The sequence below is a fragment of the Triticum urartu genome, chromosome 4, assembly GCF_003073215.2.
Source record: "Triticum urartu cultivar G1812 chromosome 4, Tu2.1, whole genome shotgun sequence".
Lineage (NCBI taxonomy): Eukaryota > Viridiplantae > Streptophyta > Magnoliopsida > Poales > Poaceae > Triticum > Triticum urartu.
Window position 1 is genome coordinate 172321836 of NC_053025.1, and position 72089 is coordinate 172393924.

Sequence of the window (72089 nt, forward strand, 5' to 3'; positions counted from 1 at the left end):
TTCAGCAAGAAATTCACCTAGTGGCACAGTAGTATCAAGCATAGAAGTAGTTTCATAATAAGTGTCATGCATAGCAGAAGTGGCATCATCAATAACATGCGACATATCAGAATGAATAGTAGGTGTAGGTGTCGCACGTTTACTCAAAACAGAAGGTGAATCAAGTGCAGAGCTAGATGGCATTTCCTCACCTCCCCTCGTAGTTGAGGGACAAATCTTGGTTCTTGGATCTTTCAAGTTCTTTATAATGATAAGCAGATATAAATCCCAAGTGACTCAAAGAATAAAGCTATGCTCCCCGGCAACGGCGCCAGAAAATAGTCTTGATAACCCACAAGTATAGGGGATCGCAACAACTTTTGAGGGTAGAGTATTCAACCCAAATTTATTGATTCAACACATGGGGAGCCAAAGAATATTCTGAAGTATTAGCAGCTGAGTTGTCAATTCAACCACACCTAGAAACTTAATATCTGCAGCAAGGTATTTAGTAGCAAAGTAATATGATAGTAGTGGTAACGAAGGCAAAAGGTAACGGTAGCAGAAGTAATATTTTTGGGTTTTGTAGTGATTGTAACAGTAGCAACGAAAAAGTAAATAAGCGAAAAACAATATATGAAAAGCTTGTAGGTATTGGATCGGTGATGGAGAATTATGCCAGATGCGATCGATCATGTAACAGTCATAACATAGGGTGACACAGAACTAGCTCCAGTTCATCAATATAATATAGGCATGTATTCCGAATATAGTCATACGTTCTTATGGAAAAGAACTTGCATGACATCTTTTGTCCTACCCTCCCGTGGCAGCGGGGTCCTATGGAAATTGAGGGATATTAAGGCCTCCTTTTAATAGAGTACCGGACCAAAGTATTAACACTTAGTGAATACATGAACTCCTAAAACTACGGTCATCACCGGTAAGTATCCCGATTATTGTCACTTCGGGGTTAACGGATCATAACACATAATAGGTGACTATAGACTTGCAAGATAGGATCATGAACTCACATATATTCATGAAAACATAATAGGTTCAGATCTGAAATCATGGCACTCGGGCCCTAGTGACAAGCATTAAGCATAGCAAAGCCATAGCAACATCAATCTCAAAACAAAGTGGATACTAGGGATCAAACCCTAACAAAACTAACTCGATTACATGATAAATCTTATCCAACCCATCACCGTCTAGCGAGCCTACGATGGAATTACTCATGCATGATGGTGAGCATCATGAAATTGATGATGGAGGAAGGTTGATCATGACAATGGTGACGGATTCCCCTCTCCGGAGCCCCGAACAGACTCCAAATCAGCCCTCCCGAGAGAGTTTAGGGCTTGGTGGCGGATCCGTATCATAAAACGCGATGAATCCTTCTCTCTTATTTTTTTTCTCCCTGAAATTGAATATATGGAGTCAAGGTTGAGGTCGATGGAGCGACAGGGGGCCCCCGAGGCAGGGGGCGTGCCCAGGGGGGTAGGGCGCGCCCACCATCCTCATGGACAGGGCGTGGGCCCCCTGACATGGATCTTTCTTCCAGTATTTTTTATATATTCCAAAATAATTCTCCATTGATTTTCAGGTCATTCTGAGAACTTTTATTTCTACACAGAAATAACACCATGGCAATTCTGCTGAAAACAGCGTCAGTCCGGGTTAGTTCCATTCAAATCATGCAAGTTAGACTCCAAAACAAGGGCAAAATGTTGGAAATATGCCCTAGAGGCAATAATAAAATGATTATTATATTTCCTTGTTCATGATAATTGTCTATTATTCATGCTATAATTGTATTATCCGGAAATCGTAATACATGTGTGAATACATAGACCACAACACGTCCCTAGTGAGCCTCTAGTTGACTAGCTCGTTGATCAAAGGATAGTCATGGTTTCCTGACTATGGACATTAGATGTCATTGATAACGGGATCACATCATTAGGAGAATGATGTGATGGACAAGACCCAATCCTAAGCTTAGCTCAAAGATCGTGTAGTTCGTTTGCTGTAGCTTTTCTGAATGTCAAGTATCATTTCCTTAGACCATGAGATTGTGCAACTCCCGGATACCGTAGGAGTGCCTTGGGTGTGCCAAACGTCACAACGTAACTGGGTGACTATAAAGGTACATTACAGGTATCTCCAAAAGTGTCTGTTGGGTTGGCACGAATCGAGACTGGGATTTGTCACTCCATATGACGGAGAGGTATCTCTGGGCCCACTCGGTAATGCATCATCATAATGAGCTCAATGTGACCAAGGGGTTGGTCACGGGATCATGCATTACTGTACGAGTAAAGTGACTTGCCGGTAACAAGATTGAACAAGGTATTGGGATACCGACGATAGAGTCTCGGGCAAGTAACGTACCGATTGACAAAGGGAATTGAATACGGGATTGATTAAGTCCTCGACATCGTGGTTCATCCGATGAGATCATCGAGGAGCATGTGGGAGCCAACATGGGTATCCAGATCCCGCTGTTGGTTATTGACCAGCGAGGCGTCTCGGTCATGTCTGCGTGTCTCCCGAACCCGTAGGGTCTACACACTTAAGGTTCGGTGACGCTAGGGTTGTACAGATATTAGTATGCAGTAACCCAAAAGTTGTTCGGAGTCCCGGATGAGATCCCGGACGTCACGAGGACTTTCGGAATGGTCCGGAGGTAAAGATTTATATATATAGGAAGTCCAGTTTCGGCCAGCGGGAAGGTTTCGGTGGTTACCGGTATTGTACCGGGACCACCGGAAGGGTCCCGGGGGTCCACCAGATGGGGCCACCTATCCCGGAGAGCCCCATGGGCTGAAGTGGCATGGGAACCAGCCCCTGATGAGCTGGTGCGCCCCACCCAAGGGCCCAAGGCGCCTAGGGTTGGAAACCCTAGGGGGCCGTTGCCCCCCTGGTTGGAAACCCTAAGGGGGCCGTTGCCCCCAGGGGCCGCCGCCCCCCTTTTAGATGGGATCTCCAAGGGGGCATGCGCCCCCCTAGCCCCTATATATAGTGGAAGGGAGGGAGGGCAGCCGCACCTTGCTCTTGGCGCCTCCCTCTCGCTCCGTAACACCTCTCCTCCCCGCTTATGCTTGGCGAAGCCCTGCCGGGATCCTGCTGCATTCACCACCACGCCGTCGTGCTGCTGGATCTTCATCAACCTCTCCTTCCCCCTTGCTGGATCAAGAAGGAGGATACGTCTTCCCAACCGTACGTGTGTTGAACGCGGAGGTGCTGTCCGTTCGGCACTTGGTCATCGGTGATTTGGATCACGGCGAGTACGACTCCATCATCCCCGTTCACTTGAACGCTTCCGCTCGCGATCTACAAGGGTATGTAGATGCACTCCTCTCTCCCTCATTGCTAGATGACTCCATAGATTGATCTTGGTGATGCGTAGAAAATTTTAAAATTCTGCTACGTTCCCCAACAGTGGCATCATGAGCTTGGTCTATGCGTAGTTACTATGCACGAGTAGAACACAAAGTAGTTGTGGGCGTCGATATTGTCGATTTTCTTCCCTTTACTAGTCTTATCTTGATTCGGCAGCATCGTGGGATGAAGCGGCCCGGACCAACCTTACACGTACGCTTACGTGAGACCGGTTCCACCGACTGACATGCACTAGTTGCATAAGGTGGCTGGCGGGTGTCTGTCTCTCCCACTTTAGTCGGATCGGATTCGATGAACAGGGTCCTGATGAAGGGTAAATAGAAATTGGCAATTCACGTTGTGGTTTTGGCGTAGGTAAGAAACGTTCTTGCTAGAAACCTATAGCAGCCACGTAAAAACTTGCAACAACAATTAGAGGACGTCTAACTTGTTTTTGCAGCAAGTGTTTTGTGATGTGATATGGCCAAAGGTTGTGATGAATGATGAATGATATAGGTGATGTATGAGATTGATCATGTTCTTGTAATAGGAATCACGACTTGCATGTCAATGAGTATGACAACCGGCAGGAGCCATAGGAGTTGTCTTTATTTATTTATGACCTATGTGTCAACATAAACGTCATGTAATTACTTTACTTTATTGCTAAAGCATTAGCCATAGTAGTAGAAGTAATAGATGACGAGACAACTTCAAGAAGACACGATGATGGAGATCATGATGATGGAGATCATGGTGTCATGCCGGTGACAACGATGATCATGGAGCCCCAAAGATGGAGATCAAAGGAGCAAATGATATTGGCCATATCATGTCACTATTTGATTGCATGTGATGTTTATCATGTTTTACATCTTATTTGCTTAGAACGACGGTAGCTTAAATAAGATGATCCCTCGTAATAATTTCAAGAAAGTGTTCCCCCTAACTATGCACCATTGCGAAGGTTCGTTGTTTCAAAGCACCACGTGATGATCGGGTGTGATAGATTCTAACGTTCGAATACAATGGGTGTAAGACAGATTTACACACGCAATACACTTAGGTTGACTTGACGAGCCTAGCATGTACAGACATGGCCTCGGAACACAGAAGACCGAAAGGTCGAGCATGAGTCGTATAGAAGATACGATCAACATGAAGATGTTCACCGATGTTGACTAGTCCATCTCACGTGATGACCGGACACGGCCTAGTTAACTCAGATCATGTTATACTTAGATGACTGGACGGATGTCTATCTGAGTGGGAGTTCATTTAATAATTTGATTAGATGAACTTAATTATCATGAACTTAGTCTAAAATCTTTACAATATGTCTTGTAGATCAAATGGCCCACGTTGTCCTCAACTTCAACGCGTTCCTAGAGAAAACCAAGCTGAAAGACGATGGCAGCAACTATACGGACTGGGTCTGGAACCTGAGGATCATCCTCATAACTGCCAAGAAATATTATGTCCTAGAAGCACCGCTAGGTGACGCACCCGTCCCACAGAACCAAGACGTTATGAACGCTTGGCAGACACATGCTGATGATTACTCCCTCGTTCAATGCGGCATGCTTTACAGCTTAGAACCGGGGCTCCAAAAGCGTTTTGAGAGACACGGAGCATATGAAATGTTTGAAGAGCTGAAAATGGTTTTTCAAGCTCATGCCCGGGTCGAGAGATATGAAGTCTCCGACAAGTTCTTTAGCTATAAGATGGAGGAAAATAGTCCTGTCAGCGAGCACATACTCAAAATGTCTGGGTTGCATAACCGCTTGACTCAGCTGGGAGTTAATCTCCCGGATGACGCGGTCATTGACAGAATCCTTCAGTCGCTTCCACCGAGCTACACGAGCTTTGTGATGAACTTCAATATGCAAGGGATGGAAAAGACCATTCCTGAAGTATTTGCAATGCTGAAATCAGCAGAGGTAGAAGTCAAAAAGGAACATCAAGTGTTGATCGTGAATAAAACCACTAAGTTCAAGAAAGGCAAGGGTAAGAAGAACTTCAAGAAGGACGGCAAGGGAGTTGCCGCGCCCGGTAAGAAAGCTGCCGGGAAGAAGCCAAAGAATGGACCCAAGCCTGAGACTGAGTGTTTTTATTGCAAGGGAAGTGGTCACTGGAAGCGGAACTTCCCCAAATACTTAGCGGACAAGAAGGCCGGCATCACAAAAGGTATATGTGATATACATGTAATTGATGTGTACCTTACTAGTACTTGTAGTAGCTCATGGGTTTTTGATACCGGTGCAATTGCTCACATTTGTAACTCAAAGCAGGAGCTGCGGAATAAGCGGAGATTGGCGAAGGACGAGGTGACGATGCGCATCGGGAATGGTTCCAAGGTTGATGTGATCTCCGTCTGCACGCTACCTCTACATTTACCTACGGGAGTAGTTTTAAACCTCAATAATTGTTATTTAGTGCCAGCTTTGAGCATGAACATTGTATCAGGATCTCGTTTAATTCGAGATGGCTACTCATTTAAATCCGAGAATAATGGTTGTTCTATTTATATGAGAGATATGTTTTATGGTCATGCTCCGATGGTGAATGGTTTATTCTTAATGAATCTCGAGCGTAATGCTACACATATTCATAGTGTGAATACCAAAAGATGTAAGGTTAATAATGATAGTCCCACATACTTGTGGCACTGCCGCCTTGGTCACATAGGTGTCAAACGCATGAAGAAGCTCCATGCAGATGGACTTTTAGAGTCTCTTGATTACGAATCATTTGACATGTGCGAACCATGCCTCATGGGTAAAATGACCAAGACTCCGTTCTCAGGAACAATGGAGCGAGCAACCAACTTATTGGAAATCATACATACTGATGTGTGCGGTCCAATGAGTGTTGAGGCTCGCGGTGGCTATCATTATGTTCTCACCCTCACTGATGACTTGAGTAGATATGGGTATGTCTACTTAATGAAACACAAGTCTGAGACCTTTGAAAAGTTCAAGGAATTTCAGAGTGAGGTTGAGAATCAACGTGATAGGAAAATCAAGTTCTTGCGATTAGATCGTGGGGGAGAATACTTGACTCACGAATTTGGCACACACTTAAGAAAATGTGGAATAGTTTCACAACTCGCGCCTCCTGGAACACCTCAGCGTAATGGTGTGTCCGAACATCATAATCACACTCTATTAGATATGGTGCGATCTACGATGTCTCTTACCGATTTACCGCTATCTTTTTGGGGCTATGCTTTAGAGACTGCCGCATTCACTTTAAATAGGGCTCCGTCGAAATCCGTTGAGACGACACCGTATGAATTATGGTTTGGGAAGAAACCTAAGCTGTCGTTTCTAAAAGTTTGGGGATGCGATGTTTATGTCAAGAAACTTCAACCTGAAAAGCTCGAACCCAAGTCAGAAAAATGCGTCTTCATAGGATACCCTAAGGAAACCATTGGGTATACCTTCTACCTCAGATCCGAAGGCAAGATCTTCGTTGCCAAGAATGGATCCTTTCTAGAGAAGGAGTTTCTCTCGAAAGAAGTAAGTGGGAGGAAAGTAGAGCTTGATGAAGTTCTGCCTCTTGAAGCAGAGAGTAGCGCAGCTCAGGAAAATGTTCCTGTGGTGCCTGCACCGATTAGAGAGGAAGTTAATGATGATCAAGATACTTCGGATCAAGCTCCTACTGAACTTCGTAGGTCCACAAGGACACGTTCCGCACCAGAGTGGTACGGCAACCCTGTCTTGGAAATCATGTTGTTAGACAACGGTGAACCTTCGAACTATGAAGAAGCGATGGCGGGCCCAGATTCCGACAAATGGCTAGAAGCCATGAAATCAGAGATACAATCCATGTATGAAAACAAAGTATGGACTTTGACTGACTTGCCCGAAGATCGGCGAGCCATAGAAAATAAATGGATCTTTAAGAAGAAGACAGACGCGGATGGTAATGTGACCATCTATAAGGCTCGACTTGTCGCTAAGGGTTATCGACAAGTTCAAGGGGTTGACTACGATGAGACTTTCTCATCCGTAGCGAAGCTGAAGTCCGTCCGAATCATGTTAGCAATTGCCGCATTCTATGATTATGAGATATGGCAAATGGACGTCAAAACGGCATTCCTTAACGGCTTTCTTAAGGAAGAATTGTATATGATGCAGCCGGAAGGTTTTGTCGATCCTAAGAATGCTAGCAAGGTGTGCAAGCTCCAACGCTCAATCTATGGGCTGGTGCAAGCATCTCGGAGTTGGAACATTCGCTTTGATGAGATGATGAAAGCGTTTGGGTTTATGCAGACTTATGGAGAAGCCTGCGTTTACAAGAAAGTGAGTGGGAGCTCTGTAGCATTTCTCATATTATATGTGGATGACATACTGTTGATGGGAAATGATATAGAATTCTTGGAAAGCATAAAGGCCTATTTGAATAAGTGTTTTTCAATGAAGGACCTTGGAGAAGCTGCTTATATATTAGGCATCAAGATCTATAGAGATAGATCGAGATGCCTCATCGGTCTTTCACAAAGCACGTACCTTGACAAGATATTAAAGAAGTTCAATATGGATCAGTCCAAGAAGGGGTTCTTGCCTGTATTGCAAGGTGTGTGATTGAGCACGGCTCAATGCCCGACCATGGCAGAAGATATAGAAGAGATGAGTGTGATCCCCTATGCCTCGGCCATAGGGTCTATTATGTATGACATGCTGTGTACCAGACCTGATGTAAACCTTGCCTTAAGTTTGGTAGGTAGGTACCAAAGTAATCCCGGCAAGGAACACTGGACAGCGGTAAAAAACATCCTGAAGTACCTGAAAAGGACCAAGGATATGTTTCTCGTTTATGGAGGTGGCGAAGAGCTCGTCGTAAAGGGTTACGTCGACGCTAGCTTCGACACAGATCTGGATGACTCTAAGTCACAAACCGGATACGTGTATATTTTGAATGGTGGGGCAGTAAGCTGGTGCAGTTGCAAGCAAAGCGTCGTGGCGGGATCTACATGTGAAGAGAATACATGGCAGCCTCGGAGGCAGCACAAGAAGCAATCTGGGTGAAGGAGTTCATCACCGACCTAGGAGTCATACCCAATGCGTCGGGGCCGATGACTCTCTTCTATGACAACACTGGAGCTATTACCCTTGCCAAGGAGCCCAGGTTTCATAGGAAGACCAGGCATATCAAGCGTCGCTTCAACTCCATTCGTGAAAGTGTTCAAAATGGAGACATAGAAATTTGTAAAGTACATACGGACCTGAATGTAGCAGATCCATTGACTAAACCTCTTCCTAGAGCAAAACATGATCAACACCAGAATTCCATGGGTGTTCGATTCATCACAATGTAACTAGATGATTGACTCTAGTGCAAGTGGGAGACTGTTGGAAATATGCCCTAGAGGCAATAATAAAATTATTGTTATATTTCCTTGTTCATGATAATTGTCTATTATTCATGCTATAATTGTATTATCCGGAAATCGTAATACATGTGTGAATACATAGACCACAACACGTCCCTAGTGAGCCTCTAGTTGACTAGCTCGTTGATCAAAGGATAGTCATGGTTTCCTGACTATGAACATTAGATGTCATTGATAATGGGATCACATCATTAGGAGAATGATGTGATGGACAAGACCCAATCCTAAGCTTAGCTCAAAGATCGTGTAGTTCGTTTGCTGTAGCTTTTCTGAATGTCAAGTATCATTTCCTTAGACCATGAGATTGTGCAACTCCCGGATACCGTAGGAGTGCCTTGGGTGTGCCAAACGTCACAACGTAATTGGGTGACTATAAAGGTACATTACAGGTATCTCCAAAAGTGTCTGTTGGGTTGGCACGAATCGAGACTCGGATTTGTCACTCCATATGATGGAGAGGTATCTCTGGGCCCACTCGGTAATGCATCATCATAATGAGCTCAATGTGACCAAGGGTTTGGTCACGGGATCATGCATTACGGTACGAGTAAAGTGACTTGCCGGTAACGAGATTGAACAAGGTATTGGGATACCGACGATCGAGTCTCGGGCAAGTAACGTACCGATTGACAAAGGGAATTGAATACGGGATTGATTAAGTCCTCGACATCGTGGTTCATCCGATGAGATCATCGAGGAGCATGTGGGAGCCAACATGGGTATCCAGATCCCGCTGTTGGTTATTGACCAGAGAGGCGTCTCGGTCATGTCTACGTGTCTCCCGAACCCGTAGGGTCTACACACTTAAGGTTCGGTGACGCTAGGGTTGTAGAGATATTAGTATGCAGTAACATTAAAGTTGTTCGGAGTCCCAGATGAGATCCCGGACGTCGCGAGGAGTTCCGGAATGGTCCAGAGGTAAAGATTTATATATAGGAAGTCCAGTTTCGGCCAGCGGGAAGGTTTCGGGGGTTACCGGTATTGTACCGGGACTACCGGAAGGGTCCCGGGGGTCCACCGGATGGGGCCACCTATCCCGGAGAGCCCCATGGGCTGAAGTGGCGTGGGAACCAGCCCCTGATGGGCTGGTGCGCCCCACCCAAGGGCCCAAGGCGCCTAGGGTTGGAAACCCTAGGGGGCCGTTGCCCCCCATGGGGGCATGCGCCCCCCTGGTTGGAAACCCTAAGGGGGCCGTTGCCCCCAGGGGCCGCCGCCCCCCCTTTTAGATGGGATCTCCAAGGGGGCATGCGCCCCCCTAGCCCCTATATATAGTGGAAGGGAGGGAGGGCAGCCGCACCTTGCTCTAGCCGCCTCCCTCTCCCTCCGTAACACCTCTCCTCCCCGCTTGTGCTTGGCGAAGCCCTGCCGGGATCCTGCTGCATCCACCACCATGTAGTCGTGCTGCTGGATCTTCATCAACCTCTCCTTCCCCCTTACTGGATCAAGAAGGAGGAGACGTCTTCCCAACCGTACGTGTGTTGAACGCGGAGGTGTTGTACGTTCGGCACTTGGTCATCGGTGATTTGGATCACGGCGAGTACGACTCCATCATCCCCGTTCACTTGAACGCTTCCGCTTGCGATCTACAAGGGTATGTAGATGCACTCCTCTCTCCCTCGTTGCTAGATGACTCCACAGATTGATCTTGGTGATGCGTAGAAAATTTTAAAATTCTGCTACGTTCCCCAACACAAAAGTGTTTGGAAAAGTAGATAAGACGGACACATATCAAGCAACAAGCAATGAGCGAACGCATCGACAACCTCGCCACCGACTTGAGACTCTCCGAGCAATGTACAAGGGACTACTTCGACCACAAGCTCGATGATCACAAGCAAGAGAATGACGCAAGAATGGACGAGATTCGCGCTTTTTTGCTCAACCGCTCTTCTTCCACTTCGTCCTCATCAAGACGGACCCGCTCAAGTCGACACTCTGACTTCACCCTCTCCGTCTCAAGTACACCGACATCGAACACGCTTCGCCGTGCCGCGTGCAACGATCGTCAAGCAAGCCTCAATCCTCTATGTGACACCAACTCTCAAGAGCACCGACAACGTCAAAGCCAAGAGGCTTTTGCGCTAGCATGAGAACGGCAACGACAACACCAACGTGAAGAGGAAGAGCGCGCGCGTCTACACCAAGATGCACAAGATGCCGAGGCACAACGCCAAGAACAACAACTCCATGAAGCTCAAGAACTTGAGGCGCAACATGACCTTCAAGATTCAAATCATGCCGTCACCACACGTAATCGCCATCGGCGTGAACAAGAGGAAGCACTTCGCGAAGAAGCTCACGAACGAAGATTTCAAGCTCTCATGCATCGTCAAGTTCCTCCTCGAGCTCGACAAGCTCCTCCACAAGCTCGCCAAGAACATCAAGTTCATCAAGAGCATGAAGACAATGGAAATCCTCCATGACAAGAGCAACATGACGTTGACAACCCTCCTCACCAAGAGCAACACGAGCTTGACAATCATCAACAACACGGGCATCATCGTCCCCGACCCCAACACAATGAAGAGCAACGCTACGAAAAAATCAAGTTCACCATGCCCAAGTTCAATGGATGCAATGATCCCGAAGATTATCTTTCATGGGCATTGAAGGTGGACAAAATCTTCCATTTGCACAACTATGAAGAAGAGAAGAAGATCGTGATGGCATCCCTTGAGTTCCAAGACCATGTCCTCATTTGGTGGGAATAAGTTATCAAGCGCCGAGAGGCAAAAGGTGAACCACCGATCACTACTTGGGCGCAAATGAAGGATGTCATGAGAGCATGCTTTGTGCCTACCTACTACAACTGCGACCTCTTCAAGAAACTCTAACTACTCAAGCAAGGAACCAAGAGCGTTGAAGAGTACTACAAGGAGATGGATATTGCCATGGTAAGAGTCAATGTCATGGAAGATGATGAGCAAACTATGGCACGTTTCTTGAATGGACTAAATCACCCTATCAAGAAGATCGCTGAATTCCAACCATACTTGAACCTCATCGAGCTCGTGCATCAAGCTACAAAATTGGAACGTCAAGTGCAAGACGATTTGAAGTATGCCAAGTTCTCATCCAAGTCATACGGCTTCTCCAACACCCAAGCTTTAATGACTCCAACACTGTCTACCAATCCTTCTACAAGCAACGTCGACAAGTCGAGTCACAAGAAAGCTTCATCAACTCCAAGTCATCCTCCTACTACAAGAAACTTCAAGACGAGAGCTTCATCATCATCCACTCAACCGATGAGACTGTCAAGACGAGTTCCTTCAAATGCTTCACATGCGGAGGCCGAGGCCACAAGTCCTATGAGTGCACCAATAAGCGGACCATGATCCTCAACGACGACAGCACTTACGACTCAATGAGTGAAGGAGAAATGGACGCTATTGAGCAAGTCGCCATGCACCGACAAGTGAACGATGACGAGGAACAAGTCTTTTGCGATGAAGATTCAAGTCCCGCTCTTGTTGTCTCCAAGGTCTTGACTCTCCAACATCACCAAGATGAAGACCAAAGATGCCACATATTCCACACCAAGGCCGACATCAATGGAAGATCCGTCAAGGTCATCATCGATGGAGGGAGTTGTCATAATCTCGCAAGTGAAGAACTTTGCTCCAAGCTCCAATTGCCCAAGACGAAGCACCCACATCCATACAAAGTGCAATGACGTAGCGACTCCGACACTATCCAAGTCAAGCATCGAGTACAAGGCTCCTTCAAAATTGGCGCATATGAAGACACTTTGGAGTGCGACGTCATTCCAATGACCGTTTGCCACCTTCTCCTTGGACGCCCATGGCAATTTGATAGAGGAGTCGTCCACAACAGCCGAACGAACCACTACATCTTCAAGATGAAGGGAAAGAAGTACATATTTCGTCCCATGTCTCCAATCCAAGTGATCACCGACAAGCAAGCCACCCATCATGGAGAGAATAGTGAGAGAGCGAGCCAGCAAAAAGAGAGTTAGCGCCACAAGACCAAATCGAGCGCCTCCACGATGAGCGAAGAGAAGAACTTAGTACTATTTTCCACCAAAAGTGAGATAAGAGGAGTGTGTGAGAACCCATCTAGTCTCTTACACTATGTCCTTTTGTGCAAGGACAATGAACCACAAGCTAACACCTCTCACACTCTACCTCTAGTGTTGTCTTCTCTTTTGCAGGAATTTCATGATGTTTTCCCCGACGAGCTACCTCCGGGACTACCTCCACTATGAGGCATCGAGCACCGCATCGACCTTATCCCTGGAGCACCTCTTCCGAACAAAGATCCCTACCGCGTCAACCCCGAAGAAACCAAAGAAATACAAGGCAAGTAAAGCATCTCATAGACCATGGACATGTGCGTGAAAGTTTGAGCCCTTATGACGTCCCAGTCATTCTTGTGCCAAAACAAGACGATAGCTTTCACATGTGCTCCGATTGTAGACATATCAATGCTATCACCATTCTTTATAGGTATCCCATTCCACGCCTTTACGATATGCTTGATGAACTTAGTGGTGCCAATATCTTTTAAAAAATTGATCTTAAGAGAGGTTACTATCAAATCTGCATACAAGAAGGTGATGAATGGAAAACCGCTTTCAAAACCAATTTGGCTTGTATGAGTGGTTAGTCATGGTTGTGGGTCTATCGGAAGCACCAGGTACTTTTATGCGTCTTATGAATCATGTCTTTCGCCCTTACATTGGTGTGTTTGTTGTGGTCTACTTTGATGATATCCTTGTTTTTAGGAAGTCTCTCAAAGAGCATGTCACCCATGTTCGAACCATTTTACAAACTCTTCGAAAAGAGCGTCTCTATGCTAATATGGAGAAATGCCTTTTTGGCATTGATAAGCTTGTTTTCTTGGGTTTTGTTGTATCTTCTATGGGTGTTCATGTAGACGAGTCCAAGATCAATGCTATTAAGACTTGGCCCAAACCAACCAACTTGCAACAAGTGCGTAGTTTTCTTGGCCTTGCGGATTTCTATCGTCGCTTTGTGAAAGATTTGAGCACCATTGCCTCGCCTTTGCATGCTTTGAGCAAAAAGAATGCGCCTTTTGTTTGGGGGCCATCCCACGATACCGCTTTCAATGAGCTTAATAATTGTCTTACTCATGCTCCCGTGCTTGCTTTACCCAACTTTGACAAACCCTTTGAGATTCATTGCGATGCTAGTGGTAATGGCATAGGAGGTGTGTTAACGCAAGAGAAGCGCCCCATAGCTTACTTTAGTGAGAAACTTTCCAGAGCGCAACTCAATTACCCCATCTGTGACAAAGAGCTATACGCTTTAGTCCGTGTTTTACATGAATGGGAACACCATCTTTTCCCTCATGAATTTATCATTCATACCGATCATGAAACGCTCAAGTACCTTAAGGGCCAAACCAAGTTGAACAAGCGTCATGCTAAATGGAGTGAATTTATTGAGTCTTTTCCTTATGTCATCAAGTACATTAAGGGTCAGGAAAACATTGTGGCGGATGCCCTTTCCCTCATATGCATGCTTGTTACTCAACTTGAGTTGAATGTCATTGGCTTTGAGCACATAAAAGACTTGTATGAGCATGATCCTACTTTTGCTACTCCTTATGACAAATGTTTGACGCACACATCTTGGGAACGCTATTACATCAAAGATGGATATCTTATGAGATCTAACAAGCTCTGCATCCCCGAGTCTTCTCTTTGTTTGTTGATTTTGTAGGAATCTCATGGAGGAGGCTTAATGGGACATTTTGGACGCGGGAAGACTTTCGCCACGCTCTCCAAGAACTACTATTGGCCCAAGATGTATCGCGACGTCAACTGCTTCGCCAACCGATGCTCTACATGTCGCAAAGCTAAGTCTAAAGCTCAATCCCATGGCCTTTACATGCCTCTCCCAATTCCATATCAACCATGGGAAGACATTAGCATGGATTTTGTACTTGGATTGCCTAGGACTAGAAATGGAAAGGATTCGGTATTTGTCATTGTGAACCGTTTCTCTAAGATGGCACGTTTCATTCCTTGCAACAAGATAGACGATGCTTCACATGTTGCTAATCTCTTTTGTAGGGAAATATTGCGTCTACATGGTGTGCCAAAGACGATCGTCTCGGATCGCGATGTCAAGTTCCTTACCTACTTTTGGAACATCTTATGCACCAAGCTCGGAATCAGGATACTCTTCTCCACGGCGTACCATCCACAAACCGATTGGCAAACGGAGGTGACCAACCGCACACTCTTCGCTCTACTTCGCGTACTCATCAAGAAGAACATCAAGGAGTGGGAGGAGTGCCTACCTATCACCGAGTTTGCCTACAACCGAGCAAAACACTGAACAACCGGCAAGTCCCCCTTCGAGGTCGTCTACGGATTCAACCCATTATTACCATTGGACATCCTCCCTCTACCGCTATAAGAGTGCATCAATATGGACGCAAGTGCATGTGTGAACCATCTCAAGAAGGTGCATGAAGATACAAGGAAAACCATCAAGCACCAAGTACAACAACTTGCGACCAAGCAGAACATCAACAAGCACCCCGTGGTATGCAACATTGGAGATCTTGTGTGGCTACACCTTCGCAAGGACCACTTCCCCAACGAACGCAAGTCCAAACTTCGACCACGAGCGGATGGACCCTTCATGGTCCTTGAACGCTACAACAACAATGCCTACAAGATCGACCTCCTGCGCGACAAGTACTCCGTGAGCGACATCTTCAGCATCAAGGATCTCTCGCCCTACCATGGTGATGCGGATTTCGATCCGAGGTCGGATCTTCCCCAAGGGAGGGGAGATGATGCAGAGCATCGTACGGTCATCCCCATGGACCTACCATCGCCTCAACAAGAGCCAAGAGGACCAATGAGACGAGCTAGAGCTAGAGCTCTCGAGAACGAGGTGACTTCCTTCCTTAGTGATATTACATATGATCCTCTCGAGACATGGCTACTACCTAAATCCGAGACGTTGTGCATGATTAGGTACCAAGAGGACCCTCCTGAAGATGCACGTGATGACAGACAAGTCCCCAAGTCCATGGATGAAGAGACTCAACAGAAGGATACAAGAACACCTCCCAGGCCCCGGATATCCGGCCGTGACCCCGGACATCCGGCCCGTGGAGCACCGTCCACTACAGCTGCTCAACCTCCAAGCGCCTACAGGCCCGGACATCTGGCCCAGCCAGCCCGGACATCCGGCCCATCCCGAGCTCCCGGATATCCGGTCTCCTGCCCGGAAATTCGGACCCCTCCGAACCCGAGAGCAACAAGCCAGCCGCTCTAGCCTGGACATCTGGCCCGACGCCCGAACATCCAGCCTCCCCTGTCTGCGCACAGTGAAGGGCCTAGGCCCATGTACCCCTTCAACCCCCCTAGACTATATATGCTCCTCCTCGTTCCTCTTTCTAGGGTTAGCATTGGTTTAGCCCATTTTAGAGATAGAGCATTGCTCATCCACATCGGATCTACTCCACGAGAGAGACCGCGGCCCCTCTTCGGAGAAGATCCCTTTGGATTCAAGATCTCCTTGCGGAGAAGATCTTCAAGACCTCCTCACGGAGAAGATCAGCTACCTTTGTATCGTCCTTAGTTGTCCCTGGATCATGTGTTCTCTTATGTACTCGAGGGTCTAGAACATGTGTGACTATTTCTTGTTGGTTTAGTGTTTCTCTCTTGTTTCCCTCGTGTTTTCCCTCATTTCCCTCCTCGTGTTCTTCGTGTTCTTTGCGGGATCCTCTCCTTTCATGAAAGGTCGACCGATTAGGGTTCTACCCGACATCAGACCCCGCTGCCACGGGAGGGTACTCATGCAAGTTCTTTTCCATAAGCACGTATGACTATATTCAGAATGCATGCCTACATTATATTGATGAACTGGAGCTAGTTCTGTGTCACCCTATGTTATAACCATTGCGTGATGAATGCCATCCAACATAATTATCCATCATTGATCCATTGCCTAAAAGATTTTCACATATTGATCTTTGCTCCGTTACTTTTCCATTGCCACTGTTACAATTGCTACAAAACTGATACTATTACTTTTGCCACCGTTACCATTACTTCCATACTACTTTGCTACTAAATACTTTGCGGCTGATATTAAGTCTTTCAGGTGTGGTTGAATTGACAACTCAGCTTCTAATACTTGAGAATATTCTTTGGCTCCCGATATGTCGAATCAATAAATTTGGGTTGAATACTCTACCCTCGAAAACTATTGCGATCCCCTATACTTGTGGGTTATCAAGACCTTTTTCTAGCATCCTTGCACGGGAGCATAGCTTTATTCTTTGAGTCACTTGGTATTTATATCCATTGATCACTGTGTGGAATCTGAAAGATCAAAGAACTAGGATTTATCCCTCAACTACGATGGGAGGTAAGGAACTGCCATCTAGCTCTGCACTTGATTCTCCTTCTGTTTTGAGTAAACTTGCGACACCTACACCTGCTATTAATTCCGATATGTCGCATGTTATTGATGATGCCACTTCTACTATGCATGATGCTGATGATGATACTACTTCTGTACTTGATGATATTGTGCCACTAGGTGAATTTCTTGATGAACAACTTGCTAGGGTTAGAGAGAATGAAATTACTGAAATTGATGATATTATTGAAAATGATGATTATGATTCTCCTCCTAGATATGAATTGCCTGTTGTTCCTGAGGGTTATGTTATGGATGAAGAAACTGCTAGAGACTTCTTTGCTTCCAATGATAGAGAAGATCTTAAGAAATTGTTAGCTAAGCTGAAAGAAAAATCCTTGAACGCTAGAATGAAATATGATCCCGCTTTTCCTACATCACCTATATTTGTTACTGATAAGGATTATGAATTCTCTGTCGATCCTGATTTGATTACTTTGGTTGAATCTGATCGTTTCTATGGTTATGAATCTGAAACTGTTGTGGCACATCTTACTAAATTGAATGATATAACCACCCTATTTGCTCATGAGGAAAAAATTCGCTATTACTATATTCTCAAATTGTTTCCTTTCTCATTAAAGGGTGATGCTAAGTTATGGTTTAATTCTCTTGCTCCCGGTTATGTACGTAGTCCCCGGGATATGATTTACTATTTATATGCAAAATATTTCCCTGCTCATAAGAAACAAGCTGCTTTAAAGGAAATATTTAATTTTGTGCAAATTGAAGAAGAGAGTCTCCCACAAGCTTGGAGGAGGCTTCTCCAATTACTTAATGCTTTGCCTGGTCATCCTCTCATGAAAAATGTAATACTTGATATCTTTTATAATGGAGTAACCGATGCTTCCAGAGACCACCTGGATAGTTGTGTTGGTTGTGTTTTCAGGAAAAGAACTGTTGAGCAAGCTGAATAGCTATTGAATAATATATTGAGTAATGAAAATGATTGGACAGTTCCTGAACCAATTCCGAAGAAAAGGGGTATTCTATTTCTCAGTCCTGAAGATATGCAAGAGCCAAAGAAATCTTTGAAAGAAAAAGGTATTAAAGCTGAAGATGTTAAAAATTTACCGCCTATTGAAGAAGTACATGGTCTTGATAACCCAACACAGGTAGTAGAGGTAAACTCTCTCAGTAGATTTGAAGAGGGTGATATTCCTTATAATAAGTTTGCTAGTCAATGCTTGGATGAGTTTGATGATTTTATTGCTAAACAAGATGTAACACCCCGTATGTAACCTGCCATATTTGTATTCCAACTGTTGCCATTTCTGGCACTAAGTTATGTTATTTCCTCGTTGTCGGGTTTTTGTCTTCGTATTGTTTTGTCTTTGTCATGCATCTCATATCATGTCATCATGTGCATTGCATTTGTATACGTGTTCGTCTCATGCATCCGAGCTTTTTCCCCGTTGTCCGTTTTGCATTCCAGCGCTCCTATGTCCTCCGGTGTCCCTTTCTACCTCTTTTCGTGTGCGGGTATTAAACGTTCTTGGGTTGGACCGAGACATGCCAAGCGGCCTTGGTTTACTACCGGTAGACCGTCTGTCAAGTTTCGTGCCATTTGGACTTCGTTTGATACTCCAACAGTTAACCGAGGGACCGAGAAGGCCTTGTGTGTGTTGCAGCCCAACACCCCTCCAAAGTGGCCCAAAACCCACCTAAACCTCCTCCATCATCTAGGCTGTTCGATCACGATCACGCGGCCGAAAACCGTGCTCAATTTGGAGCCTCCTAGCTCCTCCTACCTATAAAAAGGGCCACTCCCCGAAAATTCCGGATCAAATCCACCCCTAACCTAGCCCCCTTCCTCTCCGCGCGGCCGGACACGTCCGGTCCGGCCGGACACGCCGCCGCCGCCAATCTTACGCTGCCAAGTGGCACGCCAGCCTCCTCCCGCGCCGCAGCCCACCGAGCCCGCGGAGAGCCCGCGGAGCCCATCATGCCGCCCGCCTCCCTGCCCGCGCGCCGCCCGAGTGCCCTGCTGCCTTCGCCGCCCGTCCCCGCCGCTGGTGAGCTCCGCCGTGGCGAGCCCCCTCACTGCCCGAGCCGGCCCCGTCACCGCCCCCTAGCTCCGCCGTCGCCGTCCCCAACTCCGGCGCTGACTCCGGCCGCCGTCCCCCGCATCGGCCACCGCCTCCTCCCTTGCACCGGCGAGCAGCTTCCGCAACTCCGGCCGGCGAACCTTGGGAAGCCTGCGCTACAGTGCCCCGGCCGATCTAGATCTGGATCCAACGGTATCGGTTGACCTAATTTTGCCCTAATCTCAGATATTTTTGCATAATTTCGACATGCCATAACTCTGCATCCGTAGCTCCGTTTTGGGCATGTAGCATATCGAAATGTTCGCCTCGACGAGTACTTAATTTCATCTCATTGCATCATCTTCATTTGAGCTCATCTTCATGCCCTAAATGCTGTTGGAAGAGTGCTAGTTTCAGATTCATATCAGTAAGTGCACTTTTGTCATTTTTGCCATGATTGATGTGTGCCTCCTATGAACTTGAGTCCTAGATGAGTTTTGAAGTATGCCATGCCTTCTTTAAAGGGGTGTATGCCATGTATTTTTGTGATCTTTGTGGTGACTAGCACAAGCATGCAAAGTAGCCCTCTCAATGTTGCTGATTTCAGGGACTTAGGAATATTCTAAGTCTTTGTCCTGTCATTATTTTTATGCCATGTGTTCTTGTTGCTATAGTGTGATCCATGCCTCTTTTGAGCATGATCAGTAAGGATGTTTTGTAGATGTTGTGGTGCTCTATCCATCCTTGTCTTTGGTTGCATTTATGGAGCACCCTAGCTTGAGTCAATTGAGCTCTACTTTTGCTATAAAATGGTCCTGGCAGAATGTTTACGTGTTAAGCATTTTTGCCGAGCTTGTTGTTGTTGATCCATGCATGCTATGCTGTTGTTCTTGCCATGTCTACCTTCTACGCCATGTCTACTTGCTGGGTGTATGCTTAGTTTATCATGCAATGCCTTGTGGTGAGTGCATCGAGCTTGTAAACATGCCTACTTAATATCTGTTTTGCCATGTTCCAGTTTTCTGCTAAGTCTGAATCTGTTAACAATAACTAGATGACCCATCGCGCCGATGGCGCAAAGGCCGGCATCAAGCCAAGTATTATAAGAGTGGTGATAGGAAAACTCAGACACAGATTGAAATAATGAGTACTTTGCGCCGATGGCGCAAAGGGCGAGAGAAACCTAGCATTGAAAACCATGCACGTAAGAATATTTAGACACTGATTGGAAGATAAGTAAATAGATACTAAGGTATAATGTTGATACACAATGTTACAATTTATGGTATCTTATTTACATTGTTTTTAGTAAGCAAGCTACATAAGTAGAGATGCATCATATATATAGGTCTGGTCATCTCTCTTTACGATGAGTGATATACGCAGTGATGAACACCAGGTAGAATCATCGTTGCAAGTGTCATCGGTATCGAAAATGACTTCATTGTCTAAGCAACTCTTCATGGTGGGTGTGTTCGGTGGGCTGCCAATGCCAAAAGCAAAAATGCCTTCCATATCATCATCCAGTCCCCAATAATACCCTTTTTTATAGAATGTCGTTTGATTGTGATTGTATCATTGAGGAGCTCTACAACATATCTTATTTGCGATAGAGTATGGTTAAAATCGATGTCTTCGGGTGTTGATCCTGTTATGAAGTTGGTATCTCCTATATGGTAAAGTTCTTTCACTGTCATGCGATCCCCACCCGGAATACTGCACCAACTGCTGCTTAGATAGTCCATTATTACTTATTTTCTTTAAGCTCCTGTTTTAGAGATTTATTTTTTTGTTGAACCAGCTGGAACTTATCATAGTTGAAGTCTTGCACCACTTTGTTGTAAGAGACTTCCATAAACCTAATAGCTTCATTTTCCAGCCGATCTTCAGCTTCTTCGATATTTTCGTAGACATAGATGGATATTGATTTCCTTCAAAGTTCATTGCTTAGTTGGTGCTTAGATGGACATAACTGAATGGTTGCGTCGACACCAACATTCCTTTACTTTCTGTGTTGAGTACACTACGATTTGGAAGGCCAATCTGTTGCATCATAGCATCCAAAAGCATTTTTGTTGGTATCCTAACTTGTTCCAACACTTTTGGCCCGTTGCACAGCTAATCCAAAAAGCAAGAGCGAACCAAGAATTCAAACCATGCAAATAAGAGTGGTTTAGAGATTGATAATAAAATCCTTAAAGCATAAAGAGATAGATACTTAGGTATAATTTTTATAGAGAACGTTATATATTACTCCCTCTGTTCCTAAATATAAGATGCTTTGACAGTTCAAATGACCACATCGACTAAGTAGCTCTTCATGGTAGGTGTGTCCAGTGGGCTGTCATTGGTGAACACACGAATCCATATGACCGAACTTGTTGTCTAAGCTCTCAAAATATCTTCGGATTGTAAAGTGTATCGTCAAGGTGCTCTACAATATATCTTACTTACGTTGTCTTCAGTTGATTCCAAAATGAAACTGGTATAGATTGTACTGAAAAGCATTAAAAAGTGTTGAATATATTAGCATCAAAGTAAGTTAGTATGTAGCAAGCATAAAAGTCTTCTCACTGATTATCTTTAACCATCATGTAACACAATCACCTAAATCACTAAACTCCCTGGGGTTAAAACTCCTGGGAATGACTATTTCTGACATCAGTTTTGACACTTTCCTCACATGTTTTTTTAAAAGCACTCGTCCCTCCCAAGTGCGATGGCCCATTTTTTTGAATAGTTCGAATTCCTTACCACATGTGTCATGCGGTTCAATGGCCCATTTTGTTGGAGTGTGAAGTTTCTATGCTTGGGCACCATGGTGCCCTTAAAAGAATGCAAAAACCATATTTAAAAGTAAAAAAATTGAAAATAATTATGTGGAAACTTCCATGTATTCACTATGGATCCATGGAATTTTGTTTCTAAAAGAAATGTAATTTGAAAGATATACAAAAAAACAAAATTCCATCCCATTTGAAAATACATATTTGTCGTTTTTTACACTACGTGGGAAAGCAAAATGTTATAATTTTTTGCACATATATAGTATATATGTGTGTGTGCGTGTTTACAAAAGGTTTCAAATTTTTTTGAGCTGTAAAAAATGATTTTTTTAACAGGCACCATGGTGCCCGTGCACATCTGGCAATATTCGGTTTGTTGGAAGTGCGGAGGAATGGCGCTCGAGCGCGTTTAGTGGTTGTGGTTAAATGGACAGTTGTAAATTCAGGTGCAATGATTGCTCTGCATGTTCATTTGTCTAACAGATTTAAGATTAATTAAGAAAGGATGATTTTAAATCCCAAGTTTCAAATTGTTTATGTTCATGTTAGCGATGCAAAACAAGGCCTATCCTAGTAGATTTGGGACGATAACATTTCATAATTTGCAAAATAAGAAATTTTCATGTTTGTTGTCCAAATGATGATTACATTTAAATATTTGCAAATTAGGATTTGTGCATGTTCACCATGCAAAAAAGTGCGACTACATTTTACAATTTGAAAATTGGGATTTGTTCATGTTGGCCATGCAAAAAATGCCCTAGCACATCGTAAGTTTTCTAGTAGGTTGGGATTAATTAGACCTAATACAAAAATCAAATACGGGATGCATAGGAGAGGCTGACGTGGGATGGACACTTTTGAGTGAGAGCAAGCGAGCTCGGGTACTCTTCGGAGTTTCCGATCTTGTTGGCCGTTTCTTTAAGCGGTGTAGTGCAAAGTGGCATGGGGATAGGAGGACGGCGCGCAGCATGTGTCGCTCCTCTGCTCTGTCGTCTCTTCGTTGCTTCTCCCCCTCCGATCTTGAAATCCCAGCGCATGGTGGCTGGCACCTCTCCCCTCTTTCTCTTTCCCGCCCCATGTTTTCCAGCCTCCGCTGATGCGCACCGTTGTTAGGGAGCAAGAGGGGCCCCACCTCCTGTGTTGTGGCGCTGCCCAACGGCAGGCCTGGACACTCGAGCCGACCGCCTGTTGCCAGCGTCGGCTTGAGAGGACGCCACCTCCTCTCCTCTCCTCTCCAATCGGGATCTCGGACCTCACCAGCAGAGCCCTCGTTTTCAGGGAAGGCAGCCATCGCAAGCGATTGAGGATGCCTCCCGACAAGCATGCTCGTGGTTTCCCACATCCCAGCAGTGCGTGGGAGCCGGTGTCTTTGGGCAGAGGTGCCGGCGACCTCACGGTCTTGTCGGCGACTCCACCGTCACAAGTATATCTGCAGGTATGGTAGCTTCTGCACCCCCTGTCTTCTTTCATAGTGATTTTTTTGTTGCAAAAAACAGACAAAACATGCTTGAGATTTCAGTAAAACGGATTTTGTTTTACTATGTTTGCTCTAAAAAATTGTTCTGACCATTTCAGTGGGGATCTTCATTGCTTCTTCAGGCTGGGGAGGCTGCTCTACGCCGGGTCTTTTTCTGCTTCCTCTGTTGTGTCTTTTGGGGTAGCACGGTATGGCATTTCTTTTCTTCTATGAGGATTTATCTTGCTTCTTATCTAGTTTGTGTGGTGATGATGTGGCATTGGATTGTCGGTGGTGATGTTTCTGTCAGTAGGCTGTGGTGGTGTCTTTCGATTCCATCAAAAGGTTTTAGTGGTGATATTGTTTTTGTTGTTAGTTATTTTGGTGAGTATGGTCTGGTTATGAGTTGCAGGCCTTCGTCTCGGTCAGAGGAAGGGCGCGTTCTTGATCTGGTCGAACCTGGTGTGCACGGCAAGGCAGCTCTGTATGGAGGGAGAGGCAATTTGGGGACGACTTGTTGATGAGTAGAATTTACTAACCAATTAGATGAAATACATATATATTTGATGCAATGCTCTGTTCGGTATCTAAATGCTCAAGTTGGAAAGTTGTGTCAGCTTGACAATTGTCAAATCCCTGCTGGAAAAGTACCACATTGATTTGAAGCTAATTGGCCACCTTGTGGTTGGTAGCGAGACAGTGATAGACAAAAGAAAATCCATCAAAACGTGGCTGATGCAATTTTGTTAGGTAAATCATGGAATAGCATCCCACATATATTCACCCTCTAAACCTTGATCTTGATGAATTCACGTTTTCCAGTTCTTTTAGTTGTTTGTTAGTTCAGTCTCAGTCGCACTCACTCAGTCACTACCGTTGACACTTGTCACAAATACAGGAATGTACTAATACTGACATTGAGGAAGTTTGACTCTAGTAATGCATGTTATGGTGGAACAACCTCCCTCTTTGTGTAACTTCGATGGAAAGTCGATGTTGGGATGAACGTTACGGCCTTGTAGTTTGCACAGATAGCACGGTTAGTCACCCAATATGGCCATCCAACTGTTGCACTAAGTGGATCCAGTTTCTCTTCTTTTTGTCTCCGTGCAACACTCATTTGCTGTCCCATATTATGTTCAGGTTTATGCAGAGGGGTCAGCTCGGCCTATGGGTGGACCTGCTACAGTTTCTATGCTTATTGGTCCAAATGCATCTATTTCTTTCGAAAGCAAATATAGAGCTTCTCACATGACTCATGTTTATGATCTCTACAAGACTCATCTTGCAAGTGAATATCCGGTTAGGGTTCTATCACTTGTTTTTGTTTGTTTGTTTTAGGCATCTAAATAAACAATTTTCTCAACCAGATACCATTTTTGCCTATTTCATAGTATTATATCATCTGTACACATTATAGCTAGGTTGTTAATGGGAAACTTTCTCAAACATGCGATTGAAGACCATATAGTTCCTAATAAAAAAGAAGCCTCATATAGTTTGTCTATATATAATTCCTAATAAAAAAACCCTCATATGCAGGTTGGGGACAGAGGTGTGTGGTTGCTGAGTTAACTGGGTTGTTTTGAACTTTTGATAAGAAAAATCCACAGTCGCCATGCTACTATGTCCTTTTTAAGTGGCCTGAATTCGCTCGTGCTTGGTGCAGCGAGATGCATGGCGCTGTGGGAGTTGTGGCAGACATGGACAGATGAATTCACATGATCTTGAGATTGCATGGAACCCTATGTTGTTGACACATAAGGTGTATGATCTCGACCTCACTGAACCCTGTCTTGGTAAATTTATCAGTTCCTTACATCTGTCTGTGTAACTTCGAACCCAGTTTAGACATACCCAGTTTCATAGGGCACACGAGTAAGGAAAAGCAATTGATGCTGTTAAGAAGCATTGGGGAAAGTATGTATATTGCCTGGAATCTCACATGTCTCTTATTTCAATTGCTTGTATGATAAAATTACTGCGTGGAGATTTTGCTTTTGCAGTTTGCCTAGTTTAATGCTCTATTCATTTACTTTGTAGCTCATAACACTTCTGTTGAAACTACTTGTGAGCGGATGTTTACGCCATTAATGTCGACCATTATATTGGAGGATTTAAAGTAGGAAATATACTATCATGTTTAAATAAATTCTCATCTTGTTTGTTTCAAGAACCTAAGTGTTGTTACAGAATAACATATTAGCTAATCTCAATTTCTTAGGGTGACACCTGTTGCACTAATTGACATTGTTGATAGCATAACAAAAGAAGCTTGAACTAATATTAAGTTTTGCAAATGAGAAGAGGAGCATGAGGGAATATTATGTGACATGTGAGTATCTTCTCTCTATGTAACTACATCATTGGTAATTTGTATTCTTTCACTATTTGTCATACAGTTCCACCAAATGTCACAAGTACCTAATACAAACCAAGGGCTTCCTTTAATAGCTATAAGTTTTACATCACCGAGAAACAAATTCTACAATAATGTTGGTAAGCATCATATTCACATGCCACAGCCAAAAAGAGCAAGCACATAGTATTCTAAGAATGGCCCATAAAACTAAGCGATGTAGCAGAGGAAGGTGGCAAACCTTAATCACAACACGACATCCGCTAGCTACTGATGGATTGAACAATACCTGGAAGAAGAACATAGCAATACACACATCAAAAAGAGGCCAATACATGGACTGGATCAAATGCATATCCTACCGGAAAAGAAACAATAGTTGGAGGTTCGCCATCATGGAAGGAGGTTGATAACAACTTCTTGTCAGATTTTATTGGCCACCGCAGAAATAAATAGAAATCGTAACATCCCCACGATTGATAACAGGAAATAATAACTTACCTTCAAATCTCAGAGAGAGTGGCACACACAGAGAGTGAGAGAGAGAGGGAGACTTAGACACCATTCATCGCAGTAAAAATGAGTGCACGCCGCAGAACTGATCATATGGGAAGAATACCCTTTGAAATTATATCCCAAAAGCTCGGCGCAGCCAATATAAATATACAACTGTCAGATATTAGAAAATGGTAATATAGGTGTGCTAATGCCTAAAGTGCCAGAACAAATCATGCTCATATTAACATGAGCACATCACAACACAGACATGCATAAACACATCGCAAATTTCTGAAGAAAAGGGTCGGGGTGTCACAAGACCACTTGATTTTCATTGGAAAGACTTCTGGTCATGTGTCACCTAAAAGTATATACATGCAAGAACGTTTTCTCTCTTGATCTTAGAAACATCTACCTGCCTAGAAAGATGCTAGAAGCATGATCCAAGCGAGAGGAAAAGTATTTTTTTCTAAGAAGCTACAGAGAGAGAGAAGTAAGCCAGTGATCCTCGCCTAGCTAGTGCACACACACACACACACATCAAGCCAACACACCATAAACGCAGCAGCAGCACGCAAGCCACAAATAGGCGTGTGGCGCAGCGCACGGGGAAGATAGAGACACAACCAATAGAGTGAGGAGCAGATAGCCACGCTTGCCGTCGAGCCATTCACACTAAAAGGGATAAAAGAGTAGGACGCTTCTATTCTCAAACCTTCCCATCATAGGGAGTAATTATCAAATAGAGAAACAAAAGGAAAGGAAAAGCAAGAAGTTCCCTTCCTCCATCCATTTTTTATTTTCTTTCACTTATATACATCAGACTAACACACAAGCACTTCAACTATTATAAACATAATTCCCAATTCAAGAACATGGTTGAATATTAGAGCACCACATACTACTCTTCGTAAAGTAAAACCGGGCATGCCAAGTCATGGCTGACAGACGAAGCTCAGGAAGGATTCGATTGTGCTATTAGTCAGTAGGTACATTATAGAGCTTGTTCATGCTAAGAACATCTGTTATTAGATTCTTATAACCACACTTAATTTTTCTATTTTCTAAATTAAAATAAGCGATCTCACTACAGTAAAAAATAAACACATATATAGCTGACATAATTACCTCGCGAAGCTATTAGCAAGGTAGTTGCAAAATATTGTGCTATCCTAATCATATTGCCAAATTACAATTGACCGATTCTAGTCTAGGTTTTAAATTTCAAAAGGGGGAACAACTCACCATGCTCTTTGATTTCTTCTTGGACCCATGTTTCCTATCACCAGTCCCCTCCCTACCGCACGAATCCTCATTGATCTATGCAAATCTTTAAACGAAAGCATCCAAATAGCCAATATGTATCTTCAAAATAGAAAAATCAAATTCATAAAAGCTATCTAATTGATGGAAGGAGCTTTATTTTATAATGGATTCACTCTATCAGGCAAACTATGATGTTTTGGCATCCACGGTCGAAACATCAATATAAGATTCAAATATTTAGACATGACAGTGAGTCATGATGTCATAAAAAGAAGAGTTTTTCTCAATCATTTATGTGGGACAAAGTACATAGTAGATATGCTTAATAATAAGTTAACAAAGATGACACCCAATGACTCAAACACTAAAGCTTTGGCTTCACCATAACAAATTAATCTTTGCCATGTACAGTCTAGCCCTCAATACCTAGCATCTCATTTTACAATGGAACTCTCTTTTCCCTTGGCAAGCAGCAGTAATGTAGTAGTAGCACTTCTTTCTCGTGTACTCTGTTGGACAGAACAAATATTAGATGCTGAAAAATCATGTTACACATGAAGCCAAATAAGCATTTTTGCATAAACCAAAAGGATAAACTCACCCTGGGGTAGACTGCAATCATCTGATAATCACATCAATCTTGTATAATCTATTCAAACAGATTTGTCGGTCAAAATATGACAATTAGCGTCCACCATGTAGCTTTATTAAGGGTATTGTTCAATGCCGGGCTGCAAAGTATAAACACGCGTTACTGCATTTAAATCTATGCTGCTAAAAAATAAGTGGTAAGAATTATGAAAATATATAACACACTTTGCCATGGATTGCAAAAACTAAAAAAGAAAAGGATGCCCAGTATGGACTCTTCTATATGTGCACCTTATATTTCCTACATGAAGAAGAATAAGAGATGAACCACTAACCTGTCAAGCAGTCAAGCGAACCTGATGGTACTGATCTCTTGCCATCGAGGCCAATGCGCTTGACTTGGCGCTGCGTGCTACTGCCTTCACGCCGCAAGACTTTCTTACTCTTGTTGTCCTCTCCCTCAAATGCAATGAATAGCAGGTACATACACCATAGAGAATATGTAAGTAACTGAACATATGACATATCCTTCATCAATTCTTAAATAAAAACTAAAGTTCAGGTTTTCTCACTATCTCATAGCCTTCTCTTCAATCCTTGCGTCTCACAATGAGTTTTCCTCTCCCTCCAATGCAATGAACAACAAGTGCATACACCATAGAGAGAATGTTAGCAACTGAACATATGACACGTCCTTCATCAATTCTTAAAAAAACTGAAAATGAAGCTCTTCTCATTGGCTCATAGCCTTCTCTTCAATCCGTGCTTCTCACAAAGTGTTTTCAGATTCACAAATAACCAAGGAGGCAACCAACAACATATAGTAGCACATAGCAGCAACACAAGTAGAGTTAGGCGAAGCAGCAGCCAAGCCTGGCAGCAGCAGAACCCACAGCAAACACATCTACCACCATAAATTCAAAAGAGAGAGGGGGAGGAGGAAAGAGCTCACCTGCCTGTAGAGACAAGAATGGCTTGAGGAGTAGGGTTGTGGATGACAGGTGGCTGGGCGGGCTCATCTTTAAGCAGTTTCCATTGCTGGCCACAAAAGCTTCATCTGGAGACTGAAATCATAAAAGTTGTGTGCATAAAGACGAAGATAAAATCACTCTAAGCAAGATGAGAACGAAAAATTGAAAAGCTCATTGTACCTATTAAACTAAGGAAAGGAATGGCCTTTATTGAACTAACATACTGTACCTAAGAGACTGAGAATCAGGGACAACCATTATTAAACTAAAAAATTGATCAAATTGGGCATTTAGAATTCCTCCTAGATATGGTGAGCAGCAGAGGTCCGATATGTTTCGAGCCCAGTAAAATATGCATGCTTTCACATGTTTCAGACATATTTAATATCTTCTATGTGTATGCATACATAGAAACAAGAATGTCTAAATATACAGGCGTGCATGGAAAGACAAGGACCAGATTCTTTCCTGAATGTCTAAATGAACACACAAGAATGTTGCGCTGGTCAAATCGCCCACCTCGTGTCGTTGCTGCCCGCACTATCGGCATTGATGTACATGTACTCCACGACTGTGTTGTTGCCTCTGGTAATCAGCACATGAGCTATTGGCATCAAATTAGGAATCATTGTATATGGTTTTTCAAACTATAAGCCTATAAAAAAGCAAATACATCAAGACCTAACATAACAGCCAACAGTTGCAACCATAGCCTAAGTTAGAGAAAGAACAACCTAGCCAGACCATACCTGCAAGCCAATGGCGGCCATGATGAACAAGGGCTGACCACCCCTTCTCCCCTGCAGCTCCACCCCAGTGCGATGGGAGCGCTATCCCGCTGCTTCTTGCCCCGGTCACCGGCCACGCTACTCCTTCGCCCCACCACCGGCCTCCCCTGCTCCTCAACCTCCACCGTCAAGACCTAGCTGCGACGCTACTCCTCAATTTTGCCGCGCCGCCCCTCTTCTCCTGCGGGATGTGACCCTTCTCTTTGAGGAGAAGTCGGCACGCGGGAGGATCCAGTGGTAGGAGAGGAGGAGAGGCAGCGCTGGGCAGAGGAGGAGGAGAAGGGGCGCGGCGACGGCGGTGGTTGTGAGGAGGAGAGGAGAAACGAGGCATGGGGTCTGGGGGATCGAGGATGTGAGGGGATTGCAGCTAGGTTTTCGCCCGATTCCACAACGTGTAGAACGGACGGGGCCCTGAGGTTTCTTCTCAATGTAACTTCAAAACGGCCCCGCGAGGAAAGGAGCCCCACACGTCATCCGCTGCAGCATGAAAGATCAATGTTCAAAGAAACTAACCGTGGGATTTTTGACAGCAATGTAAAATCGGGCCAGCGAGGCAGATCGTGCGGCCAGAATGCATGCACGCCGCGAATGCCCCTAGAATGGCGGGTACTCTAGCGGGCTTTATATGTTCAATTGCTATGTTCACATGGTTGCCATTGTATTTTCTGATCCCTTTTGGCTCATGGTTAGTAAGAGACTTTTGTTGTATGCTTTGAGTAGCTTCCTACCATGCCTTGCTTTGCCATGATATGTTCCTGTAGCATGTTGTTACCTTGCTCTAAACATTGCTTCCTGATGTTAAATTCCTGACTTGATGTTATTTTCACTAAGTCTGTAACCTGATATCTTTTGCACTTTTCCATGCTTGTTTGAACCTACTATTGAGTGAATTAGCCATAGCTCAGTGTTCATCTTTTGTCAAGAATCTTGAGTGGATCCCTTCCATGTATTTTGTTGCTATGTTAGTGCAGTAGCATGTTGTTCTTGATGCATTTAGATGGCCTCGTGCTGTTAATCATAGACCGGTGCCATATTTGTTTTGCTTGTTATTTCCAAACCGTGCATCCGATTCCGGTGATCTTTATATCGATTACGACTGAAATCAACTCCTCTTTCCAGTGGCACTCTTGGTTTTCCAATTTGAGGCCAGGTTCAATCTTTCCTTTCCGAAACATGCATATGCATCGCATACCACATCCCGCATATCATGCCATGTTTTGCATCATGTTGTTTGTGCATTGCACATGGTTGATTGTGTTTCCCTTTGCTTGTGTTCTTGCTTGGGTAGAGCCGGGAGACGAGTACGTGATCGAGGAGCTCATTCAGTACGCTTATGAGGATCAAGCTAACGTTAACTCAGAGAACTTTGCAGGCAAGATGACCATACCCTCGAAATCACTTCTATCTTCGCTTGCTAGATGCTTGCTCTTTTGCTATGCCTATGCTATGATACCTACCACTTTCTTATCATGCCTCTCATATTGCCATGTCAGACCTCTAACCCACCTCGTCCTAGCAAACTGTTGTTTGGCTATGTTACCGCTTTGCTCAGCCCCTCTTATAGCGTTGCTAGTTGCAGGTGAAGATTGGAGTTTGTTCCTTGTTGGAACATGTTTATTGTTGGGATATAATTATTATATCTTGTCTATCTTAATGCATCTATACACATGGTAAAGGGTGGAAGGCTCGGCCTTATGCCTGGTGTTTTGTTCCACTCTTGCCACCCTAGTTTCCATCATACCGGTGTTATGTTCCTTGATTTTGCATTTCTTACATGGTTGGGTTATAATGGGAACCCCTTAACAGTTCGCCTTGAGTAAAACTCCTCCAGCAATGCCCAACCTTGGTTTTACCATTTGCCACCTAGACTTTTTCTCTTGGGTTTCCTAGACTCAAGGGTCATCTTTATTTTAACCCCCCCTGGGCCAATGCTTCTCTAAGTGTTGGTCCAAACTGAGCGATGTCCAGGGCTACCAGGGGCAATTCTGGGCTGGCCTACCCGACGTCTGGCTCATCTGAGTGTGCCATAAGAACGAGATATGTGCAGCTCCTATCGAGATTTGTCGGCACATTCGGGCGGCTTTGCCGGTTTAGTTTTACCATTGTCGAGATGTCTTGTAACCGGGATTCCGAGTCTGATCGGATTGTTGGGAGAAGGAATATCCTTCGTTGACCGTGAGAGCTTGTGATGGGATAAGTTGGGACACCCTGCAGGGATTTGAACTTTTGAAAGCCGTGCCCGCGGTTATGGGCAGATGGGAATTTGTTAATGTCCGGTTGTAGAAAACCTTAAACTTAACTTAATTAAAATGAATCAACAGAGTGTGTGGCCGTGATGGTCTCTTTTCGGCGGAGTCCGGGAAGAGAACACGGTCTCGAGTTATGCTTGATCGTAGGTTGTTCTAGGATCACTTCTTGATCATAGTTGTTCGACCGTGCCTTTTCCTTCTCTTCCCGCTCTCTTTTGCGTTATGTTAGCCACCATATATGCTAGTCGCTTGCTGCAGCTCTACCTCATCCTTTTACCCTTCCTATAAGCTTAAATAGTCTTGATCGCGAGGGTGTGAGATTGCTGAGTCCCCGTGACTCACAGATTACTTCCAAAACCAGATGCAGGGACAGATGATACCGCTCCAAGAGATTTGACTGAGCTCAAGTGGGAGTTCGATGAGGACTCAGGACGATACTACGTTTCCTTTCCAGACGATCAGTAGTGGTGCCCAGTTGGGGCGATCGGGGACTTTGTCGCATTTGGGGTTGTTCTTTATTTTGGTTCTGTAGTCGGACCTTGATTGTATCTATATGAATGTAATGATATTTATGCTATTGTGTGACATGGCGAGTGTAAGCCAACTATGTATCTTTTTCCCTTATTATTACATGGGTTGTTGTGAAGATTACCTCACTTGTGACATTGCTTACAATGCGGTCATGCCTCTAAGTCGTGCTTCGACATGTGGGAGATATAGCCGCATCATGGGTGTTACACAAGAAAACTTCAATGCTTATGTTAGTAGACAATTGAAATGTAATGCTTACATGCTTGACCACTTGGGTGATTATATGAGTAGAACTTTTAATGATCTTAAGCTTAGTAGTAAACATCCTTCCATGGTTACAACTAATACTGACGATGATTTTCTCAATGGTTTGAATAGTAAGAATGATGATAATGCTGTTAGGGTTATGACATGAGGTGTTAAGATGACCCAGGAACCTTTGTATCCCGAGGTCCATCATAAGAGAATTGAGCAGGATTCTCAAAGAACTAATACTGACGCACCTAGTCCTCATACTAAAAAGAAATAGAAAACTGATAGGACTTTGCATGCTAGTGAACCTGCTATAGAAACACTTGAGAATCCCAATGATATTTCTATTTTTGATGCTGAGACACAGTCTGGTAATGAACATGAACCTAGTGCTAATTAATGTTAATGATGATGTTCATGTTGATGCTCAACCTAGTAATGATAATGATGTAGAGATTGAACCTGTTGTTGATCTTGATAACACATAATCAAAGAATCAATGTTATGATAAGACAGACTTTGTTGCTAGGAAACATGGTAAAGAAAGAGAACCATGGGTTCAAAAACCCATGTCCTTTCATCCAAAGCCATCCAAGAAAAAGGATGATGAGGATTTCGAGCGCTTTGCTGAAATAATTAGACCTATCTTTTTGCGTATGCGTTGGACTAATATGCTTAAAATGCCTCCTTATGCTAAGTACATGAAAGAAATTGTTACTAATAAAGGAAAGATACCAGAAGCTGAGATTTCCATCATGCTTGCTAATTTTACTTTTAAGGGTGGAATACCAAAGAAACTTGCAGATCCCGGAGTACCAACTATACCATGCTCCATTAAAAGAAACTATGTTAAAACTGATTTATGTGATCTTGGAGCCAGTGTTAGTGTTATACCTTTTTCTTTGTATCGTAGACTTGAATTGAATAAGTTGACACCTGCTGAAATCTCTTTGCAAATGGCTGATAAATCAACTGCTATACCCATCGGTATTTGTTAGGATGTGCCTCTTGTGGTTCCAAAGTTACTATCTTAATAAACTTTGTTATTCTTGATATTCCCAAGAATGACAGTATGACGATCATCCTTGGTAGAACCTTTTTGAATAGTGCAGGGGCTGTTATTGATTGCAACAAAGGCAATGCCAGCTTTCATGTTAATGGCAATGAGCATACGGTACATTTTCCAAAGAAATAACCTCAAGTTCAAGTATCAATGCTATTGGAACAATTTCAACTATTACTATGAGAGGTTTTGAATTCCCTCTTCCTACTATCAAAAAGAAATATGATATTCTAATTATTGGGAAAATTCATGTCCCCATTAAGGTAGTTTCATGTCATTCAGACGAAGCTTGTTAATAAGACTTGATCAACCTTGTTAATGGATTCCTTTTTATGAGCATGAGATGGATGAATTTATAAGGCACAACTCTCTATACCCATCTTTTACCTTCTGTTATTTAGATTAAAGAAAGCAAAAATAGTATTTTCTGTCTATTTTTTGAATTATCCATGCAATAAAAAATGTCCCGGAAATAAAAGTTCTACAAATGCCCTGAAATTTCAGTATGATTTTTATATATTATTTTAGAATTTCTTGTGCAAAGAATACACCAGGGGGCCTCACCAGCTGGCCATAAGGGTGGAGGGCTCGCCCCCTGACCTTGTGGGCCCCACGTGGCCCCCCTCCACTTATTCCAACACCCATCCACTCCTCCACGCCACTGCCTCCTCCTCCGCCTTCAAAAGGGGAGGACGCCGCCCCCTCTCCTCCTTGCGAGAACGCCACCGCCGCCCTCTGCCTCATCGACCGCCGCATCCGTCGCTGCCGTCGCTGCTCGTCTCGCCGCACCGACCCGCGCTGCACATCGCCACCGCCGCCGCTGCACCGCCGCCACAGCCGGCTTCACGCCGCCCTGCGCAGCCGCCAACGCCGGAGCCCCGAGCCGTCACCGGACTCGACGACGCCCGAGCCCGATCCGACCCGCTGGTCAAACTCAGTAAACCGCCTTTTTTGGTTTAGTTTGGTTTTTTTAAAACCCTAGATCGGTTTTTTTAGAAAACCTAGATCTGCTTTTTAGGTTTAGTCATTTAGTGAACATCCGCTGTTTAGTTTCAGAAAAACGAACATTCATTATTTAGTCTTTTTTCTGTTAGTTTTAGTCAGGGACCTATCTGCAATTATTTATTTTGTAGTTTAGCCCCTAGACTTCGGTGTAGCACTACTTTTTGCTCGTTGGTCCAAATCCAACGAAACTAGTGCCCACTTCTTCGGTATGATCCCCTCTATCCAGATAATCAACTTAAACATGTTTTCGAAAGTTTAATATTTGGTTTCAAAAAGATCTAAATTTGAATTTCGTTTGATCAAAACTTGAGTTTTATAACTCCGATTTAGTTGGTTCTTTTCGCAAATCGTAACTCTTGACCTAAACTTTCTGATAAGACCAAATCCACCCAATTTTGGTACTGTTCGAATTTGTTTTCTATTGCAGGAGTTAATTGCTTGTTTTCGAAGTTTTCCGAGATCTTTTCTTCGATTCTTTTGCATGAGTGCTTATGTATGCAATTGCTTCCTCATGATAGATTGACCGGAGTGTGACGAGTAGAACTATTAGGAGTTATGAGTGCAAATCATCTTCATCAACAGTACAATGCAAGTTCACACTTTGATCATATCCCTTTATTACCCAGTTTTTATGCATTAGTCTCAACCCTCAAACATTACATAAGTAGGACTATGAACATGTGGTTATGGGAAGTAGTTGTTGAGGTAGGAACCTATTATGTTTTTATCAACCCCGGGAATATACGTTATGCTCATACTACTTCGCTATGCTCGTAGACGTGGATTGGTATGTGAGATTCATGAAAGTTGCCACAGTGATATTAACTAAGGGAAATTTAAGGTGGCTACCTTAATACACATCTGGGTGGATTGGTTGTGGGAACCTGGGGATATACCAGTGTTGTCCTAGGAGATCCCGAGAAACCCGTGTGATCATCCTATAGTTCGCCACCCAAGCTCAAAGGTATCATAAGATTATTCATGCTAGAAACTTCCGTGTGTAGCCACAAGGAATTATGGGCTCTGGCATAGTTTACTAAGTTGTGGGAATCCTTTCCATGATGGGCTAGCAGATGTAGGGGGAATTGTAGGCTTACCGGCCTATCTATCGGTTAAGGGGGGCTCTTCGGAAAGACTATGTCTTGGTCATCCATTTCTCAAACATCATGCAGTGCAAGAAATACAACGGAGGAGATCGAGTCTTGTGGGGAAAAGTTTGCAAACCTCTACAGAGTGTACAAACTAATCATGGTTAGCCGTGTCCCCGGTTATGGACATTTTGAGTATCTGTTACTTGAATAATTGATTTGATCTCATCACTTTGCTTAACGAATTTGTTGGGTTATTAATGTTAATTTGGGATTGAGTTTGGGGTACCTTCTCAATAATGACATAAACTTTGTAGTTAAGTAAAATCTATTCCTTTGTTATAGGAAAAAAATAGCTTTATGCAAATTATAACCGTAGAGCCTCCACCAGCCAAATATGCGTATAGAGATAGACATTTCTCCTTATTATTCTATGGTGTGAAATTGCCAGTACATTCAATTTACTGACCTGCATGGCTCCAACATCTTGCAGGAAATCTTATGACAAGTAAGTGATACGTTAGGGTTACGATGTCTACACTCAACTTTTCCTTTGGTGTTATTGGGACTCCACAACTTTATTGTTTCTTCCACTATCTGGATTGAGGTAATAGTATTTACGTTCCTTTATACATGTGATTTACCTCTGTTATAAATCCTTGAGTACTATGCGTGTCAGCATACCGATCCAGGGATGACACTTAAGCACAGAGACTTCGATCCATTGCGATCGGGTCGCTACATTCTTCCTCCAGAAAAATCTCTCCATAGCTCAAACTCGTGTTCTTGCTCATCTTGCTGCCATTTTCGATCTCCTTGCTCAAAGCTCCATTCACAAAACAGTTTCAGGGGATTGTTCTTCGGTATGTGACTCCTCCAATGGTCCAATTAGTTTTTATTTTAGTGCTTTATTTATTGTAAATTTTTGTTGCCTTGGTGACCCTGTTCTTGAGCTTGCATGTCAAATTTATATGGTCCAAATTAGTTCTGATGCATGATATAGCCCCTGGGAACTTGTAGGAGTAGTTGCTATCAATCTTGTTGAGTTTGGTTCACTTCTATTTGGAGTCACTAAAAATTGTAGAAATTTTTTAGAGGAATAAAAAGTTGAGGAGATTGTTTATAGGTTTCTCGAGTCGGGGTTCAAAAGAAAAAGGGAATGAAGGGAAGGAGAAGCCCAAGTATAATCTTCCTTGTGTCGCGGAAATTTGGCCGTGTGAATGGCCATGTGATGCATTCTTACAAGCATCCAAGATTTATGATGATTTCTATTATTTAGCTGAGAATGCAGGTATCACCGAGTTCCTCCACTACCAGTGTAATCAGTATCTCCTGCTCACTAATACTTTCGTGCAAAATTTTCACTTTCATGCTAGGAGATCACCACCCACGGTAGACTTTCACTTATATGATGAGTACAAAGAAATAACGCTTTATGACTTTTACGAGGTTTGTAAATTACCATATGACGGTAGCGTCGAGGAGCCACGTCCTAGTGATGTGGAAGGCCTTATTAATGAAATTACCATATGAGAAAATAGAGGACTGTCGGGAGCGAGAGTAGCTAGTATATATTTCCCTGTTTTACGCTATTACTCATTATTTGCCGGGAGATGTTTAATTGGTAGTGGAGAGAGTGGATGCCTTAGTGCCCCTGACCTGGCTATTTTGCACCATGCTTTACATATAGATATAACTTACAGTTTGGGCGCTATGGTCGCTAAACGGTTGAGTTTACACCGTACAAAGGGTCCTATTTTCGGAGGTATCTTTGCCTCCCGCCTTCCTAAACATTTTGAGATACCCATTAGGTGACGATGACATGTACCTAGGTAGGGTCATAGGCCTGACCTAGATGCCTTACCCAAGGACACTGCCCTAGAGTCAAAGACATTCAAAGTACAACAGAAGAAACTGACTGGGTTCACCAAGGAGTGCAATCCACTCGACCTCCAACCTCACTCGGAAACCCCAATTTCATTTGACCAAGATGAAGTCACTCAAACATACAAGAAACCATTCAGAATACAGAAGGCATAAAGTCACTCAGGATGGCAACTGTCGTTTCAAGTGACCAACTATGTCGTGTCATCGGCGCGCGAGGCGTCGACGGTGGCCTCGACGGCGAGGTGCTCCTCCAAGATCCGAGGGTCGGCACGAATGGCATCCATCGCGACCTCATCCGGCTGCGATTTGCTTCTCCACTGCCAAATGCTTATTGAGATCCTGGCTATACTGCGTGCGCCTTGGCTTAGGGCAGTGCTTATTTGGTGGAGGCGTTGGTGATTTGGGTTGAAGGTGTCACACAGGCGGTCGGGGCATGTGGGATGTGGAAGGAGGAGGAGGATGGGGGTCGGGTCTAGATTACCGACCTGGATAGATGAGGCCGAGCAGCGTGAATGCGGGTCACCGGCGAGGAGGCGGCGGTGCAAGCAAGGAATGAAGGTTTCAACTTGGAAAGGAAGGCGGAAACATGGGAAATGTGGCTTTTGGTAAGGAGGAGGGGGCGGGGATGTAGATATTTCCACGGAAGCCGAAAACTTGGAATCGGTTCAGCGAAAAAACTGGCGCGCAAAGTGTCATCAGACACGGTCCCATACTCAGAACTGTGTACGATATGTCAACATCAGAAACAATTCAGATAGCTTAACCCATGTGTGATGAGTTTGAACGTCAAAAATTTTGGTTCAAATTTTCCTGGTTACAGTGGTCATCCACGTCATTGCACAATTTGGGTACACAAAGGAGACTACAGCACACCCACACCTCTACTTTAACCATAGAACAACATGAGTGTTGTGTTAAGTTTAGGAATTTTTTGGGGTTCGTTTGGACATTTTTATACATTAACTGGGTTTTCTAGGCATTTTATGTGCATAATTTAAATTTGAACTACATGCACATGCTCCAACGCATATAAATTGGTTGAAAAATCAAATCTGTGTCCTTGGTTGCATGTTTAGGTCCCATGCAAGAAATGAGAATGAATGTCAAACACCCTGCCACCGTCACTCGGCCACAAACATTGCCAAGGCCAAGGAGAGGTGAGGGTGAACAAAGCGGCCACTGATAAAGCGGCCGAGGACCTGAAGTTCGAGGAGGTCGTCCGCTGCCAATAGGAGGAGCGGCTGACCGAAGTGGACTAGGCGCTCAAGGACGCCGCCAATAAGTGTGAGTCCCTAGAGGAGAAGAATAAATCCTAGGCGACCGACCTTGCCAAGGCCCATAAAGAGGCCGAGGAGGCACGGGCCTAATCGCGAGCGGCGCGCGAAGAGATCAAGCATGCCAGACAAATAGCGGCTGGTAAGCCTTTTTATTTTACAGAGTAAATTGGGCAATCAGAAGTAGATGTCTTGCTCACTCGACTGTGGATTGCTCCAGATGCCTTTGCGGATCTTCCAAAGAGTGTCGCCGACGTTGCGCAGTTCTTCCAGGTCCAGGAGGGGCACACAATGGAGAAGCTATTCTGGTCATAGTTCGCGGTGCAGGAGCGCCCAACGCTATTGAATGACCAGATGGCGAAGTGGTCCGAGCTGCATAGGATGTCCGGATTGGGCATGGGGAAGTCATAGTCTGGCTGTGGCCAGCCGAACCCGTCCCCAGCAGTTTTTTTGGCCTGGTGCAGCAACTTGTGGACGCGCTGCCTCGTATTGATGCGACCAAGCGGTCTTCGTGTATAGAAGGTGCGCGGCTGGCCTTTGCCCGTGTCAAGATGCACTGGGCGAAAATGAAGGCCGCCATCATGGCGGTTGAGGGTCTGCTTGGAGGCAAGCATCATCGCACACCAGAGCGCTATTTTGAAGACGTCTAGGAGGGTGCCCTCTTGATAGAGGGACAATGCTCGAAGGACATCATATTCGAGGGAATGTATCTAGACTGCCCAGGTTGTATGAGCCAAAGCTTTGTAATATACTTATGCTATTTATTTTAATGTGTTTTTCCTCCTGTGCGGCCGTTTTTATCCCTGATAGTTTGCTAGTCGTCAGCTTCAGCCCTCACATAGATACTACGGGGGTGTTCGGGCTAGCACATAACCACACTTGACCCAACGTCTTGGTCTGTGAAGGAGGTGTTGGTGCGGCGAACTAGGCAATCAGACTATGCGGCTTTACTACTCTCACTTAGCCATAGGAGTTTGACAATGGGGCTGTGACATAGCCCCTGGTGCGCGTGCGGCTATCCAAACTTCGATGCCTTAAGAACGTGACTAGAAAGGGACAGTCATTCGTGTAATACGGAAGAAATCACTAGAGATTTAGTAGGTCGCCGAATTGCTGACCAGCTCTCACCGCATCATGAGAGTCAGTTTTTGGCTTTCTCTACTGAGGTGTTTGACCGAACGAACCAGAAACGCAATTGCAGTAGTTCTCCCTTTGCTACCTTAGCCGAACAAGCGGAACGTAAGGTGGTAATCACAGGAGTCGGGCAACCCAACTATTGACCAAAGACATGATTCGGAGCCGATGCATATAGTGCCATATTCGGGACGCTGAACCATACTATAAAAGTCTTCAGACTTATTTTGTTTGAAAAATATACGTGGGTGGATAAATCCCCTAGCGATTTGAATCATGCCGAGGTATATACAACAATATTATGTGAATAGGGAATACATATTAGGAAATAAGCCAATACTGAACAGATTTGGGCGAAACTGTTTCCATTATAGTCTGATTGATATGTCAAAACATATTTTTACAGAGGATGCGATAAGCATCTAGGCTATTTTACATGCCAGGCGCAAGGGAAAGCAGTATACAGTTCCTGGAAAGGGAAAGATGATCTTGACGATCCTTTGGATACACTGCCGCATGTCTGCGCTACTTGTCGCCTTGGTGTGTGATCCTTTGAGAGGATAAACAATTGAGCATACATAAGGGGTTTGGAAGAAGGGCCCTTGGTACCGTCGAAAAGTGATGTGGGTTGTAAAGAACCTGAAAAATGAAAATAAGAAGAAGAAACGGAAGAATATGAGGGTCCGGATAGGGTCGAACCGTATTGTGGACCATATTTTTAGTAGTCCTCCGCCCTAGCCCATGGTATCTTTAGTGCGTAGTTATGTACGCACGGTACATATGCCGCGATCAGGTTGGGGTTTTGACGGAGGCTAAATTGCTAGTCTCGCTCTGGACGAGCGAGACTTCCATTCTGCAGGGTAGACCGTACTCATTTGACAGTGTTTGGGGGCTTGACTGCTAATATAGTATTTGGCTTAATGAGGCCACCCTGTACTTCGGCTGTGAGGGCCATGGTATGCTCCTCCGTACGGAGGGAGCGCTCCATGTTTCCATTGATTGTTATAACGCCACGTGGTCCAGACATTTTGAGCTTTAGATAAGCGTAGTGCGGGACTGCATTGAAACGGGCAAAAGCGGTTCATTCGAGCATTGCATGACAGCCACTGCGGAAGGGGACAATGTCGAAGATCAAGTCTTCACTTCAGAAGTTATCTAAGGAGCCAAAGACGACTTCCAGCGTTATGGATCCTGTGAAACAGGCCTCTACGTCGGGTATTACTCCTTTAAATGTGGTTTTAGTGGGCTTGATTCTTGATGGATCAATACCCATTTTACGAACAGTGTCCTGATAGAGCAGGTTGAGACTGCTGCCGCCGTCCATAAGGACTCGCGTGAGGTGGAATCCGTCGATATTTGGATCAAGGACCAATGCGGCCGAACCTCCATGATGGATACTGGTCGGATGGTCTCTGCCATCGGGCAGGCTGACCATGGGTTAAATTTTGGGGCGACTGGCTCTATGGCATAGACGTCCCTTAGTGCGCGCTTGCCCTCCCTCTTAGGGATATGAGTAACGTAGATCATATTCACCATTTTGACCTCGGGGGGGGGGGGGGGGATTTCTTCTGTCCCCCTGTGTTCGGCGGGCGAGGCTCTTCATCGCCATCCTTGCTAGGCGGCACTTTTCGCTTATGTTTGGTGTTCAGATTACCGGCCTACTTAAAGAGCCAACAAATTCTGTTGGTATGATTTGCAGGCTTGTCAGGGGTGCCATGAATCTAGCAAGGCCTATAGAGTATTCTGTCCAAACTAGATGGACAAACTTTGTTTCCTTTGAATGGATTCTTCCGCTGACCGGGTTTAGAGCCACTGAATCCGGCGTTGACCGATGTATCTTCGGTATCTTTGTTGTTGCATCGATGCTTTTGTTTGTTGCGTCGTGGCTTGCCGTTGCTGTCTTTGGCTTCGGAGGTGCCAAGGTCGCTGGTGCTGTTGCTTCTACGAGCAAGCTAGCTATCTTCTCCCATGCAAAAGCGGGTCATGAGTGCGGTAAGGGCTGCCATGGACTTCGGTTTTTCTTGGTTGAGGTGTCGGGCGAGCCACTCGTCCCAGACGTTGTGTTTAAAGGTCGTGAGGGCTTCAACATCCGGGCAGTCCACAATTTGGTTGTTTTTAATTAAGAGCCTAGTCCATAGCTTCTAGGCTCATTCTCAGGGTTGCTGGACTATGTGACTGAGGTCATCATCGGCGTCTGGAGGCCGAACATAGGTATCTTGGAAGTTATCTCTAAAGGCATCTTCCAAGTCTTCCCAGCTACCAATAAAGTTTTCTGGGAGGCTGTTTAACTAGTGTCGAGCTGGTCCCTTTAAGTTTAGCGGGAGGTACTCGATGGCGTCGAGATCATCACCCCGGGCCATGTGGATATGGGGACGAAAATCTTCGATCCATACCGCGGGATCTGTCGTTCCATCGTATGATTCAATGTTCACGGGATTAAATCCTTCTGGGAACTGGTGCTCCATTACCTCGTCGGTGAAGCATAGGGGGTGTGCCATGCCTTTGTATCAGGCGACGTCATGATGCAGTTCAGATGAAGTTTGTATGCGGTTTTCGGCCCGAGAGAGGTTGTGCATGCCGCGCCTAGCCTAATGGCCGTCTTCGCGTGTTGAAGCTCGCACGGTCGATCCATAGATAGATCTGCCTTAGCCTGCTCTATTGTCCAGGTCCTGCCATAGGTCGTAGGAGGTGTATATTGGAGCCGCTGCCTCTTTGCCTTTACAACGAGGTGGTGCAGGTTGGTGTTCGGTGTAGGTGGCCGCTTTATCTCATCCACATGGCAGCCAGTCTGGTTCATTAGCACGGTTGTATCTTGACGGTATGGGCTCGACGGCCTCGTCGTTGAATTGTGGAAGTAGCCGACGCTTCAGATAACTCTTAGTTGGGCGTTGAAGGCCGTACTCTTCGGCAGCCAGGACTTGGGTCCATCTGTTGTTGAGTGTATCCTGCTCGGCTTGGAGTTGTTGCTGCTTCTTTTTTAGGCTTCTCGCAGTGGCGATTAGCTGGCGCTCAAAGAGCTCTTGCTCGAGTGGTTCCTCTAGTATGATGAAGTCTTCGTCACCGAGGCTCACATCATCCTCGGAGATTGGTAGATAGTTACTATCCTCCGAGTCCTCATTCCCGACTAGATCGCTAGGGTTAACTTGCCCATCCTCCTAATCATCCTATTCGGACGTTGGCTCGATTGGGGCTTCGGGATCATCGGTGTTCTCCGGGGTGTTATTATCTTTGGTGCCGGTATTGCTATCTTTTTCGCGACGCAATTTTGAGCGACGCCACTGACGACGACGCTTTAGAGGTGCTTCAGCAGGCTTGTCCTCAACCGGATCCTTCCTGTCGTCGTTGTCATCCTCTTTGGGTGTGTTCACCATATACATGTCATATGTGGAGGTGGCCGTCCAACGTCCGATAAACAGAGGGTCTTGGCCTTGTTCGTCTCCGCCATCGTCGTCCATGTCGTTGATGTCTTCGGAGGCGTAATCCAGCATGTCGGTTAAGTCTTCGATAGTTTCTATGAAGTGGGTGGTGGGTGGGACGTAAAATTCCACGCTCTCAGCCCCTAGTCCAGGCAGGGTGTAGTTCGGAAGCGATTCCACTGTAATAGCGAGGGATCGCATTAAGTCCAGGTCCTCGTTCAAGAGTGAGGTTCGGACGTGGAAGCGAGAGTCCGCGGGGCTGGCCGGGGTGAAAAGCCTCTTGGCCCTGCCTACTTGGCGCGGACTTCGAGAGTTCGGACCTGGAGTCTGGGTCGAGTCCGGCCTTCCAGTGATAGGGGGAAACCGGAATGATTCCGAGTTTGCCGTGGACACGATCGCCTCCGGATCCTCGATAATGCGGTTTGCAACAGAGAGTCCGGTGGGCTCCACAATCCCATCTTCGGACTTGATGGTTTGCTCCGGATCTAAGGCCAGAGCGATGGTCGGGGCCGCGAACCCTTTGAAGATCAAGTCTCCTCGGATATCAGTGACATAGTTTAGGTTCTCGAAAGTGATCTGATGACTAGGGGCGTAGCTGTCGATCTGTTCAAGGTGGCCTATCGAGTTGGCACGGAGTCCGAAGCCGCCGAATATGAAAATTTGGCTGGGGAGGAAAGTCTCCCTCGAAACAGCATCATTGTAGATGATCGATTGAGCCATCGAACCTTCTGTCGACGGCAGAGTGGAACTCTCAATGAAAGCACCAATATCGGTGTCAAAACTGGCCGATCTCGGGTAGGCGGTCCCGAACTGTGCGTCTGAGGATCGAAGGTAACATGAGACAAGGCACACGATGCTTACCCAGGTTCGGGCCCTCTTAATGGAGGTAATACCCTACTTCCTGCTTGATTGACGTTGATGAGTATAGGGGTTACAAGAGTTGATCTACCTCGAGATCGTAATGGCTAAACCCTAGATGTCTAGCCTATATATTTATGATTCCCTCTACGGACTAAACCCTCCGGTTTATATAGACACCGGAGGGGCCTAGGGTCGTACAGAGTCGGTTGCTACCTCTTGAGCTTGCGTTGGTTTTCCCTTGAAGAGGAAAGGGCGATGCAGCACAGTAGCGTAAGTATTTCCCTCAGTTTTGAGAACCAAGGTATCAATCCATTAGGAGACTATACACAAGTCCCGCATACCTGCACAAACAAACAAGAACCTCGCAACAAACGCGATAAAGGGGTTGTCAATCCCTTCACGGTCACTTACGAAAGTGAGATCTGATAAAAATAATAAGGTAAATATTTTTTGGTATTTTTGTTGTATAGATTGGAAACTAAAGATTGCAAAATAGAAATAGTAAGTTGATAGGAAAATAATATGATGGAAGATAGACCCGGGGGGCATAGGCTTCACTAGTGGCTTGTCTCAAGATAGCAAATTCTACGGTGGGTGAACAAATTATTGTCGAGCAATTGATTGAAAACCGCATAGTTATGAGAATATCTAGGCATGATCATGTATATAGGCATCATGTCCGCGACAAGTAGACAGAAATGATTCTGCATCTACTACTATTACTCCACACATCGACCGCTATCCAGCATGCATCTAGAGTATTAAGTTCATAAGAACAGAGTAACGCATTAGGCAAGATGACATAATGTAGAGGGATAAACTCAAGCAATATGATATAAACCCCATCTTTTTCTCCTCGATGGCAACAATACAATACGTGCCTTGCTGCCCCTGCTGTCACTAGGAAAGGACACCGCAAGATTGAACCCAAAGCTAAGCACTTCTCCCATTGCAAAAAAGATCAATCTAGTAGGACAAACCAAACAGATAATTCTAAGAGACTTGCAAAGATATTTAAATCATGCATAAAAGATTTCAGAGAAGAATCAAATATTGTTCATTGATAATCTTGATCATAAACCCACAATTCATCGGATCTCGGCAAACACACCGCAAAAAGAATTACATTGAATAGATCTCCAAGAGAATCAGGGATAACTTTGTATTGAGATCCAAAGAGAGAGAAGAAGCCATCTAGCTAATAACTATGGACCCGAAGGTCTGTGGTAAACTACTCACGCATCATCGGAGAGGCTATGGTCTTGCTGTAGAAGCCCTCCGTGATCGATTCCCCCTCCGGCGGAGCGCCAGAAAAGGCCCCAAGATGGGATCTCACGGGTACAGAAGGTTGCGGCGATGGAAATAGGGTTCGTGGTGCTCCTGGATGTTTTCGGGGTATATGGGTATATATAGGAGGACGAAGTACGTTGGTGGAGCTACGAGGGGCCCACGAGGGTGGGGGCGCGCCCTCCTGCCTCGTGGCCTCCTCGCTTCTTTCTTGATGTCCACTCCAAGTCTCCTGGATCACATTTGTTCCAAAAATAACTCTCCTAAAGGTTTCATTCTGTTTGATATTCCTTTTCTGTGAAACACTAAAATAGGCAAAAAACAGCAATTTGCACTGGGCATTTGGTTAGTAGGTTAGTCCCAAAAATAATATAAAAAGGTATATTAAAGCCCATTAATCATCCAAAACAGATAATATAATAACATGGAACATCAAAAATTATAGATACGTTGGAGACGTATCAAGCATCCCAAAGCTTAATTCCTGCTCATCCTCGAGTAGGCAAATGATAAAAACAGAATTTTTGATGTGGAATGCTACCTAACATAATTCTTAATGTAATTTTCTTTATTGTGGCATGAATGTTCAGATCCGAAAGATTCAAGACAAAAGTTAAATATTGACATAAAAATAATAATACTTCAAGCATACTAGCAAAGCAATCATGTCTTCTAAAAATAACATGGCCAAAGAAAGTTATCCCTACAAAATCATATAGTTTGGCTATGCTCCATCTTCACCACACAAAATATTTAAATCATGCACAACCCCGATGACAAGCCAAGCAATTGTTTCATACTTTTGATGTTCTCAAACTTTTTCAATCTTCACGCAATACATGAGTGTGAGCCATGGACATAGCACTATAGGTGGAGTAGAATGGTGGTTGTGGAGAAGACAGAAAGGAGAAGATAGTCTCACATCAACTAGGCGTATCAATAGGCTATGGAGATGCCCATCAACAGATATCAATGTGAGTGAGTAGGAATTGCCATGCAACGGATGCACTAGAGCTATAAGTGTATGAAAGCTCAACAAGAGAACTAAGTGGGTGTGCATCCAACTCGCTTGCTCACGAAGACCTGGGGCATTTTGAGGAAGCCCTCAGGGAGTCTTGGACTAAGGGGTCCTCGGGCGTCCGACCTGTTATCTATGGGTCGGACTGATGGGCTGTGAAGATATGAAGACCGAAGACTGTACCCGTGTCCAGATGGGACTCTCCTTAGCATGGAAGGCAAGCTTGGCGAACAACTATGAAGATTCCATCTTATGTAACCGACTCTATGTAACCCTAGATCCCCCCGGTGTCTATATAAACCGGAGGGTGTAGTCCGGAAAGGATATACTCAATACCGTAGTCATACAGGCTAGACTTCTAGGGTTTAGCCATTACGATCTCGTGGTAGATCAACTCTTGTAATACTCATATTCATCAAGATCAATCAAGAAGGAAGTAGGGTATTACCTCCATAGAGAGGGCCCGAACTTGGGTAAACATCGTGTCCCTGTCTCCTGTTACCATCAACCTTAGACGCACAGTTCGTGACCGCCTACCTGAGATCCGCCGGTTTTGACACCGACATTGGTGATTTCATTGAGAGTTCATCTGTGCTGTCGCTGAAAGGTTCGATGACCCCTTCAATCGTCAATAATGACGCTGTTTGTGGAGAAACTTTCCTCCCCGGACAGATCTTCATGTTCGGCAGCTTCCCACTGCGGGCCAACTCATTTGGCCATCTAGAGAAGATCAAAAGCTACGCCCCTGGCCATCAGGTCAGACTCGGGAGCTTGAACTACATCGGGACATCCGTGGAGACTTGATCTTCGTCGGGTTCCATACCGCGGCGGCCGCTCCCGATGATCATAACCTAAATCTGTCATCGGGCTGCATCCAGGAGATCGCTCCTGTAACCTCTCTGGCCCTAGAGCCGGAGCAGGCCGCGCCATCCAAAGACGGGAGGATTAACCCCGCCTCGGAGGCCGCAGATTCCATGGCATTGGAGCCGCACATGGACCTGGTCTCACACGATGCCTATTCCACCAGAACGCCGGACTCGTCTCCAGCCGTAGGTTCCGAACCGCGCGAGCCCGTGGACGCCGAGCTTGATCATTTATCAATCTTCAAATTCAGGGCCACAGACATCTTCCAGCACTCGCCTTTGGGCGATGTGCTAAACTCATTAAAAAACTTATCCTTGGCGGAGGACTCACAGCCGAACTATATCCGGCTCGAACTAGGGGCTGATGATGCAGAATTTTACTTCCCACCCGCCACCCACTTTATAGCCACGATCGAGGATTTGACCGACGAACTTGATTATGACTTCGAGGCCATTGATGGTATGAACGACGATGCCAGAGAAGAAGAGGCCCAGAACCCGCTGTTCACCGGACGCTGGACGGCCACTTCCTCGTATGACGTATACATTGCGGATGCACCAATGGAGCACAGCGGTGACGATAAGGAAGACCCAGTTGAGGATAAACCTTCCAAAATACAGTCCAAGCACCGGCGTTAGCGCCACCGCTCTAAGTCACACCGCAGTAAAGACAACAACACCCGCACAGGAGAAGATGACACTCTGGAAGGTGCCGAAGACAATAAAGACCCCGTCGATAAAGCAAACAAACAAGATGAACGGGAAGATGAGCAGGTTAACCCTGTTAAACAGGCCACACACGAAGATTCGGAGGACGATTATTACCTTCCGCTCTCCGAAGATGAGGTGAGCGTCGGCACCGAAGACTTCATCGTGCCCGAGGAACCTCTTGAGTAGGAGCGCTTCAACCACCAGCTAATAGCCACAGCAAGGAGCCTGAAAAAGAAGCAGCAGCAGCTTCAAGCTGACGAAGATCTGCTCAATGATAAATGGACTGATGTCCTAGCAGCCAAAGAATACATCCTCAAGCGCCCAACCAAAAGCTACCCAAAGCACAAATTTCTACCTCAGTACGACGTGGAGGCGCCGGAGTACATACCACCATTGCACAATACGACCGACTGACCACCACGTGGTCGGGACAAAATGACAACTCATGCCGAACACCAGCCGGCTCCGCCTCCTCACTCAGGTAGAGGTAAATTAGCCCACGACCATACATATGACCTCCGGCAAAACCTGAACAATAAAGCAGGACATACCAGATCAATCTACGGATCGCGAGGGCGCGCCTCGACACGCGACAATAGCCACCTATTCGGACGTGACAAACCCAGTAATGCGCGGGCTGAACACCGCAGACGGACTCAATCAGAGCAGCATCACGATATGGCCTGATATAGAGGCCCCGCACACCCTCATTGCTTCACTGATGAGGTCGTGGATCACGAATTCCCAGAAGGATTCAAGCCCGTGAACATAGAATCATATGATGGAACCATGGACCCAGCGGTGTGGATCGAGGACTTCATTCTCCACATCCATATGGCCCGCGGAGATGACCTCCACGCCATAAAATACCTCCCTCTAAAACTCAAAGGGCCAGCTCGGCATTGGCTAAACAGTCTGCCTGCAAATTCCATTTGCAGCTGGGAGGACTTGGAATAGGCTTTCCTCGACAACTTCTAGGGTACATATGTTCGACCTCCGGACGCTGATGACTTAAGCCATATAGTTCAACAGCCCGGAGAGTCCGCCAGGAAATTCTGGACAAGGTTCTTAACTAAAAAGAACCAAATTGTCGACTGTCCGGACGCCAAAGCTCTAGCAGCTTTCAAGCATAGCATCCGCGATGAATGGCTCGCTCGCCACCTCGGCCAAGAAAAGCCAAAATCCATGGCGGCGCTCATGGCACTCATGACCCGCTTTTGTGTGGGCGAGGAAAGTTGCTTGGCCCGTAGCAAAAACAATGCAAGCGACACCGGCAGCCCTGAAGTTAAAAGCAACAAAGACAAGTCCCAACGCAATAGATACAAGCGCCGAAACAACAGTGACAACACCGAGGATACGGCGGTTAATGCCAGATTCAGTGGCTCTAAGTCCGGTCAGCAGAAGAAGCCGTTCCAAAAGAACAATTCGGGCCCATCCAGCTTGGACCACATACTTGATTGTCCATGCCAGATTCACGGCACCCCCGACAAGCCTCTTAATCATACAAATAGAGAGTGATGGGTTTTCAAACAGGCTGGCAAATTAAACGCCAAGAATAGGGAAAAGGGATCACAAAGCGAGGACGATGATGAAGAGCCATGACAACCGAACACAGGGGGGCAGAAGAAATTTCCCCCTCAGGTCAAAATGGTGAACATGATATATGCTACCCGTATCCCCAAGAGGGAGCGCAAGCGTGCGCTCAGGGACGTCTACACAATAGAGCAAGTCGCCCCAAAATTCAATCTGTGGTTGTCATGCCCGATCACTTTTGATCGCCGGGATCACCCGACCAGTATTCGTCACGGAGGCTCAGCCGCACTGGTCTTAGACCCAATAATTGATGGGTTCCACCTGACTCGTGTCCTTATGGATGGCGGTAGCAGCCTCAATCTGCTCTATCAGGATACAGTGCGAAAAATGGGCATTAACCCATCAAGGATCAAGCCTACAAAGACCACCTTTAAAGGAGTCATTCCAGGCATAGAGGCCCGTTGTACGGGCTCAATCACATTAGAGGTTGTATTCGGATCTCTGGACAACTTCCGAAGCGAGGACTTAGTCTTCGATATCATCCCATTCCATAGCATCTATCATGCACTGCTCGGACGAACTGCGTTTGCTTGATTCAACACAGTGCCACACTATGCTTATCTCAAGCTCAAGATGACCGGCCCACGTGGTGTCATAACAGTCAATGGCAATACGGAACACTCTCTCCGTACAGAAGAGCACACAACTGTCCTAGAAGCAGAAGTACAAAGCGGCCTTCTCAAGCAAAACCTTCATTCGGCTGCCGAGCCCTCGGACACCCTTAACAGGGTCCGAACTACTCTACAGTAGGAGAGCTCAACTCGTTAGGAGCTCGACTAGCAATCCAGCCTTCGTCTTAGTCCCGATCAAGCGGTGGCATGTGCGCCATGCGTACATAACTACGCACTCAAAATTCCATGGGCATCAATGGAGGCATAGCTAGCTTTTGATCCACGGCACGGCTCAACCGACATCGGAACACACATACTTTCACTTCTGCTTGTTTTCTTGTAGGTTCTAATCCTACAGGCCCCATCGGGTGGTCTAGTAATCAGTCCTCTTGAAGGATAAATACACCAAGATGGCGAGGAGCGCAGACATATGGGGACTTTTTAGGTGATTCCGATAACGATAACTCTACCTGTCTTCCAGGACCCACATGCAGCTCTCCCTGGTTTCGGCATGTTAAATAGCATGTTGCTTATTGCACTACTTGTATCAATGCGCCTTGACATACTAATTACATTACATTGAAAACAGTTTGTAGCTGGAGTTGTAGGACCCCAGCTTTTTACCTTTACATCTTTTCTGTTTTCTTTCTCTCTTTTATTTTTTTCAGTTTCCCTGTGGATAACCCCATCAGGTAGCACCCGTACACTTTGGTACATTTTGATGTTTGCCAGGGGCTTTATAGCACCCCACATTACGGCAACAAAAGTCCAAACACTTCTTATAAGTATAGTTCGGCACCCTGAATTTAACATTATATGCATTGGCTCCGAATCATGTCTTTGGTAAATAGTTGGGTTGCCCGGCTCCTGTGCTTGCTACCCTACGTTCCGCTACATCGGCTAGGATAGTAAAGAGAGAACTACTATGATTGTGCCCTGGTCTAAACCGGATGAGCCCCTTATTAGAGAAAGCCGAAAACTGACTGTCATGATGCGGCGAGAGCCGGTCAGCTGTTCGGAGCTCTCAAATCGTTGGAGGTTTTTCCGCATTTCGCGAAGGATCGTACTTCCCGATCAGACGCTGAAAGCACTCTGGTTCATATACCAGGGGTTGCGCCTATATTATATTATAAAACTCCTATGTCTAAGTGAGGGCGTTCAAGCCGTATAGTCTGGTTGCCTGGTTCATTGCGCTAAACAACTCCTTCAAGGACCATAAAATTGGATGAAGATTGTTTAGATACCATCTTGAACACCTCCGTACTACCTAAACGAGGGCAGAAGCCGATGACTAGCCAACCCTCAGATTTCACACAACACGGCCGCACGGGAGGACACAATCAAAACATAAATTATATTACAAAATGGATTTGTTGTCATCATACAAGACAAGATACGAGTGTATTCACTCAAATATAATGTCCTGCCCGCACTGCGTGGCTACAATAAGAGACCCCTCTAGGACAGCCGCAAAATAGCGCTCGGGTGTACGGTGTTCCCTGCCCTTCGGCGGCCCCTTGGTCAGCTCGACGGTGTCCATCTTCGCCCACCACATCTTGCAGCGAGCAAAGGCCATCCGGGCACCTTCAATACAGACCGACCGCTTTACGACCTCGAGCCGTGAGCAGGCACTAACAAGCCGCTTCAAAAGCCCGAAGTAGCTTCTGGGTACCGGCGCGGCAGGCCATAGCCGGACTATCAGGTCCCTCATGGCCAGCTCGGCTGCCTTGTGCAGCTCAACCAACTGTTTCAGTTGGTCCCTGAAGGATACCGGATGTTCTGGTCCAAGATATTGAGACCAGAATAGCTTCTCCATCAAACTCCCTTCCTTGGCTCAATAGAATTCAGCAGCATCGGATACGCTATGCGGCAAATTCGTAAACCCCCCTGTAGAGCACCAAATTCGGGTAAGTAAAAGGAGCGTCTCCTTCATAGACTTGCTTGCATAATGAAATCCTTACCCGCCGCAATCTTCTTAGCCGCCTGGAGTTCTTGAAGGGCGCTTTGGGCCTCGGCTCGAGCCTCTTGTGCGCTTTAGCGGGCCTTCGCAAGTTCGGACGCCTGCGTCTTAGAATCACGCTCCAGGGACTCGTACTTCTTGACGACATCCTGAAGCTCTTGCTGAACCTCGCTGACCCGTGCCTCGTGCTTTTCGCGTACAACGTGTTCCTTGGCCGCTTTGCCCTCGGCCTCGACTAATACCTTCTTGAGGGCCGCCACCTCGGTCGTGGCCCCTAGCATAGTCCATGATACTTTAGTCAGCATGAAGTATTCATCCTTCCTAACATACACGCACAGGTTACTGCATACCTTGGCTGTCCTCCAGCTGCTTCTTCACAAGGCCGAGCTCTTCCTCGGTCCGCTCCAGGCTCCGCTTCTGTTCGGAGACCTCCGTAGTATGAGCAGCAACAGCCAGCAGCGATGCCTGCTTATTTACATAGACATCATATGTTAGACTCCTGCAAAAATTGTTTTGATCCTCTGTTCGGCTTTTCTTTCCGAACAGCAAACAGAGCATCAGGGGCTACTATCTACGCTGTGATATTCCTTCTACAATTATTATTAACTCAAAGCCTGTTAAAAGGCTAGTGCAGGCTTTGGTCAGCTCGCTTTTGGCAGACTGAACCTTTTTGATCACCATACCCATAGGACACGGTGTTCATCTATAATGGAAGCGCCTCGTAGTGCTTCCAGTAGATCATCCGGCGCCTCTGGTCGGACAGAGGTCACCAGTGGAACAGGCACAGCCCCTCCTTTCGGAGAAGGCCGTTCGCCGGACTCCGGAGCCGTGCAGGTCTCCGGAATGATATCCGGCTGTGGGCCGAATGGAACTCGGCCCCCACCATCAGTCCCCATGGGGGCTTCTTCCCCCATGTGTCCGGCGGCCGTAGAGTCATCCTTGGACACCGCCCTGACGATCTCCGGAGCCTCCCCTTGTTCGGGAAAGGCCCTTTGGCACACCACCTCGTCATCGCCTTTGGGCGAGGTAGAGTGAGCAGGTGGCGACGACATGCTAGCCATCTCCTTTGAGTCTAGCGAGCCCTGTGTCGAGGATTGCAGAGAACTGTCGTGGGCTGGACTGCAATAGCATAAATTAAACATATTAATATGGCAAATGGGAAGGGCCATATATTTGGACGAGCATAAGGTCTTTGGTACTTACGAAGCGACCCGAGGCTTGGTCCGGGGCATTCATTCCGGACTGCTATCGACATCCCACGCGGAGTTATCCGAGATGGAGCCCTTCCCCCTTTGAGTGCCTTTGCCTTCAGGTTCGTGGAGGCCACCCTTTTCTTCCTCCCCCTCAGGGGGGAGTTCTCTTCTTCCTCCTTCTTATCGTCGTCTTCGGCAACCGAAGGGTCAGTCTCGTCTTCGGACGACAGGTCCGAAGTATCCTTCCGACGAAGGCCACTCCTGGTCCCCTTGGCCACCTTCTTGGTCTTCTTCTCTGGCACGTCATAAGGCGCCGGGAACAACATCTTCGTCAGGGGTGGGGTCTCTTTGTCTTCGGGTAGCGGGGATGGACAGTTAATCCGCCTCGCTATGTCGGTCCAGGCCTAAGGAAAAAAATTGATAGGAGAGCTTAGACTTCTTTCTCACAATACGCTAGTAAAGATTATGCCTTGAGAGCGTGAAAGAACTTACCGAATTGGCTTGGCGCTTTGAGCTAAGCCCACGATCCTCGGATGTAGGCAGTGGTGTCTTGCCGGCCTTGAAGAGCACTTTCCCGATATCCTCGTGCGTGGTGCCGAAGAGCTCTAGCAGCGTCTGGTGCTTGGCTAGATAGAATTCCCACAAATAGCAAGTCCGGCGTTGGCACGGGAGGATCCAGCGGCTGAGCATAACCTGGATCACATTGACAAGCTTGATCTTGTTGGATATCATGTTCTGGACACACGTCTGGAGCCCTGTCAGCTCGCCCGGAGAACCCCAGGTTAAGCCCTTCTCTTGCCAGGAGATGAGCCACATCGGAACTCCGGATCGGAATTCGGGGGCCGCTGTCCAGTTGGTGTCGCATGGCTCAGTGATGTAGAACCACCCTGATTGCCACCCCTTCACCGTTTCCACAAAAGAACCTTCTAGCTAGGTGACGTTGGACATCCTACCCAACATAGCTCCTCCGCACTCTGCCTGTTGACCGCTCACCACCTTTGGCTTCACATTGAAGGTCTTCGGCCATAGGCCGAAATGAGGTGGGATGCGGAGAAAGGCCTCACACGCAACTATAATTGCTGAGATGTAGAGGATAAAGTTGGGGGCTAGATCATGGAAGTCTAGCCCATAATAAAACATCAATCCGCGGACAAACGGGTGGAGAGGGAATCCCAGCCCGCGGAAAAAATGCATGAGGAACACCACTCTCTCATGAGGCTCGGGGGTGGGGACGATCTGTCCCTTGGCCAGAAGTCAGTGAACAATCTCCTTGGCTAGGAATCTGGCCTTTCGGAGCTCCTCTATATCTTTCCTCTTAACGGAGGAGGCCATCCACTTGCCACCGGCTCCGGATCTGGACATGGTTGGGTATTTGTTTGAATGGGAACGAATGAGGACTTGGGTGTTGGAGCTCAAGAACGGAGAGGCGGGAAGAAAGCATGGGAGAAGAAACGGGAATCTTATCTCCTTATAAGGGCGGTGAATATCGAACGCCCCCCCCCCCCATTCGCCTTAAAATTCGCCTGTTCCCAAAGGGCTATGTAAACGGCACGGTCGGGTAACCCACGCCCGTGTTGATGAGAATCCTGTAATAAGGGGGCGCGATCTCTGCTTTCACAATACATGCCAATGACAACCGCATCTCGAAACATGGGGCGAAAAAACGGTTCCAAATTATGACCGGACAGGCGTGACATCACATTACTAAAGTTGTCAGCAGATTGGACTCGTGTGTTATTATATTCTCTCTGCGGTTGTGTGCGGTGTGTGTTACAGGTCCGGACACGATCAATTCGTCTGGAGACTATTCGGGAGTTCGGAAGGAGGAACCCGCCTTGCAATGCTGAAGACAGCACCACGTGCTGGATACCTTGTCATTGAAGCTAGGTTCGGGGGCTACTGAGGGAGTCCTGGACTAAGGGGTCCTCGGGCGTCCACCTATTATCTATGGGCCGGACTGATGGGCTGTGAAGATATGAAGACCGAAGACTGTACCCGTGTCCGGATGGGACTCTCCTTGGCGTGGAAGGAAAGCTTGGCGAATAACTATGAAGATTCCATCTTATGTAACCGACTCTATGTAACCCTAGATCCCCCATGTGTCTATATAAACCGGAGGGTGTAGTCCGGAAAGGATATACTCAATACTGTAGTTATACAGGCTAGACTTCTAGGGTTTAGCCATTATGATCTCATGGTAGATCAACTCTTTTAATACTTGTATTCCTCAAGATCAATCAAGCAGGAAGTTGGGTATTACCTCCATAGAGAGGGCCCAAACCTGGGTAAACATCGTGTCCCCTGTCTCCTTTTACCATCAACCTTAGACGCACAGTTCGGAACCCCCTACCCGAGATCCGCCGGTTTTGACACCGACAAGCCCATCATTGGAATATACAAGCCAAGTTCTATTATGTAAAATTCCCACTAGTATATGAAAGTGACAACATAGGAGACTCTCTATCATGAAGATCATGGTGCTACTTTGAAGCACAAGTGTGGTAAAAGGATAGTAGCATTGTCCCTTCTTTTTTCTCTCTCATTTTTTTTCTTTTTTATAGAATTTGTCCGGAGTCTCATCCCGACTTGTGGGGGAATTATAGTCTCCATGATCCTTTCCTCACTTGGGACAATGCTCTAATAATGATGACCATCACACTTTTATTTACTTACAACTCAAAAAATTACAACTCGATACTAGAACAAAATATGACTCTATGTGAATGCCTCTGGTGGTGTACCGGGATGTGCAGTGACTCATGAGTGACATGTACGAAAGAATAATAAAGGTGGCTTTGCCACAAATACGATGTCAACAACATGATCATGCAAAGCAATATGACAATGATGGAGCGTGTCATAACAAACGAAACGGTGGTAAGTTGCATGGCAATATATCTCGGAATGGCTATGGAAATGCCATAATAGGTAGGCATAGTGGCTGTTTTGTGGAAGGTATATGGTGGGTTTATGGAACCAGCGAAAGTTGCGCGGTACTAGAGAGGCTAGCGATGGTGGAAGGGGGAGAGCGCATATAATCCACAGACTCAACATTAGTCATAAAGAACTCACATACTTATTGCAAAAAATCTATTAGTTATCAAAACAAAGTACTACGCGCATGCTCCTAGGGGGATAGATTGGTAGGAAAAGACCATCGCTCGTCCCCGACCACCACTCATAAGGAAGACAATCAATAAATAAATCATGCTCCGACTTCTTCACATAACGGTTCACCATACGTGCAAGCTACGCGAATCACAAACTTTAGAACAAGTATTTCTCAAATTCACAACTACTCAACTAGCATGACTCTGATATCACCATCTTCATATCTCAAAACAATCATCAAGTATCAAACTTCTCATAGTATTCAATGCACTTTTTATGATAGTTTTTATTATACCCATCTTGGATGCCTATCATACTAGGACTAATTTTATAGACAAAGAAAATTACCATGCTGTTCTGAAGGACTCTCAAAATGATATAAGTGAAGCATGAGAGATCAATAATTTCTATAAAATAAAACCACCACCGTGCTATTAAAGATATAAGTGAAGCACTAGATCAAAATTTTCTAGCTCAAAAGATTAAGTGAAGCACATAGAGTATTCTAATAAATTCCGATTCATGTGTGTCTCTCCAAAAGGTGTGTACAACAAGGATGATTGTGGTAAACTAAAAAGCAAAGACTCAAATCATACAAGATGCTCCAAGCAAAACGCATATCATGTGGTGAATAAAAAGATAGCCTCAAGTAAAGTTACCGATAGACGAAGACGAAAGAGGGGATGCCTTCCAGGGAATCCCCAAGCTTAGGGTTTTGGTTTGTCCTTGAATTTTACCTTGGGGTGCCTTGGGCATCCCCAATCTTAGGCTCTTGACACTCCTTATTCCAAAATCCATCAAATCTTTACCCAAAACTTGAAAACTTCACAACACAAAACTCAACAGAAAATCTCATGAGCTCCGTTAGTATAAGAAAACAAACCACCACTTCAAGGTACTGTAATGAACTCATTATTTATTTATATTGGTGTTAATCCTACTGTATTCCAACTTCTCTATGGTTCATACCCCCCGATACTAGCCATAGATTCATCAAAATAAGCAAACAACACACGAAAAACAGAAATCTATCAAAAACAGAACAGTCTGTAGTAATATGTAGGCTTCAAATACTTCTGTAACCCCAAAAATTCTGAAATAACTTGGTGGACGTGAGGAATTTTTCTATTAATCATCTTCAAAAGGAATCAACCTAATCGAACTCTCCAGTAAACAATGGTAGCAAATCTCATGAGCGCTAAAGTGTCTGTTTTTTACAGCAAGATCGCAAAGACTTCCCCCAAGTCTTCCCAAAGGTTCTACTTGGCACAAACACTAATTAAAAACATAAAACCACATCTAAATACAAGCTAGATGAATTATTTATTACTAAACAGAACCAAAAATCAAGAAACAAAAATAAAATTGGGTTTCCTCCCAACAAGCGGTGTCGTTTAACGCCCCTAGCTAGGCATTGATAATTTCAATGCTGCTCACATAAAAGACAAAAACTGAAGCACAAAGAGAGCATCATAAATCATGTGGCAAACACATCTAAGTCTAACATACTTCCTATGTATAGGCATCTTATAGGCAAACAAATTATCAGAGAAAGCAAAAACTAGCATATGCAAGGAAGCGGAAAGAAACAATAACAATCTCAACATAACGAGAGGTAATTTAGTAACATGAAAATTTCTACAATCATATTTACCTCTCTCATAATAATTACATGTGGGATCATAAGAAAATTCAACATAATAGCTATCAAAAAATATATTTTCAACATGATCCACATGCATGAAAAGTTCTCACTCTTCCAAAATAGTGGGATTAACATTAACTAAAGTCATGACCTCTCCAAACCCTCTTTTATCAAAAATTTCATAAGATTGAACATTCTCCAAATATGTGGGATATAAAGTTGACACTCTTCCAAACCCACTTTCAATATTATTGCAAACACCATTATCAATCTCATATTCATCATGGGGCTTAAATAAATTTTCAAGATCATAAGAAGAATCACCCTAATCATGATCATTGCAACAAATAGTAGTCATAGCAAAACTAGAATCCCCAAGCTTAAGGTTTTGCATATAATTAACACAATTGACATTAGGAGAATTTATGATAACATCATTGCAATCACGCTTTTCATTGAAGGAACTATCAAGTATGGGTGCAATAGCAACGATCTCATGTTTAACATAAGGAAGTATAACAAACTCATCTTCATAAATATTAGCATCATGGCCACAAGAATAGCAAGCATCATGTTCATCAAGGGATATTTCAATCAAATCATCGGAATCATAATTATCAATAGATTCATGCATATCATTATTTTCTTCCCAAGCAATGGTCATTCTTTCAATAAATTCGTTGACATAGACATTATGAGCATAGTTTTCATAGCAACATTTAAGTATGTCAGAATTTTCAGATTCATAGAGAGTAATATCATACTTTTCAATCAAAGAAGCAACTTCATAAGCACCCTTAAGAGCAACAAATTCTTCAATTTGTTCGATATCGTAGTAACTATAAACACCCTTTGCATAAGAAGATAAGATTTCATTATCATTAAACTCACATAGATAGGGGAGGTGTTTTTTAGGGTTCTTACAGCAAAAAGTAAAATCATAAATTTCATAAAAATTCCAAGCATAAGATAGCAAACTGTTTATTTGATCCCATAAGAGTCTCCCTTTTTCGGACAAACGACGACGCACAAAATGAGCATGCTCATCTAAAGATTTCCCATCAACTAGGCTAGTTGGGGTTTCAGCATGAGCGCATAAGGATCGAAGATGATCCAAGTAGAACACTTTATGTGAATCCATATCAATAGATTTTTAGCAAGCAAAGATGCAAGAAAATAGAAGGCACATGGAGACACAATGTACCACCCCGGATGTAAGTTACCATATTTCTATTCCAACCCTTGCCATTTTCAGCTCTAAGTTATGAGATTCGTGGTTGGGTTCTTGTCTTTGTTTTCGCATATTGTTCATGTCATGCATTGCATATCATGTCATCATGTGCATCTCATTTGCATACGTGTTCGTCTCATGCATCCGAGCATTTTCCTCGTTGTCCATTTCATGATCCGACACTCCTACGTCCTCCGGCGCCCCCTTTTGCCTTTTTTCGTGAGTGGGTGTTAAACATTCTCGGAATGGACTGAGATTTGCCAAGCGGCCTTGGTACACCACCGGTAGACCGCCTGTCAAGTTTTGTGCCATTTGGAGTTTGTTTGATACTCCAACGGTTAACCGAGGAACCGTAAAGGCCTCGTGTGTGTTGCAGCCCAACACCCCTTCAAAGTGCCCAATAACCCATCCAAACCCCCTCCATCCTCTCGGCCGTTTGATCACGATTGCATGGCCGAAAACCGCACCTCATTTGGACTATCCTAACTCCCTCTACCTATATATATGTGCCCCTTCCCAAATTTTCGGGCGAAACCCTAGAATCCCCCTCCGCGCCGCCGCAAACGTCCGTGCGACGCCGGAAAAAACACGCCGCCACCCTGAGCCACTCAGAGAGCGCCACATGGCCCGAGCCGCCCCAGCACCGCCGGCCCGCGCAGGCCGCCGAGGCTCGATCGTCCCCGCCGCCGCCTCTCCTCCCACCGCGCGCCGCCCCGCGCCTTTCGCCGCCCGCGCCGCCGCCGCATTTCCTCGCCGGCCGCCGCTCCACGCCCTCATGGGAACCCCGCCACCTCGGCGTCCACGCGGGAGCCCCCGCCTCGACACCGCAATCGCCGGTCGCTGCCCCGCTACTCCGGTCGACCACCTCGCCGGCGATACCCCTCCTTACACTCCAGCGGGATCCGCTGCTCCGCCGTCTCCGGCCACCAACTCCGGCGACTTTCCCAATGAACCTCGGCTTCCGCGTGCCAGATCTGGATCGGGAGAACCCTAGGGTTGACTTCGATTTTCCTCTAAGTCATTTTATTTTGCATTTTTAACTCATGTTCATTGCATCATAACTCTGTGCCCGTAGCTCCGTTTTGTGCGTACAATATATCAAAATGTTCATCAGGATGTGCTCTTTATTTTGTTTCATTGTGCCATGCTTGTTTGGGTCCATCTTGATGCCCAAATTGTTGATGCAAGAGTGCTATAAAATGTTAGTTCTTGTTACTTAGCAGATTATGAGCATTTGTCATTTTTGCCATGATTATTGCGTGCTGCATATGGCTTTGAGCTCTAAATGTGTTTTGGGCTATGCCATGCCATATTTATAGGGGTGTATGCCATGTATTTTTTTGATCATTGTGGTGAAAAGCACAAGCATGAAAAGTAGCTCTCATAATATTGCTGATTTCAGAGACTTAGAATTTCACTAAGTCATTTCCCTGCTGTTATTTTTATGCCATGTATTCATGTTGATACGGAGAGATCCTTGCTTCTTTTGAGTATGTTTAGTAAGGATGATTTGGACATATGGTCATGCTCTATCCATCCATGCCCCTGTTTTCATATATGGAGTGCCCTAGCATGACTCAATCTTGCTCTACTTTTGCTATAAAATGTTCCTGGCAGATTGTTTACATGTTAATCAATCTTGCCACGGTTGTTGTAGTTGATCCATGCATGCTATGAACTTGTTCTGGCTTTGTTTAGCTTCATTATCATGTCTTCTTGCTCATGCTATGCTTATCTTGTCATGCAATGCCTTTTGGTGAGTGAATCAAGCTCGCAAAGAGGCCTTCATAATTTTGTTTTTGCCATGTCCAGTTTTCTGCTAAGTCTGAATCTGTTCACGAAACTTGCTATGTTTACATGGGTGCCATCATATCTTCTGATCCTGATATATGCTTTGAGTAGATTCATGTCATTCCATGCCTTGTATTGCTATGTTATGTTCCTGTAGCATGTTGTTATCTAGCTCTAAACATTGCCTCCTGATGTTAATTCCTGGCATGTTAGTATTTTCACTAAGTCTGTGAAGTTGATATCTTTTGCACTTTGCCATGCTTGGTTGAACCTGTTCTTGTGTGATTTAGCCGTAGCTCAGTGTTCATCTTTTGTCAAGCATCTTGAGTAGATCCCTGTCGTGTGCTTTGTTGCCATGTTAGAGAGCAGTATCTTAGTTTCTTGTTGCATTTTATATCGCATCGTGCTGTGAATCGCAGAATTGTGCCATTTTTGTTTTGCTTGCCATTTGCAAACCGTGTCTCCGATTCGGGCGATCTTTATATCAATTACGACCGGAATCATCCCATCTTTCCAGAGGCACTCTTGGTTTGCCCAGTTGAGGCCTGATTCAATCTTTCCCTTCCGAAGCACGCATATGCATTGCATATCACATCCCGCATGTCATGTCATGTTTTGCATCATGTTGCTTGCGCATTGCACCGTGGTTGATTGTGTTTTCCTTTGCTTGTGTTCTTGCCTTGGGTAGAGCTTGGAGACGAGTTGGTGATCGAGGAACCCGTTGAGTACGCTTACGAGGATCAAGCTTACGTCAACTCGGAGAACTTTGCAGGCAAGAGGACCATACCCTTGAAATCACTTCTATCTTTGCTGGCTAGTTGCTCGCTCTATTGCTATGCCGCGATACCTACCACTTGCTATATCATGCCTCCCATATTGCCATGTCAAGCATCTAAACCACCTTTCCTAGCAAACCGTTGTTCGGCTATGTTACCGCTTTGCTCAGCCCCTCTTATAGCATTGCTAGTTGCAGGTGAAGATGGAGTTTGTTCCTTGTCAGAACATGTTTATTGTTGGGATATCATTATTATATCTTGTTTACTTTAATGCATTTATATACTTGGTAAAGGGTGGAAGGCTCTGCCTTATGCCTGGTGTTTTGTTCCACTCTTGCCGCCCTAGTTTCCGTCATACCGGTGTGATGTTCATTGATTTTGCGTTCCTTACGCAGTTGGGTTATAATGGGAACCCCTTGACAGTTCGCCTTGAAGAAAACTCCTCCAGCAAGGCCCAACCTTGGTTTTACCATTTGCCACCTAAGCCTTTTTCCCTTGGGTTTCGCGGACTCAAGGGTCATCTTTATTTTAAACCCCCGGGCCAGTGCTCCTCTGATTGTTGGTCCAACTTGTCAGCCACCGGTGGCCACCAGGGGAAACTCTAGGTTGGCCTACCAAAAGTTTGGACAATCCGGTGTGTCCTGAGAACGAGATATGTGCAGCTCCTATCGGGATTTGTCAGCACATCGGGCGGCTTTGCTGGTCTTGTTTTACCATTGTCGAAATGTCTTGTAACCGGGATTCCGAGTCTGATCGGGTCTTCCTGGGAGAAGGAATATCCTTCATTGACCATGAGAGCTTGTGATGGGCTAAGTTGGGACACCCCTGCAGGGTTTTGAACTTTCGAAAGTCGTGCCCGCGGTTATGGGCAGATGGGAATTTGTTAATATCCGGTTGTAGAAAATCTATCACTTAACTTAATTAAAATTAGTCAACCGTGTGTGTAACCGTGATGGTCTCTTTTCGGCGGAGTCCGGGAAGAGAACATGGTCACGTGTTATGCTCGACCGTGCTTTGCTTCTCTTCTCGCTCTCATTTGCGTAAGTTAGCCTCCATATATGCTATTGCTTGATGCAGTTCACCTCACTGCCTTTTCCGACCCATAAGCTTAAATAGTCTTGATCGCAGGGGTGTGAGATTGCTGAGTCCCCATGACTCACAAATTACTTACAAAAACCAGATGCAAGTACCAATGATGCCAGTGCAGGGGACGCGACCGAACTCAAGTGGGAGTTCTACGAGGATTCAGGACATTACTATGTTTCCTTTCCAGATGATCAATAGTGGAGCCCAGTTGGGGCGATCGGGGATCTATGCATTTGGGGTTGTCCTTATTTTGGTTCCGAAGTTGGACCTTGATTCTATCTGGATGATGTAATGTTATATTTATGTATTGTGTGAAGTGGCGATTGTAAGCCAAGTATTTATCTCTTTCTTATTCAGTACATGGGATGTGTAAAGATTACCCCTCTTGCGACATGCCTACTATGAGGTTATGCCTCTAAGTCGTGCTCCGACACGTGGGAGATATAGCCGCATCATGGGTGTTACAAGTTGGTAATCAGAGCCTTCCCCGACGTAGGAGCCCCCTGCTTGATCAAATCGCTAGCGTTGTTGAGTCTAGAAAAAAAAGTTTTGAGTCTTATAGGATTATATATATCGGAGAGTAGGATTCTTTTTACTCCTCAGTCCCTTCGTCGCTCTGGTGAGCCTCCTAACGTAGAGTTTTGACTCATCTCTCCTCAAATTTCACGAAATTTTTTTTAGGATCACGCGGGTATCTTGGAATCGTTTCGATGGTTTTGTGACGAGAACATTGTTCTTGGTGCCTCCTGACATTTAGTGGTTGTGGCAATGTCCCGGGGAGTTGAGCTCCGAGGTGTTGTCGTCACAATTTTATCGTTGCAGTTATGGAATACCTGAGTTCACCGACATCAAAAATCTCCTTTATGCAGTTGTTGGTGAGATAACCTCGACGCCACCCAGTACTTGGGCGGGACTTCGGGAGTATTGCCTTAACTCGTATAATGTATGCTTTTCGAAGGTTGAGGTAAATGATTTCCGAAGGTTTCTTGGTTATGTGTTGAAGGATGGATACAGCTGGATGTAGGATTTGCTAGTTTTGGGTGAGATATTATGCTTCCCCTGTATCCCCAACACCCGATTGCATAACCAGAAAGTTTCGGGAGTTTCATAGGTGGGAATTCATGTAGCTCTAGTATTTCTTCCCGCAGATATTTGGTTTGTGATTGGGTAATCCTTACCAATTATTTGTTCATGTCCGTACCTTGTTGTTTTATTCATCTATCTCCATCTAAGTGGCTTCTCAATTTATGGAAGTGTGATCATTTACTTTTGGAATTCATTCGTTCATTCTTGTTCGGATGTTAAGGCTATATGTTGCAATTTCGATCCATTGATTCAGCTTGAATATATGTCTTTCACGATGCTAACGGATGTCAACCTCTTCAGGATGGCTCCTCCAACGCGTCAGAATTCGGAACCTCCGCTACCACCTCTACCTCCGGAGGCATGGCAAGCTGCCATGGCCGCCACCAACGCCAACACGCCGATGCTTATGCAACTCTTGCAAGAGCATAACCGAGGAAATCAAGGCCAAGGCAACAATCAAGCTTAGTTTGCTACCCTCAATCGGTTCCTCGCAAACCAGCTGAAGTCCTTCAGTAACTGTGTCGAGGCTACAGACGCTGATGATTGGCTCGTGGATATCTCCAAACATTTTGAGTGTAGCAATGTCAGGCCTGAGGACTTTGTCAAGTTTGCTTCGTTCCAACTCAAAGACCAAGCTGCTGAGTTGTATCAATAATACAAAGATTCTAGAGTAGGTCGTGTGATTACTTGGTATGATTTCCGCCGAGACTTCAAAGCTCACCACATTCGTCAAAGTGTTGCTGAGAGTAAGCGTGAGGAGTTCCGCAATCAGCAGCAAGGCAACATGTCTGTTTACCAATACAACATCCTGTTTCAGAGGCTCGCTCGCTTCGCTAAACAAGACGTCCCTGACGAGAAGAGCATGATTTATCAATTCAGAGGTGGCCTCAGAGAAGATCTACAACTAGCTCTCGTGCTTTTTGAGCCGACCAAGTATGATGATTTCTACAACATGGCACTAACGCAAGAGGCTGCTCAGCTCAAGTGCGATGCATCTAAGAAGAGAGTTAGGGATGCAACTCCTTCTTCTTCTTCAACTCAAGTGGCAGCTAAGCAGCTAAAGTTCTGGTTGCCTCCTCCTCCTCCGTTCCGTCAGCCTTATCAGCAGAAGGGTAAAGGTGGCAACGGATCTTGCCACCCACCCAACCCAGGCTATTAGAACAAAGCTCCACCTCCTGCTCCAAGGTCAAGTGCTCCGTATCACCGTCCGCTCTCAGAGGTTACTTGCAACAAGTGTCAGCAGAAAGGGCACTATGCGAACAAATGCTTCAACCAAAGGCGCCTTCTGCCTCCTCCTGTGAGATCTGCTAGCAATGCAGTGATCAAGCATAATCCCATGTTTGCAAAGGTCAACATGATGAACGCAGCTCAGGCAGAGGACTCTTCAGAAGTGATCATGGGTAACCTTCCTGTTAATGATATTGCTGCAAAAGTTCTTTTTGACACTGGTGCATCACTTAGTTTAATCTCAAGACCATTTGCATCTAAGCATGAGTGGGTTTTCCAAGATTCGCCTGGTCCGTTAGCAGTTGTCTCACCAGGTAAATGCTTGCACGCAACCTACATGGTTCCGGATGTTTCTATCAAGATGGGCGACTATAAGTTTCTGTCTTCTCCTATTGTTCTTGGTAACTCGGATTTTGATCTAATTCTCGGCATGGATTGGCTTTCTAAGCACAAGGTTCAGCTTGATTGTGCTGCCAGGGAGATTCAATTGACACACTCGTCTGAGGATGTGATCATCTATGCCACTCGTGATGATACCATTCGATTGTTTTCTCTCAATGAGAAGGGCGAGTTGAATGCCATCTCTCAGATTGCAGTCATTTGTGAATATCAAGACGTCTTTACAGAAGAGCTTCCAGGAATGCCTCCTCACCGGCCAGTTGAATTCTTCATCGATCTTGAGCCTGGCACGGAACCTGTTTGCAAACGTCCTTACAAGCATGGACCAGAAGAGTTGAAGGAGCTGAAGAAACAACTCGATGTACAAGAGCGTATGGGTCTGATCTGACCGAGTTCTTCTGCATGGGGTTGTGGTGTTCTTTTTGTCAAGAAGAAGGATGGCACGGACTGACTTTGCGTCGACTACTGTCCATTGAACAAGAAGACCATAAAGAACAAGTACCCACTTCCCAACATCAATGAGCTATTCGAACAACTCAAGGGTGCTCAAGTATTCTCCAAGCTTGACCTCCGTGTGGGCTATCATTAGATTCACATTCGTGAAAAAGATATCCCCAACATAGCATTCAGAACAAGCTATGGTTCTTATGAATACACGGTCATGTCTTTTGGCCTTGTTAATGCTCCTCCAACGTTCTCTCACATGATGAACTTCATCTTCAACCCTTACACAAATGATTTCGTCTTGGTGTATATCAATGATATTTTGGTCTTTTCCAAGAACAAGGAGGATCATGCCAAGCATTTGAGATTGGTGCTGGACAAATTCAGAGAACATCAATTCTATGCGAAGTTTTCAAAGTGCGAGTTTTGGCTCGATGAGGTTCTCTACCTTGGGCATATCATCTCCTCCAAGGGCATAGCTATTAATCCTGAGAAGGTGTCTGCAATTGTGAATTGGGAACCACCTCAGAATGTGAAGCAGCTCCGCCTCTTTCCAGAGGCACTCTTGGTTTGCCCAGTTGAGGCCTGATTCAATCTTTCCCTTCCGAAGCACGCATATGCATTGCATATTACATCCCACATGTCATGTCATGTTTCGCATCATGTTGCTTGCGCATTGCACCGTGGTTGATTGTGTTTTCCTTTTCTTGTGTTCTTGCCTTGGGTAGATCCCGGAGACGAGTTCGTGATCGAGGAACCCGTTGAGTACGCTTACGAGGATCAAGCTTACATCAACTCGGAGAACTTTGCAGGCAAGATGACCATACCCTTGAAATCACTTCTATCTTTGCTTGCTAGTTGCTCGCTCTATTGCTATGCTGTGATACCTACCACTTTCTATATCATGTCTCCCATATTGCCATGTCAAGCCTCTAACCCACCTTTCCTAGCAAACCATTGTTTGGCTATGTTACCGCTTTGCTCAGCCCCTCTTATAGCATTGCTAGTTGCAGGTGAAGATGGAGTTTGTTCCTTCATGGAACATGTTTATTGTTGGGATATCATTATTATATCTTGATTACTTTAATGCATCTATATACTTGGTAAAGGGTGGAAGGCTCGGCCTTATGCCTGGTGTTTTGTTCCACTCTTACCGCCCTATTTTCCGTCATACCGGTGTTATGTTCCTTGATTTTGCGTTCTTTATGCGGTTGGGTTATAATGGGGACCCCTAGACAGTTCGCCTTGAATAAAACTCCTCCAACAAGGCCCAACATTGGTTTTACCATTTGCCACCTAAGCCTTTTTCCCATGGGTTTCGCGGACAATAGGGTCATCTTTATTTTAAACCCCCGGGCCAGTGCTCCTCTGAGCGTTGGTCCAACTTGTCAGCCGTCGGTGGCCACCAGGGGCAACTCTGGGTTGGCCTAACAGAAGTTTGGACAATCTGGTGTGCCCTGAGAACGAGATATGTGCAGCTCCTATCGCGATTTGTCAGCACATCGGGCGGCTTTGCTGGTCTTGTTTTACCATTGTCGAAATGTCTTGTAACCGAGATTTCGAGTCTAATCGGGTCTTCCTGGGAGAAGGAATATCCTTCGTTGACCGTGAGAGCTTGTGATGGGCTAAGTTGGGACACACCTGCAGGGTTTTGAACTTTCGAAAGCCGTGCCTGTCGTGGTTCTAAGTCTGACAGTAATGTAGGGGGGTAGGTATGGAGAGGCAAGATCTTAGCTATGGAGTAGTTGTAAGCACACGAGGTTTACGAGTTCAGGCCCTTCTCGGAGGAAGTAATAGCCCTACGTCTCGGAGCCCGGAGGCGGTCGACTGGATTATGCGTGTATGAAATTACAGGGGTGCGAACCCTTTACACTGAGGAGGGGGTGGCTTATATAGAGTTCGCCGGACCCCTCCGGCCCTCAGTTGTGCAGGGTTTTAAATACATTAAGGTCGGGCGTTACTGGTAACGCCCCTAATAAAGTGCTATGCTGACCATAAAAGCTACTTAATAACCGACCGTTAGCGTGCGGAGTGCCTTTAGGTCTCTTGGCCGTCGAGTGGTTGGGTCTTGGTCGAGTGACTGCTTCTTGGTCGACTGTCTTCGAGTCTGTCGAGTGGAACACCTCCAAGTCAATTGAAAGGTGATTTTTTCTAGAGATGTCCTTGGGTAGGGCAGTTGGGACAGGTCCATGACCCTACCCTAGGTACATAGCTTCATCATTAGCCCCCGAATGGATCGAGGTCTGAGTGGGGAAGGAGTTGAGAATTTCTCCGACTCATTTTTCATGCCATGAACATATCTTGTTTCGGATCAATGAACCTGAGTGATGACAGCAACTTCCTTTTCAGTCGCCTTGATCCATTCTTAGTTTTTTGTCGAGTGAGTTTCTTTACTTGAAAGGCTCCGAGTGACGGCATGGAGGAGATCTTCCGTCTGACAAGTTGTTCTGCTGCCCACAGATTTCGCGGGATTCGGTTTTTGGGAAGCGCGTGGGACGGGGGAGGCCGCAGTAATCGGATGGGATAGGGCGGAGCCGCCTTGATCTCCGCGCCACCTTTTTCGCCATGTATCGTGTGTGCGGTTGCTACGGGATTTGACAGGACCGCCCGGGCCTACCAGTCAGCCACTCGGAAGCGACCTCGTATAAGGCGTCGGACGGGGGTTTCTTGAACAGTGCGTTCCCATTCCCTCTTTCCTCTTCAAGCTTCTTCCTCGTGCTCGCTCTCGCCCCAGCACCGCCGCTCCGTACGTGTCTCGCCGGAGACAATGGGGAAGGAGAAGACGGTGCCTCTGGAGTGGGTGAAGAAGGCGACGGCAAAGGCGCAGGGGAAGGCGACCAGTCGGGGTGGATCTTCCTCGCGAGCTGGCCTGCCGAAGGGCTGGATCCAGGGTGACTGGATCTGCTCGGAGATCCGCCAAGAAGACCTCCACGACCTATCCGAAGGAGGGCTGATCCCCCATGGATCGGCGTGGCTTCCGGGGAAGGAGTCCGAGCCGCAACCTCGGGAGGGTGAGCGCGTTCTCCTTGCCACCCACGTCGACCGTGGATTTTCCTTGCCTCCTCACCCTTTCTTTCGGGGGTTTCTGAATTTCTTTGGGGCACAACTCCACCACTTCACTCCCAACACAATCGTGTATCTCGCTGCTTTCGTGTCTTTGTGCGAGAATTTCTTGGGTTGTCGGCCTCATTGGGGTCTTTTCAAGCACATTTTCACCTGTCGTTCTCAAGCGGTGAAAAAGGCCAATCCGAGTGATGAGAGAACACAAGTGATTCAGATGTGTGGGGGTCTTGGTGTTCAGATGAGAGGGAAAAGTTCCTTTCCAGCCATGATTCTTCCCGACTCGGTTCGCGGATGGCAGTTGACCTGGTTTTACTGCAAAGACCAGTCGATGTCAGGCCAGTCAACTGGCCTCCCTCCTTTTACCATGGACCGAGTGAGCAAACCCTCCTCTTTGAAGGTGCTCCCAGAGGAGAAGGCGCAGGTTAGGGTGCTGGTCGAACGAGTGGTCCAGCTTATCCGTGACGAGGTCACCGGTATGGATCTCTTGGAGGTTTTCCTTCAGCGGCGCATCCAGCCTCTTCAAGCCCGAGACCATCCGATGTGGATGTATTAGGGTCTTGACGAATCCACTCGGATTCACTCGGAGGAGGTCGATGACGACACGCTGGAGAAGTGGCTGTCAGGCATGACCGGAAACAAGGAAAACCCCAGGGGAGCCAGGAGAGTTCCTCCATTCGACCAGTCCCATGTACCAGAGAAGGTCCGACTCTGAGCTTTTGATTGTAATCTGAACTCACTCGCGCAGCTGCCTATACTGCGTCGACTGACTTTGTTCTCCCTGCTTTCTTTCAGGCCCTTATCGAAATGTATTCAATGCCCAACGGAGAGCAAGAGCAGGACCCGAAAGGAGAGGCGAGCGGCGACGACAGTGGCGAATGGGACTCGGACGGTGAAGGGCGTGAAGAAAGCGACGACCCAATGACGAAGAAGAAGTCGAGTCGCCTCCTCGCAGGGAGAGGCGGTCCAAGCTTGACCAAGAACGTCCAAGCGCCCGTGAAAAGGCGATTGCTCAGGCTGGTCAGTCTTCAAAGCGTCCTCGGACCTCTTCGCCAACTCCAACTGAAAAAGCGTCAAAGCATCCCAAAGTTGCAGAGCCGAAGCTTGGGAAGGCGTTGCCGAAGATTAAGATTGACATCCCCGTCGCTTCTGCGTGAGTGTCTCCCTTTGTATTCACTCGACGCCACGTGCTGTTTGTTTTTCTTGTTTTAACCGGACGAACTTTGGAACTGGCAGCGCTGCTACTTCCGGGACCTCAGCTTACAGGGACGATGATGAGGTAATGGAGGATGCGGTCACTTCCAATCTAGGAATGATTTCTGCCATTCTGTCTTTATTTGGTTGACTCAACTGCAATGTGTACCATTGGGTGATGTGATTTTGGCGATTGAACTTTGTACAGCTCCAAACATTATTGACCTCCCTGATGATGATGATGAAGAGCCCGAGAGGCCTTTGACGAGGAAAAATAGGCAAGCTCCTGCAAGCAAGGTGCCACAGTCGACGCCGAGGGCGGAACCAGTCGTTCAGGACGCTGGTGATGCCCATCGGTGTTCTGTTACCTTCGCCCTGCCATTGTCGAGTGCCTTGCCTTCTTCGTCAAACTGCTCAGGCCCCTGTTGAGCCACCTTCGGTTTTTGCGACCCATCATGTCCCAGAGGATGAAGTGAATGCTGCCAAGGAAGCCATACGCTAGCCGGGCATTATGACGGAGAAGATGAAGACGGTGCGGGACGCCAGTCAGGCCGCCTATGATGCCAGCTCGGCTCTCCAAAGCAACGTTCAGGTTAGTTGGTCACCGCTTGTTCTGTTAGGATATGCTATCTGAAGACTCTCTTTCCGAAAATCTTTGCATCTGTACACCCACTGGGTGTGTCGATTGAATTTTTGAACTAGTGGGGGAACGCTGAGTGCACCCACTGGGTGTAGTCCCCGAGACTACGGTGGACTGCTGGCAGTCGACTGTAGTCTTTGTATTTTAATTCTTTCGCTCGATGTGGTCTGGCCACGTCGAGTGTAAACCGAACCGGTAGTTTGTCTCTTCTACTCGGTCTGGGCGAGTGGGATCAGAACCGGTGGGGGCACGCCTAGTGCACCCACTAGGTGTAGTCCCCGAGACCGCGGTCGACTGCTGGCAGTCGACTGTGGTCTGAGTTCTATGGTCTGAGTTCTTCTTTCTCTCTTTTTTTACTCCCTGCACTTGACCCCGGCGGGCCGGTCGAGTGGGATCATAACCGGTGGGGGCACGCAAAGTGAACCCACTGGATGTAGTCCCCGAGACTATGGTGGACTG